This window comes from Phytophthora cinnamomi (assembly GCF_018691715.1).
Source record: "Phytophthora cinnamomi strain GKB4 chromosome Unknown Contig63, whole genome shotgun sequence".
NCBI lineage: Eukaryota > Oomycota > Peronosporomycetes > Peronosporales > Peronosporaceae > Phytophthora > Phytophthora cinnamomi.
In genome coordinates, this window is record NW_027150996.1 from 380,713 (window position 1) to 452,801 (window position 72,089).

The 72,089-nt window shown below is 53.0% G+C and overlaps 2 protein-coding genes across 2 annotated transcripts; both read left to right on the top strand.

Annotated features, from left to right (window-relative positions):
* Nucleotides 1–31,806: 31,806 nt before the first annotated feature.
* On the top strand, nt 31,807–32,127 carry IUM83_13195 (Phospholipid-transporting ATPase 2; the record flags this gene model as incomplete). The annotated part of the gene is made up of 1 exon (XM_067937856.1): nt 31,807–32,127. One exon carries the CDS (start codon nt 31,807–31,809, stop codon nt 32,125–32,127), a length of 321 nt encoding a protein of 106 aa, XP_067787000.1.
* Nucleotides 32,128–34,583: 2,456 nt separating this feature from the next.
* On the top strand, nt 34,584–36,293 carry IUM83_13196 (putative RxLR effector; the record flags this gene model as incomplete). Its single annotated transcript, XM_067937857.1, has 1 exon — nt 34,584–36,293. The coding sequence occupies one exon, from the start codon at nt 34,584–34,586 to the stop codon at nt 36,291–36,293; it is 1,710 nt and encodes a 569-aa protein (XP_067787001.1).
* Between the last annotated feature and the right edge of the window lie 35,796 nt (nt 36,294–72,089).

Here is a 72,089-nt window from a genome sequence, read left to right on the forward strand (position 1 = left end):
ATTTACCCGCACCTCACTACACCAGCCCTACAGACTGGCATCACGGAAATCACCACCGGTGCTCGCTTGGCAACTGGAGAGCAAGAATCGTGCAAGCGTTTCAGGTGTGCAACTGTACGGAGGAAATGACTCGCATCTTTTTGGTGCCGGTCAGTAAGAACGTGACTCACACACACACACGAGCTACTTGAAAGCGGCTTGGGTGCCACCGACATCAATGTATATTTTCTGATGAAGGAAGACATTTACCTCTAATTCCAGACCACCAACCGCTCTTGTCGGACAAGACTCAAGACGATATAACTGCCGGTGTTTTGGACAGCTGTTGAGCGACTCGCATCTCCTCAGGCAGAGTTCTCATAGCAATCGTGGTCTAGATCGGTTCAAGCATGCAGCGAGAAATTTACGCATCAACTAGCGTACCAAGTCTCCTGCGACAACTCCGCACCGCCAATGCAGCAGGCTGCATCCTCTGAAGACCACTGCTTTGACGATTGTGGCGCGTTCCGGATTTTCAACCCTCCCACCATCCCAATGGGGCTGCCATTTGGCATCTTGCCTTCTACGCACCATAATGGCAATGACGCACAACGGACATGAATAACTTTGCCCCCATTAGTGGTAGTCAGAGTTGGATACAGACGCGAATTCAACAGAATATTACAGGCCACTAAGATTGCTGCAACTCTGACTACCTTTTTCAGAACGCTTTTCAAGACACGAACTCAAACGAGCGATTTTCAGCAGTCGCCACTCTAACGATGCCGACGCGAAGCCGAAAGTATTGGGTACTGGGTGCGTTACGAAAGGTGTGCGGGAACAAACTAGCAATGATCCCAGACGGTGGTAATTCGAGTGAGGAGGTGGAAGAGCAAGCGCTGATGGCGGTGTACTACGTGCTCTCGTCCAAGCGATATATATCCTGGCGCGAGTGACTTGAGCGTCGAGAGTCTCGAATGGAGTACTATCTAACGGGGATGACCGAATAAAACTCTCAGCTTCACTTCCGGATGGAAAGACAATATTTTTTCGCGATATGCACTCTTACCACCAACCACGATGTGTTTTGCAGTACACCCGGAAAGCAGTCTCGAATGAGTGTTGAGGTACACTTGATGGCGTTGCTACGAATGGTAGGGTCGATAGATGGCTACGGTTTGGCAGCAGATTTTCTGTCTGTAGGTGGTCACACGCCCGAATCGTTGCTAGCGAGACGTACAACAGATGCCCTAGCGAGCTTCAAAACAAAGGTTATTTGTTGGCCCGGAGCGGCGGAGCGTTGCGAAATTTCGGCACGGATTGAAGGTGTATCAGGGCTTCCTCGGTGCATTGGGTTAATTGATGGCATTATTTTCCCTCTGCGTACTCAGCCTCACAAGCACGGTGAGGACTACTACTCTAGAAACTTCATACGGTCTTAACGGATTAATTGTCTGTGACGATCTGTGTCCTATTCGTTACGAAAATGTTGGCTGGCCCGGATCATCTCATGACAACCGTGTATGGCGAACTTGCAAACTCGCTCTTGATAAGGAGCTGTACTTCGATAGCAACGAGTATCTGTTGGGGGATTCTGCGTACCAACCATCGAATATAATGGTTTCTTCCTTCAATACCGTCCGGGGCAGTCAACTATCGGAAAAGGAAGAAGGGTCCAACTCTCAACTTGCCAAAATTCGCATACGCGTTGAGCACTGCATCGGAATGCTAAATGGGAGATTTCCGCTATTCAAGTATTTGAGATGCAGGCTACAAAACAAAAAAAGAAATGTTGGACGTCATTCGGCTTATTCAATCAGCTATGATCTTGCATAACATGGCAATCAATGACCGTGTAATAGTGGGTCGACGCCGAAGGACCCCTATACGGTTGATGACGATGGCGGACGATGGCAGTGTTCAGCTGGTCAAGCTGAGCATGATGATGAGTGGAGGTCTGATGGCTGTGGTGATGATGGTCGGGTCGCTGGCACGCAGGTGGTTGAGCCGGCGTGTGGCGACCGCGAAGTTGATGGCGATGTGCGGCACCGAGGAGGTCTCGGTGGTGGTGATGATTATGAGGGGCTGCATGTGAGTGGACCAAGCGATGGAGAGTGACACGGTGGGGACGAGCTTTATCCAGTGCCGTGTCAACTCGACATTGAAGCTGAGCGGTGTGCGATGGAGTAAGCGGTGAGAGCCGTTCACTAGTCAATTTGCGGGGTTGAACGCAAGGAGACAACCGAATTGGCTGGTTCGGACGAATACCGAGACAGCGAGACGCGCGTGCTTGAGTGCGAGCTGAGCGTGGCGAGTGACTGGGGAGCAGCAGCTCTCGACGAGTGAGGCTTTTGATGGAAGCGTGGGACGGCGGTACTGAGGCTGGCGACTCTACGTGAACTTTGTGGCGGACGAAGACTAGCGTTGGCGAGGCTGACGTCGTTGGAGTCGAGTGGTAGACTAGAAGAGGCTTATTTAGTTAGATCTCCTTCTACTCTATTTTTGTTGATTATAAATTCGGTCGGGCGCGCTGAGGCGGACGACCAGGCGCAGCAACTGGTGTTGCTGTCGACCAGCGAGTGTTTTATCGACGTCACGCGTACGAAGGACGTGGACGCAGCGAGCTGTACGACTCGCCCAGCAGCCGGGCGAGGTAATAGGCCTGTGACAACCGTATGCCAGATGAGTGGATTGAACTTGATAGTGACGACGAGGAGTGGAACGATGAGCTCCCAGGTTGCTCCAGAAATGGTGAAGAACGACGCTCCTATCTCCGGGACTACATATTTGATCGCTTTAACCAATCCCTCTCTTCGTTGCTGACTCTAGTTTCTCCATCACAGATAGGTGGCGGCAGCATTAAATCAATTTCACTTTGGGCATCCCCGACTTTTTGAAGTTTGCGTCGTGAAAGTGATGCGAGGACGATGAAACCTTTATCGCCGAGAGGGTTGTGTATAGCGTAGCCCAGGAAATACTGGGAGTGAACAGAGGAAGAATAAAACCCAGAGTGCCGCAAAGCAGAGCCTGAATTTCACTCCTCCTTGTTTGGCGCGAATACCTTGCATAATCCCAGTCGGCTCGTTTGTCTTCGACGGAACGGCACTTCACCGGAGTTGTAATTGTAGCCTTTGAAGAAGCGCTGAGGTACACGTCTAATCCAGAACGCGTCCTCGATGCTGAAGACAATCCAGAATTTCAGATCACCCGAACCCAGAATATCACAAATTCAGGATCCAGGATTTCACTTCGACTCTGGGCTTGGAACTCAGAAGGCACCATACCCAAGTGCTCTTTTAGTCTATACAACAAATACAGAGTATACAACACTTCAACTACCCGTCAGTTATTCTTTTGGACCCTCGGACGGTGGGTCACTCACACACTAGGCTCACTCGAGTCTGAAATCCAGGCGCCTAGCTCGCCTGAATACTCGCCAATTACGCACCACCCTCAATTAAGAAGGAAAATACAATCACTATCAGTTAACCTTCCCGTCACACGCAGCAGTCAATACAATATCCTGGAGGCGACTACTTAGCACTCCAGAACACAATCGGGAACATGAAATGGGCTAACACAAGCACAGCAAGTGACCCAACTAGGATATGAAATAGATGGATCGCCCCAGAAAGCACAAGGCGTCTCTGGTCACCACCTAACTGGACTTAGAGTAGGTGGAGCTCACACAGACGACTCGTCCTTGTAAACGATGTGCCCTTAATGTCCCGCGGTCGTAGTCTCGGGTCTTCCGGATTTCCGTCGGCAGGCTTGGCCGAAGTCACTTGCGGGTTACAGGGAAAATTGAACTCTGTTTTGGTTATCGACTACACTATCACTTCTCTCTTCTGCCCTCTTCTTCGGGCAAACGTCTTCGGTTCATTATGCTTCGGGTCGAATATCTTGGCTTCAGTATACCTTGAGTTCAGAGGTCCTGACTAGTGACGAGTTGGTCGTCGCACCTTCGTCGTGGGTTAACAAATGACTTGGTTTCATCATGCAGCGAGTCCGTTGTCTTGGTTGCAGTATAGTGTGAGCACTCTCCTTCTTCTCTTCGAAAAAGTCGAGTCGACAGGTCTTAGTGGATTTTCGACTGTTCTTCAAGCCACACATCACTTGATTGCAAACTGGCCTCAAACTGGCTCCAAACTTGCTTCGCATTCACACTCAGGATTCCACTTGGTATCTTGGGTGATTCTTGGATTCTTGGCGTAACTTGGTGAATCTTGGCGTAACTTGGTGAATCTTGGATGTCGACTTGGGAGATACTTGGTTTTAGTATAGGGCGTTTGGATTCACGGTCCAATCCCAGGATTCCATCTTGAAATCCTGGGCACTTGTCTTCACACAAGTGAATCTTGGGTTTCCGTGGTGCACTCTGGGTGCGAACTCTTCTTCATCACAGACTACGTGTATCTCCACAAACATCAACTTCTACGGCTTCCAGCGCGTGATCATGGTGGTGGTAGTGGGTGTTTCTTGGTACTTGATCCATCTTGTCGCTCTGGACCACAGCAAGACGAGGTGTACTCTGGGATACATTCTCCAGAGATACTTTCCGCCAGCCTTTAGGCACTCGTCGTAAGGGAAAGTCCCGTGGCTGGACTGAATGCACTTGTTGAATCCTGGGTGTGCACGCCCAGGATTTCACACTTCCAGCCGGTTGGGCCCATCTGCGGTCAGGCGCGGGATTCCTTCCACAAGAACACGCCCCATCCCTGTCGCCACTCATGTCACACGGGTACGGCCGTGCTGCATCCTCTCTCTCCACCAATCACAACTCAATATAGACTCCAAGTCAAACAAGTGACGGTTCGTCGTCAGCGCAAATCTGAGGCCGCTATGTGTCAACCGCCCCTCCTGGTCCAAATCCATCATAGAGGACAATACTCCGAACTGGTGAACCATGGCCAGGCCACTATCACACAAGGCGCGCCGCAGCGTAGAGCTCGACGCGGCCGTTGCACTCTGTCGCCTTCCAGGATTTCAATCACTTCTGCACCATGTCTCCCCAACGGTTGGTTGTCAGAACTCATCTTCAAGGTACTTTTCCCGAAAGCACAAAATCACTCGCGCGACGCGAGGTCACATCGCCATTTCACAGCTCAGGTCACATCGCCATTTCACAGCTCGTCAACATGACGGAGAGCGCCCCAACAGCGACACCAACGCCCGGCGTGGCGCCTTCAGCTGACGCGGCAGCTCCGGCGCAGCAGCGCTAGAGCAGCGCATCCGCGGCCATCTCCAACACTCCAGCAGTCGACGGTAACACTCCAGCGGGCAAAATGGCGCCCGGCAATACTTCGGAGGGCAGTTCGGCGCCCAGCGATACCTCGGCGCGCGCTCCACCGGCGCAGCAGCCGACTTCTTTGGATGTCTAAGGCGCGCAGCCCCATCGCGAGGCTGGCAAAGGCGGCGAAGGCGATTCGACGGGAGCTGGCAGCGCGAGCCCCGCTCAAGGACGCCCAAACCCCAGCGCGCAAGAAACAACCGAGGTGGTGGCAGCTGACATTCGCGCGATAATCGCACGGGCGCTTGCGTACGACGTCCCGCTCCACGCGATCATCCACGACATTCACCGGCACCTCTACAGCGGTCTGCTCAAGTACGAGGAGGTCCACCAGCCCGCGTTCCTGCGACTTGAGCTGCCGCCCCATTGGAAGCTCCCCTCGCCTCCGGATCCAGAGGGTCACGCGTATCTCGTTGGTGTACCGGCTTCTATCAGCGATGTTCGCAATGGAGCTTACACCATGGACGGCTATGGCGGGACCACGACTCTGGTTGGCTTCGAGGATTTCTCGGATGACGATCTCGTGGAATTGAAACAGCTCTGCGGCGCGGACACTAGCAATGGCGTGCTGCGTGCGCGGCGTGTGTCGCTTTCTGCGTACGATCTGGACGGAGTCCTGAATACCATTGGCTCTATTCGTGAATTCGCTTCCACTCTGAGGCACTTGAATAGCTCGCGGCTGGCCGAGCGCGTGTTCAAGACAACTGGATTCCTGCGTCGTGTCCTGGGCAGCCATCGCCGGCACCGCAAGCAAGTCGAAGCCCAAGAGTCGTCTGCCATCCAGGATGCCATCGCTGATCAAAGCAAGTGCGAGGAACTCAAGCGCGAGTGGAAGTTCACATGTGACTACTGGCACCGCGAGCTTGACGAGGCTCTGGGCAAGACGGCGGACCTTGAAACCCAGCACCAAATAGAGCTCCAGACTCAGAAGGTCAAATACCAAAACGAGATTGATGCCCTGGATACTGAGCGAGCTTCGCTAAAGGCCCGGCTCGAGGACGCAGAAACACAAGCGCGAATCCTGAGATCACGGCTCGAAAATGCCACTCTGGGCCCCTGGACGTTTTACGACTTCCTGCAAGAACACACAGACTTTACGGGAAATCGGTAGCCTCTCCATGATTTATTCAAGCTCTGCATCAAGGACGCCAAGCCTCCTGCATCCTGGGACACAGTCATCAGCGTCACCGCGATGGACAAGCGCAAGGCTCCAGTGCCTCCGTATCCAGAAAAAAGCCAACGACTGCTCCGTCTGCTGGGCCAGGGATACCCAAGTGCCCAGAAATCCTGGATCTCACCGGTTCCGAAAGCAAGCCCACAGGGAAAGCGAACTCCAGCAGCAATGCGAATTGTGGAAGCAAAACACAAAAATCCAAGAAACGGCAAAGCTCCAGGAGATCACAAGCGCCGGAGTCGTCCCAGAATTCCAAGCGTCACAAGGTTCAGCGTCGCCCCACGGATCACCAGCCTGGCCTCGACTCAGTTCGACGTGCCGGCGAGAAAACCACCATCTCGAAGGAGGCTGCGCGCATGATGCTTCCAGGGGGCGTCGTCTGGAAAGAGGTTCGCGCTGACGTTCGTCAAACCATGTACGCAGGGATCAAGTACGACGTAGCCATGGATTGGGTCGGCAGCGACCGCGCTGCATATGGGCACTTCCGGCAGCCACAGCAGGTCAAGATGCTGGTAAGCATGATGTACTGCTGGCGTCTGGATTCGACACGTTGGGCCAACTATGTTCCTGGGCCTACTACGCAATGGATGACGGGCGCTTGGAGCGACGTCTACAACGGAACGAAGTCCCAGCATCCTGGGGTCGGCTCGATGACCACATCGTGTATGATGACGAAGATGCAGCTTCATTGGAGGATGATCTCGAGAACGACCCTGACTACCAGCCTCCAGAGACAGGTCCAGCTGGCAGTCCGCTCAGCAGCAGCAGCTCTGAGGAAGCGCAAGGCGACGCAGAGGGTGAGTCGAATATGGATGACGAACCGCCGGCTCCAAAACCTATGTCTCCGGTCAAGCGCTCTCGTTCCGCCGACGACAACTCCACTGCTGTTCCCAACAAGCCCGCGAAACACCAGCGCCAGAATGCCTCCTCAGGGCGTCAGGATTCCAGTGAACCTCGTGGAACTCAGGATACGCCCGCGAAGCCTCGCTCCAGAAATCCTTCGGTGTTAGCGAGCAAGGCATATGACGATTTGACGGTCGAAGAGCTCATGTCAGTGGAGGTTCCTGGTGACGGCGATTCTTCCTGGCGCATTCACGGTGTCTTAGTGCGGTATGCGAGCTCTTCCAAGAACTCCTCGTGTCAGACTCCTGGATTCCCAGAGTATGAGATCCACAAGTATGCTTACGACCTTGTCCGCGCGCGTTGGGATCGAGACGCGTATCAGAAAATCCTGGATTCCAAGCCTTGGGAGACTATGTTCGACGGCCGCATCCACGTCCTCTATTTTCACGAGTGGAATGATCTTGATGCTGGAGCTCACAAGTTGTTAAAAGAGTTCGTGGGACACATGCGCAAGCATGCCCAAGCCTTTTGGGAGCGGGGGCACTGGGTGCCAATTCCTTAGGAGAACGCAAAGATATCGGATTTCACTCTGAACGCTGTACTCACCGCAACTCGCTTCGGCGCCAGCACAAGGCACGTGTCGATCGCGCATTCAATGCTCCAGGATCCCCGTCTTCTCCCTTGTATGAACCTGGCTTGTGGAAAGTTCCGGACAAGTGTTGCCACTGGATCTGGGAGGATGCACATCTCGAAGGCCTGGGCGGTCCCCGATTCACTGACATGGATATCCAACTTGCGGAGGTTGATTCCCACGAGCCGGCCCGCGTGCAGTAATACACGGCCAATGATGATGTGTGGCTCCAGTACGTGCCGTCGGACGTCAGAGGCCGCATTCATCCCCTTGACGTTCGCAAGCGCAACCTAGTGTCTCCGAAGTATCCACGACGGGCCCTGCCGCTGAAATCCCGGGCGTAACGCGTGGCGTTCGCATTTTCATAGGTTAACTTCCCACGAATCAAGGTTTTTCATTTGCATGTCATCATGGCCTTCGTCTTCCCATGTCGCGCACTTGTTCGTTTGCGATTGCCCACAACACGTCCTGCACTTTACGCTCCACTGATCATTCCTTCTTCGTGTCTTCGCACGGACACTTGCACTGGGCGATTTTGCTTCGTCCATTATGCCGATGCCTCAGTGTCATCAATCGTAGCACTTCCTTCTCGTTACCAAATCAAAATCGCATTCCGGTTTCCAATATCCACACAATCAATCGATCTTCATCCAGAATTTCAGATCATCAGAACTTTTCGTATCCTGAATTTCATCTTGAATCCTGGGTTCTTCACACCTTATGAGTATTAAACCCCTGGGTGATCATCTCCGGCTTGCATTGCCTGGAAACGGGCTCGCACTTTGATTGAACTCGTAGAGCAGAGCGCCGCAATTCAGCCTGGACACAGGCAGCCACTCCGTTTCGTCGTAGCCTCTCCAGTTGACAATGTATTCGCGGGTACGCCTTGACGTCCTAGTCCTCTCATGGCCCAGCGCTAATCCAAAATCTGTTCGACTTCGTATTCGTCATTCTGGACATCAGGTTCCCAGCTGTCTTCGGACAGTGACCCAGCATCGAAATCGTCATCCCCGTACACATAAGTCTCCACGGTTGGTCGTTTGGGAACAGAGCCCCTGGCTTCAGCCGACTCACGTGGGCCCATGGGTTCACACGATATACTGTTTCCTCCACCTTGAGCTTTACACGGAAATTGTCGTGGATCTCCAGGATTCGAAAAGGGCCATGCCACATATGGATCAGCTTGCGACTGAGGCCCGGTTGCACTTTTGGTATGCATAACAAAACTTCATCCCCAGCCTCGAATCCTGACTTCTGATGGTCAGACAATTCTCGCCACTTCCTGGTTTTCTCAGCAGAACGCGCTCGTTTGGCCTTCTCGTGGAGGTCCTCCGCACAGGTATGCGCATAACTGTAGTCACACTGCCATTTCCTGCGCCACTCATACGCTGTGTGATCTTGGACGCTGCATGGCTTGGGTCCCAACATAGCAGACACAGTGTCGTGTCCGTCCCAGCCATGCACCAGGAAAAAAAGTATCCAGACGCGTGGCGTGTTCAAGGTGAACACCATGCGTTCCGCGTGGTCGTCCCAGTCACTATGGTCCGCTTTGGCGATGTACGCTCGGATGCCCTGTACAGACGGTTCTTGTTGCCCATTCGCCTGGGTCGGTACGCCAAGGTTGCCCGCTGCTTGCTGCTCAGAAGTTCACGGAAGCGTGTGAACACCTCGCTCATGAATCTTGAATCTTCGTCGTGCCGTAGCATTGAACTAGCTCCAAACCTCCTGAATACCTGCTCTTCATACGCTTCCGCCACGTCTTGCGCCGTCATAGAACTTGAGTTACACATGACGAATCCTGAGAAAGCGTCCTGGAACAAGAGCAAGAACGTATTTCCGCGGTCCGACTTCAGAAGATGCGTCACAAAATCCATGGACACGACTTCCAGGGCCGCCTAGGCTCAATATTTCCTGGGGATGATCCGTGATTTGGTGGACGCCTCTTGCCGCTGGCACAATCAACACCTTGACGAAAACCTCCACATCAGCGTACATGCCGGACCAGTAGAACTCAGAACGCAGTTTTTCATACGTCCTTGTAATACCCTGGTGGCCACCTTGGAAGTCCTCGTGCGCGTAGTGCAGGATGTCAGGTCGTAAAGCCCTTGGAAGAACGAGTCTGAGTTGGTCGATCATATCCGTGGGACGATTCCTGGTAGCGCGACTCAAGCGATACAGGATCTCTCGAGAATCCAGAACGAAATCATCAGCAACTTTTGCAAGCTTCCGCGATTAAACGCGTGACAGCTCTCCCACGTCGCCCTTCAGGAATTTCTTGACCTGGATCGGGTAAACGTCCTTGTCCAGATGCACCTTAATTCATCGTCAACGTTCCGCTTGAAATTCTAGAGGTCCCATTGCTTCGCCTGACTCGCCCGTTTCCAGGGTTTGCGCCCGGGTTATCAGTGCAAACACCTCAACCGTTGTCGGCAGCGGTGCAATCTCTGGACCCGGATCACCTGAGTTTCAGCTCTTTGGGAAATACCACCCTGGGTCCTAGCACACACGACTTCCTTTGGCTTCAGTAGCTTCTCGTGGATTTTAGACACCAGCTGCAAGTGCACTCGTTCATCAGCGTCTTCGATCTTCCAGGATTCGCCAAGTGCGAGTGTCTTCGACGTAAGATAGTCGGCAGCCTGATTGAATTCACGTTTCACATGAACTGTCTTAGTGACTTGAATCTTGTCTTCAACACCTCGTACTCAGCTAGCTTCCTCTGCAGGTTAGGCTGGTTACAGTTGATCAGACCTTGCGCTTGCTGAATCGCGATCCTGGAGTCACCAACGACCACAATATCCAGGATGCCGTGCTCGAGCGCCAGAGTGAGTCCCTTCAGAAGTCCGTGATATTCTGCATCATTCACGGTCACATCTTCCAGAATGAATCCTCGCGCATCCAGTACTTCCCATCCAGGAACTTGCCACAGGATACATCCACAACTTCCTTGGCGCGTAGACGTCTTCGCGGCCCCGTCGAAACTCAGGATATGACCTTCGTAGTCTGCTTCCAGCATCTCCAAACGGATGGGTACTGGTGGTTTGACACGCCCAGGTTTTCAGCGACTTCATCCAGATGCTCTCGGGGTGTGATCCCTGCACCCATGATTGCAGTCAACCTATCCTCGTCACGTTGCACTCTACGTATTTCCAGGTTCCAATGAGCCAAATTCAGACCCCACTTGACCGTTCTACCGTCAGCTGACTGCGACGTGAGTAGCCACTTCAGCACAGAGTACCGAGTGTACACGATAATCTTGGGACTCGATTCGACGAGAGTGCGAAATAATTCCAGGACTCTCAGGATGGCAATCACCTCCTTTTCAGCGATATGATACCTCGATTCGGCATCGTTCTGGACACGACCCGTGAATCGGACGGGGTGTACAATCCCATCGTGCTCCTGGCCTAGCACGCAGAGGCCGCCCACTGGTTTGCATGCGGAATAATCACAAAAGGCTTGGAACGATCGGGATGCCTGAGCAGCGGAGTCGAAACGTTTCAGGATTTCGAACGCTTCCTTGGCTCTAGACAAGTCTCGCCTGGATTTCACCTGTTCTTCCGTCAACTCATACAGGACAGCAGCAATTACGGGGAGATCTTGGATGAACTTGTTGTAATAGTTCAGACTTCCCAGGAAGTTCTGCGCCCCTTGAGTGTCGACGGAAAGGGTAAATCCTGGACTTCCTTGGCAATCTTTGGTGTCGTCCGATTCCCTTCGGCGCTAATTTCGTGCGAAAGATACAGGATATACAACTTTCCAAATTCGCTCTTAGGAAGGCTCACGGAGATGTTCCAGTACTGCAACCGGAAGAGCAGGGTGTTCAAATCCAGGCACAACTGCTCCCAGCTGGGTGCACCATGGGCAATGTCGTCGGTATTCGAGCTTCGGCCAAGTACTGGGCCCATTTGGGGTGGTACCGGGATATTACGCTGAAACACCGTCATCTCGTCCGTCAGAACCAGAAGGTCAAGCGTCGTTTCGGCTGAAATCCTGGCTTCATCTGAGTTCAATCCCAGGAAATCCAGGATATCTTGGTGGACTTCTGCTTCCTCTTCCGGCGAGAGTCTTACAAACCCCACAAGCAGTTGTTGAGTACTGCCGGGTAGATTAGGGGTGCATTCTTCAAGTCGAACGGCATTCGAACCCACTGGTAGTGACACACAGGACAGATGAACGCAGAGATTAACTTAGCTCGCTCTATCATTCTGACGGCCCAAAATCCACTCGCCATATCCAGACTCATAAACCACATTGCGGACTCAAATCCAATCAGGAGGTCGTCTTTGAGCGGCAACGGGTAATGGGACCGCTTGAATAATCCGTTGACCACGCGATAATCGATACACATCCGGATATCGACGTCATTGTTCTTCAGGGCTATGACAATCGGAGAAGCCCTGGCCGACGTCGATGTTTCAGTCAGCCCAGTCTCCAAGAGTTTCTTCAGAAGTTCAAACACCTTCATCAAGAGGTGAGGGACAATAGACCTAGGGCTCTGGGCAACAGGTTTAGCGTCGCCAACATCCAGGTCGCAGACCACACCCCTGGCCCGCGGGTGCCGCGTTGCCGTCACCCAGGAAGATTTTCCGATGATACTCCAGGATTCGTCTCAATTGTGCGTCCATTTCGGGCGTCGTTTTCCCAGGAACTCCGACGTCAGCCTCCTCGATCTTGCACTCGGGTGCCAGGTCCTGCAACTCAGGGAGCATAACCAACTGCTCTCGCAGCTGCGAGAGCAGCTCACTACCTTCGCGCATGTACACTGCGGGTTCATAGTCCAGATCCTCGGTGGTAACCCTCAGGCACCGGTCGTACTCCTGCTTCGACTTCTCGAGCGGAGTCACTGGCATGCCAGAGATCGGGATATCTCAGTATTCCTCTAAGGGCTCCAGTGACTCGTCATCATCTTCAGGTACACCCAGGATTTCACTAGACACACCGGGCACTGGGCCCGTGAATTCAGGGTCGTACTCGTCTTCACTACCGATTGTCACCACAATGTTCTCTCCAGTAGTCTCCGCCTCACTTGTCCTTGCTTCTGCTTCCTGTGGGGCAACGACAGTTTCACGGGCATCTACATCCGTCTGAGTTGCAACAGCCTGAGAAAAGCACACACGTCGAAGTATTGGTCTTGGAAGCACTGCAGTCAACATGGCCCTGTGAGGCCCGCCTTCTGGTCGAGGTAGGATTTTGAGCGGCCACTGATACGCTGGAGTCTGAGTGCATCGAGGTTCTGGTATGGAATCCTGGAGCTCAGCGAGTCGTCGCATGCGTATCTTGGCTTCAGGGGACGGCACATTTTCTAAGACAGACACTTGTCAATCCCGGTATGCTGAAGATCCTGGACGCACAAAGCGACCTGCCCTTGGGAAGAACCCATACTTCACAATTCTAGCGACAGGAGTCCGCGTGTCAATCCAGACGTTTTTATCCGAAATGTTCACCACTTGTACGATCACTGGCCAGGATCTCGCTGCATAGATGATTCGTGTAACCCAGCTGTCTCCTCGTCCAACCCACACCAGCGCGCACAAGGGATTGGTCTGGCCACACTGAATTCGAACCACCGCATCTTCTCCTGGTCGCAGATACAGACTGCGCTGAGGATTCACCGGCAAGGCAACTCCTGTGCGATCTCCAGGCGACCATCCACACACGACAATCGTCTCCTCATCTGGCAGCGTCACTAGACCTTCGCGAACGCTAATCCTCAAACCAACTGCAAACATGAAATTCATACCCAGAAGTACATCGATTCCTTCGCCGATATTTGCAACCCAGACATTCAGGATATACACCACCCTCGGACCGAGGGTGATCTTCACCTCAGCACTTGCACCAATATATGTCGGGACGCCTCCCATCCGGAAACCTTGGTCGTTTGTGCGACTTGAGTTTGAGTCCCAACTTACTTGCTAAGTCGAAACTCACAACATTCACAGTCGCACCGGTATCCAGGAGGACTTTCGTCCGACAGTCATTTACTGCATCGTGCACCATCGCAACATCACGTTTCTTTGGGTCAGGATTGGGATCTTCCCACCACCCGTAGCGCTCACCAATATTCAGCTTGTACTCCACAATTTCATTAGAGTTAGCAGCATCAGGGTGCGGTCCATCAGGAAGCGGGAATTCAGAAAACGTGGTTGAATCCTGAATCAAAAGTAGCCATGCATTGTTGGTTATATTGGGTCCTTGCTCTCAGATCCGGGCCTACGTACACTAGAACATATAACGCTGGGGCCTTCTTCTGCCCGGCGCGTACTGGGTCCCCACCCACCGGGATTATTGGTTTAACGGCCTCCCAGAATTTGCTTCGCCATCGAGGAGTTTATCCAGGATTTGGCTCGGCATGCCCTTCAGTGCACCTTGGCGGGCGAGTTTCTTCACAGCTTTCAGTGTCTTCCAGTCTTCACACGTTTTTCCAATAAGTAATTTGCCACAGTTCCCACAAGGCTAGACACAACAAATGTGTGTCGGATGGCCCACGTCCAAGCATCGGTCACACTTCATGTCCTTCCAGCTGCTATCCTCCGGATGCCCCCACTTGCCACACTTCTCGCAGTACTTGTCCCAATTCGAGTTGTCGCGGCGCGGCGAGTGGTAGCCAGAATTCGCTCCGGGTACCTGGGCAGGCGAATGAAGTCTATGGTGTGATAGGTAACATGGGTTATTCATCACACCATAGACTTAATTCGTCACAGACTGCGTCCATTCAGCACCGCTCACACCTGGAGCGTTTCTATTCCCAGAGGAGACAACGTCATCTCCACGAGTTTCGCGAGTCGATTCTGAATTCACATTGGTATCCCGGGTCGACATCCTGAGGTCAGCGCTGTTATCCTGGAAGTGACCACGTTCCTCAAAGTCTTCGCTCACATCAGAGTCAGAGTCATCACCCCTAGTCACAAAGGCTCGTCCTGGGCACTTTGACGTGAAGCGTCGTTGCGGGATGTTGTCAGCTCTGAAGTCCCGTGTCCTGGATGTAGGTGCATCCTGGTCACTCCGGCATCAATCATCTTCGTCCTGCTCCAAGGCGTACTCCAAGTCGGCGATACTCCTGAATCTCTGGCCTTGCAACGACGTCTTGAGTCGCGTGTCCCTGAGTTTCGTGATGAACCTTCGGATATGTTTCTCCTGGCGCTTCGATGACTTGCGGAAATCGATTTCAGCCTTGCCAGCCGCAGAATTCAACCGGTAAAAGAATTCCAAGGCGCTCTCAGTGTTCTTCATCTCCACCATGAAATAACGTTCAGAGGATCTGTCAGAAGATGAGGCGTCGTCGTTGGATTCGGAGCTTGGATCAGAGTCTGAGGGCGGGTTGGAATCGTGGCACTTCTTCTTCTTGGACTTTTGCCTCCTGGCCGGCGAGCGTTTAGAGTCCTCGTCTCGGCCTTGCGGAACACTGGAGGCCGCTGTCCTCCTGGATGCAGATGTCTTCACCACAGTCGCCGATGCTGGCTTAACCTCCGTCGTCACCTTGCCTTCCGTCGCGCCATGCTCCTGCTTCACGTTCTTCGTGCGGCGCCAAGTGTCAGTGGACTGCACGACGGTCGCTCGCGGTTGAGCGACAGCGAATTCGGAGGTGTTCTTCCAGCCAGCTGTCACATGTCTCTTACGTGCGACACTTGCGTCATCACTGATTACACCACTGGATACTGGAATCACAGTTGCGAATTCAGGGTCCTGAATTCCGCTAATACTGACTCGAGTTGCCAAATCAGGGGCGGTCGTTGTACGAAACACTTGAACTAGGGACAATGTTGCACGAAGGTCGTGCAACTGTTGCACATTCTGGGAAGTTTCTCGCTCACGGTCTCGTTCGGCCACGGTATTCTGGACTTTCTTCTCCAGGGCAGTCACTTGTTCCTTCCAAGTCGCGTGAATCTCCGAGACCCAGCGTGCGCGCTCTGCATCGACTTGGGCCTCGCCCTTCTGCTAGCGCTTCGCGTAGGCAGCGTCCAGGCGCGTAGCTTCGGCTGAATTCCAGGTCGAACGCTGGGTGCGCGTTGCATCCTAGGCTTGGTGGGTCTCCAAGATCTGCGCTCGCCGTTCGGCTTCACCTCGGGCGATCTCCGCTTGGACCAATCGGTGGGTCAGCTCCTGGATCTGGTGCCGCGCTTTCAAGTCGCACTGATCCCTCAAGCGTTCACGCGCCAAGGCATCCAGACGCTCCCGGGCCAGAAACTCGCGCTGCTCCTGCTCCATGCGGGCCTGCGTGGTATCGGGAAATGAAGCCGAAGCCACAACCCAAAGCCGAGACAGGGGGTGAAGAAAACTCGAGGCGGCGGCACCAACTGGCAAGTCGCAACCCATCGCCAGTCATTGGACCAAACTTCCAGGTCTCTGATTGGCCTAAATTGGTCGGTGAGGATAACCCGTCGACGGTCCCAAGTCAAGCACGGGCGGTCGCAGCTCGCTAAGTACGGTGCGAACCTACTGGCAAGTTCCTAACTTACGATACATCGGCGCCTGTCCCCAGTCGTCGGTGGCGTATCAGCGGCTGTTCGAGTCGTCGGTAGTGCCGTCACGTCGCAGAGAAAGGGCCAAAAAGTCGTAGGTTACAATTAGCGGTCCAAAGCGGACGCATTTATACTTGATATTTGTATTTATCGATAGGAAACTTAAGAGAAGACAAAATAAGCCTTCATGCAACCATAATAGAACAGTTTTTCCTCCCAACCACGCAAGGGCGACACCGGTGCCTGTAGTGAACGAGCTGCAGCTCAAGGTAAACCTGGTAGGTAGGATTATGACTGTCGGTGGGCACATCTACTAGTGTAGCGTGTGTTCATCCCTGGCAGGACCAAGAGAGTAGTGGCCAGTGTATTGGTAGAGACGAGTCGTCGCCAGGAACTGGAGGAGCGAGAGCGCACTCCATTTATGTCTTCCCGCCGGAGTATAGCTCCGGCACCCTCGTATCACGCCGTAACAGGCCGGGGCCCTTGCTTCTGAGGGCCTGCGAGGTATATTTTGTGTGTGAGAGCGTGCTAGCCTTTGCTCGTGGCTAGTGACGCTGAGTCTTCCGTCGGTCGACTAGCGGAAGCTCGGTACACAGGGGAAACATCAACCCGGTGCAAGGGAAAGTTCATGGGCCTTCAGGTTCTAACCCTAACAAGCCCATTGAGTCTTCGGTGACTCGGTGGGTGTTGTTGGTGGGGGAAAGCGTGCCAGTGTATACTTTAGCGCGTGTTCCTACGCGACAACTGGTGCCGCGACCCGGGATTGGTGTGACCTTCTGTGTTTCGTGCAACTCCAGGTCGATCGACTTTACGAGCAACAACCAAGAAGAAGAAGAAGAAGAGGAAAAAGAAGAAAGAGACGAAGAAAGAAGAAAGTGGCGAAAGGATCACGTTCAGCGGTACTAGCAACTACAATGAAGACTGGCGGAACGAGTGGCGACGACTCGACTGCGGCCCTGATCACGCCGCACCTTGGCCCGATTGCTGAGCGGACCGTCAGTTTCGACGACTCGATGACTGGATCCGACGTCAAGGACGAAGAGACGGATGAAGACTACGACGATTACCTGGAAGAGAAGGCGCCTGCGCTAGCGGTGGTGACACCCGAGACTCCGGAAGATGCAGTGCTGTCTGCGGGACGCAGCGTGGGCACGCGCTCGTTGTCGCGAAACCTCGCGGTTGAGCTTGACGATGACACGCGTTCCGTGACGCGCAACCTCGCGGATGAACTGGATGATGTGGATGGCCCAGGGCCTGCATATGACGACTTGGAAGACTTTGAAGACGCCGCCGACGACTCAAGGTCACCCGTCCTGACGACTCAAGTGACCGGGCAAACCTCCGGTAACTGGCCGCCACACAACGGTGACACGCCGGCGGCCAACAAGGTTCTCGGTCGCCTCTACGAAGCGATGAAGAAGAGCGACTGGGGTGAGCTATTCGAGCCAACGATGACTCGCCAAGCGGTGTAGGCTGACATGTGTCACAAGTTGGCTCGCCCAGTGAGTTCCGTGACAATCGAACACATGGTGAAGGAAACCGAGCGATTTCTGAAAGCATTGGGGCTTCGGCCTCTGGAGCACCCTTCGCCGTCGACGCTGGAGTGCTGGGTGCCAGCCGAAGCAGGCGCGGAGCTCTGGAAATGGAAGAAGCGACTCCGCACAGCCTTCGGCGTGAACTCGTTCACTATGGACGACTCGCGGAAGCCTCGTGTGACTCGCGAAGTGGTCGACCCGGCTAGCGTACCGCTGCCGACGACTCCGAAGAGGACAATCCGCGAAAACCCCAGCCGAAAACCCACCGGAGGGGTGTTTAGCGCGTCAGGAGAGCGATCCCCGTACTTTCAAGACTCCATATGGTGACTCCACCAACTACGGGTTACTCAGACCGCGCTGGACGCACCACCGATGACTCAAAATCGGCCAGGGGCACGAAAAGCAGCTCAGGACGGAGCACGATCCGCCGCAGCGGGCCCACCGACGACTCGTCGGACGAAGAAGCGGACTTTACCGGCGATGGAGGAGCGCAGATGGGCGAGTACCTGCGCCAAATCCGTGAGGTGACCGAATCCGAGCTGCTTAACGCGACTCCGAGGATCGAGGTGGCAAGGCATCGCCCACTGGGGTAGATCAAGGTGTTCTCGGGCACCAGGAACAAGAGCGAGAACTCGATGCAATGACTTCGCGCATTTATCTACGATATCAAAGGGACGCAAGCATCGCCCAATGAATGGTGCATGCCTTTCGAGCTGAGTCTTCGGGACGGCGCTCTACATTGGTACCGACAACTGCCCAAGAAGACCAAGCGAACGTGGAGCCTCCTAAGTGAGGCCTTCATCAAATACTATTGCTCCCAGTTCAGCCAGTCAGCGGAGACTCGCTACTACTCAGCCAAGCGCGAAGACAAGGAACATGTTTGCGACTACCTAAACCGGCTTAATGGCTATGCCAGGAACGCCGGAATTCGGTTTGAGAGCAACGGCCGCAAGGCACGCGACCACGTCAAGCGGTTCCTCGAGACTTGCAGCGACCGAGGACTCGAACGGCGCCTATGCCAGCTGCGCATCTCAGACATACATGAGTTGGAAGAGATGATCCAAGAGATACTGAAGATTGACGAGCGTAGTTCGTCCCGCGAGTCGTCGCTGCCTCACTCTCGAGCTCAGGATGCCTCCCGACGGCGTGATGACAAGCGTCGCGCATCTGTCGCTGACATTGTCCCCGAACTCCATGGACGGGACACGCGGGACGCCCGGAATGACCCGCAGCATCAACGCCACCGATACAATGGCGACAGTAACAGCGAAGATGGAAGTGAACATGACAGCGATAACTCACAGCGTTACAGCGAAGAATGGGGTGGTAGCTATTCGTCAGATGGAAGCGACCACTACCTTGCAGCAGCCAATGACAACGAACGACGAGTCGCCGCCGAAGGCACGTACGCCCGGTCCGCCAACCGACAACCCTGGGGTGACTCAGCGAGCCGCAGCCAAGGCCGGGACAATCGGTTCGAGAGCCGCGGCTGCTGCGACGAGAAACCTCGACAGTGTGCAGTCTGCGGAAGCCTCTATCACTCGGCGCACTATTGCCGACGCCGGTGCAAGCTGTGCAAGCAAGTGCACGACGCCGGCAAGTGTGAAGTATTCCAAGAGATCACCAAGATCGTCAAGTCCAAGGTGGACAAGAAAGACCTCACTCCCGAGCTCCAAGAACTACTGTTTTCGGGCCATTTAAACTAGGCAGCCCGCCAACTATGACTAGGTTGGTCTCAATCGGTCTGCCACAGTTAGCCGAGCCCGCAATTGAAGCTGAGTGCATCTTTGCATTTGTGGGCGAGTGCGAATGGACGAAGACTGAGCAAAACAACGACATGAAAACGACGGAATTGGAAAAGGAGAGAGGCGATTGCCTCGGTGGAGGTGTATGGTGTGAAGAAGACGATAACGAAGAGGTGGGAGATACCGCCGAAGACTGGCTGACAAGCGCAATACAAGAAGACTCGCGCCGACGACTCGTTCCAGAAGTGCGACTCTTAGCCGGAGAACAGATGGGATGGTGGTCGGCGCAGACATTTGACAAGCGCGTAAGGATGCGGACACTGGTGAATGGAGCTGTGGACGACTCGCGCACGAGGATATTGCTGGACACTGGGGCAAACATCAGTGGCATTTCTGAGAAACTTGCCAAGCGACTGAAACTCCACGAAGTAGTGGGGCATGGACGCTCCATGGATGTACAAGGGATCCCCAAGGGCAAGATGATGACGACTCGCCGGGCGAAGGTGAAAGTCACCCTTGGATGGGAGTGCGTTTATGTTTTCGAAGTTTGGAATATGGACCACTGCGCCTGGGTAGAGGTGGTGCTTGGCACCGACTTTATGATCCCAGCCGGTATCAGACTGGACCTCCTCAACGCGACGGCCAAGCTCCCCGACGAGGTGATGATCCCGCTGGTCAAGACTCAAAACATGTTGGACGAGGCCGAAGGAAGCCACGTCGCGTATGGCCCGACAGAAACAGTGCAAATACCGGGCCACGAATGGGACGAGTTCAAGCTACAGCAGCGACAACTCGAGCCGACGACTCACGTGCCGTGGATTCGCCGAACTGACACGTTCATCCCGACTATCACCAAGTTCTACAGGGGACGTCCGGTCAGGATTCGACTAACCAACGTCACGGATAGGCTGGCGAGTTGTCTTATACACTTCCCGGTGATAGTCTGGGTTCCGAATGGGTCGCTACCAAAGACGGAAGGCTACGTACGGCTGGATTCCGCAAAGTACAAGGGGTGGCAGGTGCTCGCATACGCTGCCTCACGGGACAAGACACTACTCAAGTGGGAGGCTGAACTCTACCAACAATGGTTGGCCAAGCAGCCCCCACCGGTGGATCGACCGAGTTATCCGATGCCTAAAGGTATCCTACAGCGACCTGACGAAAACTCGGGCGGGAAACCACACGTCAACAGTGAATGTGACAGTGCCGACGCCTCGTCGGTGACGGATGACCCGAAATTGATGGCGGAAGAACACTACCACTGGCGACTCGACGGGGGTGACGACGACTGACGATGAAGCCATAACTCTAGAGGCAGCTGGATCAGGACTAGAGACCTCCGAGTCGACGGTACGCCGCGATGAAGACCCAGGACTGGAGTACAATCCACAGGGGCATCCACCGATGACTCAGATTACATCCAGCCGAGACGCCGGAGACATTTCGACGACTCTCGATCACACGTTCATAGCAGTAATGCGCGTACTGGCCACGGAAGGCACCGCCGACAGAGACGACGAGACGACTGAGCACCCGGCGGCGGACATCGAACTGGAGGACTACGCGCATGAATTAGCGTTCCTCCCCGATTTATCGGAGCCGGAGCCGACTACACTCAACTACTCGGCCGCGAACGTCAAGAATTCCGAGTTGTCGGCAGATCAGCAAGAGAGTCTGATTGAAGTACTCCGACGCCATGAAAGTATCATGATTGCAAGCGGGAATGCACTCCCACCGCCAGCATATGGCGTTGTCTGCGATATAGACGTGCAAGGGCACGCACCGATAAACAACGGGCCGGATGGATCCCATTCAAGCATCTCAAGAAATTGTACGAACAACTCAAGGGACTGCTCATGGCGGGGCTCATCGCGTTCTCGGACAGCCGGTGGGCCTCGCCGATCGTCATTGTCCTCAAGAAGAATGGCCAGGACATCCGCCTCTGCATCGACTACAAGATGGTCAACGCGGTAACGGCAATCCTGGAGTACGCCATGCCACTCGTCGACGACTTGCTCACGGACCTGGAAACTTCCCTGTGGTTCTGTTCGCTCGACGCGGTCAGCGGATACTGAGCCATCCTGATGACTCTACGCGCGCGCAAGATTTCGGCATTCGTGTGCCCTTTAGGGCACTTCGAGTGGCTACGAATGCCTTTCGGCGTCACGAATGCGCCGATGATATACCAACGGATGATAAACAACGCGTTATGGGGATTGGTGCAATCGAAGGGCGGCTGGAACGCCTTTGCAGCAACGATGAGAGCCGCCGAAGACTCGGCGGAGCACTGCCGACGACTCGAGTTGTCACCTCGCCTACCAGGTACTACAGCGACGACTCGAACCAAGTTTGCAGCCACCCGCGATGACTCGGAGACGACTGAGCTCATTACTTGGCTCGTTAACAGCCCAGAAGCCGATATGTTTACGACCAACGAAGCCGACGAGTCGTCGCCGGTGCCTGTGTTCGACCGGCGATCCTTCGTGGACGACGTCTGCTTCGTTGGCGATGACTTCGACAGTTGTTTGGCGACGCTGGATCGGCTTCTCAGTCGTTTTGAAGAATGCCGGATCAGCGTCAGCTTTACCAAGAGTATTTTCGTGCAAGGACGTGTCGACTTCCTGTCCCATGAAATGTCAAAAGACGGCATTCGACCCGACCCGAAGAAGCTAGATGCGATCGCCAAGCTGTCCTTCCAACGAACCAAGAAGGCATGGGAATGAAGACTTGCTACACCCAGTTGGCGGGACGGACAATACGAGTCTACACTCGCTTCTCCACCTTGGGGTGGATTACCAAGTCGAAGTCGCTCTTGGGAGAGCTGTACAGATCGTGGTATTGCTCTCTCCGTGGCATCTGATCGTCCAACGAGTCAAGGAGAAGGCCTATGCCTTCACCCAAGTGCTCCAGACGTCGGTGACCAACTTTGGGGATCTCCATGACTGACTGGAACGGGTTGCCTCGCCGACTAAAGGCTCACCGACGACTCGCATGGACCCGAACCTGCTTTATGCGCGCCTACCGACGACTCATACAGGCTTCGTGGTCTCTTTCGACGGGTCAGCGAAGACTGTGAAGTACGGTGGTTACGGCAGTTGCTCATGGATCGTGTGGAGCCTTCCGGAGTGGAAAATAGTTATTGCAGCGAACGCTTACCTCGAGAAAACCACGGTCAATATCGCCGAGTACACCGGCATGAACAACGGCGTTCTCGCCGCGATCGAACACGGCGCCGAAGACTTGGCGGTCGTGGGAGACTCGCGATCCAGCAATCCCTAGGGGTGATAGCTTGCTGGAAGGAATCACTGATAGCACAGCTAAATCATCACAAGGAGATATTGGGACGGTTGCGATCAGTCAAGTACCTGCACGTGGTACGCGAATACATTACTACAGCGGACTCGTTAGCAACTGATGCCTTGGAGTCAAAGGTTTCCAAGGTCATTCTGAGTGAAACCGGAAAGCAGAGTTGGCCGGACTTAATCGGACACAAGAGGTGATCTACGAGTCGCCTCCGCAAGGATCAGAAGCACAAAACCTGGTTCCAGGAGGCTCTCTTCAAATTTTGGACGGCGTCTCAACCTTGAAACGCAAAACAGTTGCTGGTTTTGTGCGTCCAGAGACCGGTATGGTGCTGGCGATGACTCGGGCGCAGCCCAAGAGCAAGAAAAACGCATGTCCGATTCACACAAGTCAAGTCGACGACACCGCCGCAAACTCGCCCTAACCGGAAACCTCCGAAGGTCAACCTCCAGAATTGACTCAAGCTCCACCAGCAGCTCCTAACGTAGAAGATATTGATCCGGTGGAAGTCCACAAGGAGAGACGACGGCGCATAGCTGCTGCACAAGACGAAGAATTACGATGGGCTAACATGAAGACCTTGTTACGTGGAGATGTCGAGAAACTTGGATACCGAGCCGCCAGAGATGCATGGAAATTCGCAGATAAGTTCGTGTTGTCGGATGACAATTTCTACTCTACATTGGGACGAGTCGTCGGCGCGACGCTGAGTCGCAAGAGGAGATCTCGCTGCGTCTGGTGGTACCCACCACGATGATTCAAGAAGTACTCCAGAACTGTCATGACTCGCTGGAAGGTGGCCATCAGGGTGTGGTGAGAACCTACCAGCGAGTCAAGCGAGATTACTACTGGTTGGGACTCTACACCGACGTGGAGAAGCACGTGGAGTCGTGCCCCGATTGCAGCACCAGCAAGAGCCGCCCCCAATTGAAGGGATACTCTCCTGGCAACGTGCTGGCGGAACGACCTTTCCAGATAGTGTCTATGGATTTTGTGATACCACTGCCGAAGACTCGGAGGGGCAACACAGTCCTGCTGCTCTTCCAATGTTCTTTTACGGGTTTTATCTTTGCGAAAGCCGTGGCGGATACGGGCGCACTCAATGTGTCACAAGCATTCGAAGAATGCATATACCGACGATTCGGTGCGCCATCACTCACCCGCCATGACCACGACCCACGGTTCATGAGCGAAGTGTTCCAAGCATTTGCAGAAATGATGCAGTCAAGGTCCCGAGCAACGCTGAGTTGCCGGCCGCGAGCCAACGGACAGCAAGAACGGTCAGTCAAAACTGTAATGCAATCCGTCAAGGAATACGCCGAAGACCCCCTCCAACCAGACAGGGGCGAGATCGTGGAGCGCTCAGCCTTCGCCATCAACAACTCATAAGACACGACTCGAAAGGAAACACCATTCTACTTGGTGCACGGGTGGGATGCCGAACTTTGGAACGGTATACGGTTACGGCTATCAAGTGCCCACGCTTGCTACCCTAGAACCTACCGAAGGTGGAGCAGGGATTCCTGCCACACCAGCAACCCCGACAGCGGCCATGATGCCACAGACTATTCGAGTCAGCTATCCCGTCGTACCAGAGCTGTATCATTGCGAACCCGTCCGCCGCTGCGGGGATCAGCTACAGGTATCCGACCGCCCCGTTCCCGAACTGGTCATCGGTACTAAACCAAGGCCGTCCGGTCTCGGCTCTCGATGTGAGGACTACTCCGCCCCTGACATGGCTCTCCACTACCAGGATTCCCAGACCGGTGCGCCCGAACCAAGGGTACGGGGGACCTCTGATGCTGTAACAGGGCCCACCGATACCACTCGTCATTCCTTCCAGGTCCGGTAGAACCTGCGGCCCCTCCACCGACTGTTCCACGAACAACGGTTCCACTGCAGAGACACCAGGCTTCCGCTAGCGGGCCGATTCTCCCGCCTGGTGGACCGCCACCACTTGGGGGTCCGTCCCCACCCGGTGGAGGCGGGCGATAACCTCCAAGTCGGTCACTCTCCGAGTAGGCTACACGGTGTCAGACGTACAGGTCTACTAGCTGATCAGTATGTCATATGTGGCAAAAACGACAACAAACACCTGGGGGAAAGTCTTGGACTGCTGGCGGGTCTCCGGGCCTGTCAGCAACATCTTTGGAAACCGGTGCACATTGTCGGTGACAGTCCTCTTGAAATTCGTCAACACTCGACCAGAACGCCACCAAAGGCGGCCCACCTCAAGTCTGTGTCCTGGCAGTGTAAGCGCATTGCGGACAGGACAGAGGTCCTAACTTGGCAACATCACCTGAGAGAAAACAACAAACCTGCCGACCCGTTGGCCAACACTGCTATGAATCCTCGGCAAAGCATACAAGGCACACCTCATTCCATGGGAGCTACTCGACAGCAATTGGCGGACGCAGTGACTCATGCCACCGGTGACGCAGGACACTGGCTCGCCTGTAACTTATATGAGATTCCCTCGGGGTTCGGTCCTGAAACGGTGTAGGGACCGGAGACCCTCGTCGCTGGATGGTGATGCCCAGCACGAGGGGAGACAACCGGCGATAAAGAGGCGCTAGTTGGAGCGGACATAGGAAGTCGTTAGGAAGGGCTAAGCGACATCAATGTACCTCACTGCGAAACATGATAACCTCCTAGTGGAGGGCCGGTCCCGAGCCAAGGTCAACTGCATCCTTAAGGAACGCCTTCTGTGGTAGGACCAGCCCCGGCGAGCTATCCCGGACGAGCCTATCCGTATGCTTTCTCCCCGTACGGCTATGGGGCCACGTTCGTTCTGCCTCTGCGTCAACCCCGTTATGGCATGTCGACGCATATCAAGAACGCAGTACGAATGATACAACCATTCCACTCGGACTGAGCCTCGGTAGACAAGGCCAAACGTTCCGTAATGCATTTGAACGCACTACGGAGGGGTTGAGGGATGTCCCCCGTTTGCGAGCTTTCCGCGAATGTCTCAAAGGGAAGGCTGGCGAAGAATGGTGAATGTACTCGAGACGCTGCGGGCTCGATTCTACCATCAATTCATTTGTCAGACTACTCCACAGATGATCGAAAAGTTGAAGTCTACGAACCGTTCCAAGGGCTTGTCGGACGAGATCTGGAGCGACCTCATATCGAGCCTCTGTGACGCCGCTCAGTCTTCCGAGCCCGCGGTGTGCTGTACTTCCTATCATGGTTGCACTACAAGGGCGGAAAGCGGCCTTGGCAACTACAATGGTCAACTCGATCCCTCAAGCTATCACAGCGATGCTCTACAAAAACATGCGCCTTCTGGTCGAGGATAACGACGAGATCTCGTCTGATTTCTCGTTGAAGGCAAATCCGTTAGCCCAAGTGACTTGTCCGACAGTTGTGATGCCGACGTTTTGAAGCACTTGGGTAGAGAACGACAACGTGAAGTCAACCACGTTCGTCAACAGCGATATCGAGCGAGAAAGCGCCACCGAATTCAAACAATAGATGCGACAAACATATATGTTAATGCCGCGGGGATGCACCCAGTTATGGAAGAGAAAGTGGCTGGTGACTGTGCTACGGTTGGTAGAGGCTTCGATGTGGTTGGGTACCCAACTAGGACTTATGATGATGTAATAAATCAAAACACTACGGGGGACACAAACCGTGGAGATATTGATGAAGGCTCCAGCGGTGGCTCGGATGTTGAGAACGTGGATGATGGCTGGCACAGGGCCATAGACATTGGAGTTGTTGACACGGGTAGTAGGGGCCAGGATCAACAACGACGCAATCGACGGCGAAAGCATGGCGGCAAGGCTGTTCGAAGAAGCAGCGAAGTCGAGCCCAGCAACAACTGCGTGAGGGCGTGGTCGAGGAATCATTCGAAAACGAGCTGAGTGACAATGAGAGAATCGATTGCATGAGACGTCTTCAATCTGCACTTGGGGCTGATGGTTTGAACGAGTGTGTGTTCACCGTGAGCGAACGCGTTGGGCTTCGAAAAAACTCACGAAGGATGAGCAACATGACCTGGAACCACACTGAAATTGGGCCCCGAGAACACGTTGATGCAACAAATCCTGACCATGACGCAACAAACGCAAAATTTACTCGTCCAGCAGCAGCAGCAACAACGTATAGCTCGCCTGTCGCGTTCACCCAGGCAAGCGCCCATATTGGCTGCTTCGTATTCTCAGCCAAGTGTGCAGGGGACTTAGACCGCTTCCCCGCCAGATATGCCAGGTGCTTCAATTCCGAAACTCCGTTCCGCGGGATCCGGCAGGGACCGGATATCTCTACCCAAGAAGACCGAGTTGGCGAACCTGTTATTTGTGTGACCGCCCGGATCACCTGGTATTGAATTGTACGTCTCGAGCGGCCTACCTGCAGATAACCCCGCCGGTCCCCTCAACGGCTACTCCCGTGCAAGTGTCTCCGCCCAGCCAGCAATGGTGGGGACGAGAGGAAAGAGAAGGACGTGTCACACCTTCCTGTTGTCAATGGAGTGATACGTACGGGCACGCTTCAGACCCAGTCGAGGAGTAGTTCGAATGCCGCGGAGTGTGCCCTGAGCTGGGAGGAACGGTTAATACCGTTCCTGGTGTATATAAACTTACTATGTATGGAATGGATATGGACGAAGATGACGAGACTCAACTGCGTGTTGAGGGGGGGGGGGGGGAGATTAGCGCCCTCTGACGACAAGTGTTTCCCGTGACAGCTATGAAGCCGAAGTTGAAATTGAAGAAACTAAGGAAGAGAGAACGCAGCCCCCATCGAGGTAGTGGTCCCCTCCCAAACTGAGCACAACCGTGACCGAGCAAGTGCGTGAAAAATGCCCGCCCAGACGGTACCCCGAGTGTGACGAGAATGAACCCCTGGCAAGTGAAGAGAGAGGCAGGTCAGTGAACACCCTACGAGAACTGTACCACGGAGGTGTGTGGACCCCCCCCCCCCCCCAACGTGAAGTGGCCTACGAAGACTATGGCATGAAAGTGAACCGGAACGCAATTGATACCGAGCACGACGTGTGAACACGAAGGACAACAGCCACCTGGTAAATGAGGAGACGGCGAGCGACCCGCCCGAGCTGGACATGGTCGATGCCGCGGTAAGCCCGAAACCTAACTGTAATTTGCAAACGAAATCCGAACAGGACCCCAACGGGGAAAACGCCACGCAACAGAGCTGACTAATGAAGACTAAACCCAGTGAGAAACTGGCCTACCGTACGCTAAACTATTGCGCCGGAAAAATTGGACGCCATGGTGAACGGAGAATTTCCTCGGTGGCCGTGGAGAAGGAGGAATATGAGAAAGAACTCAAGGAACCGCTGTCCCCGCGGGACGAAGTTGATCTAAGGAGGCGGGTGGAAAAGAATGAACAACAGCAGTAAAGTCTCGCTTTTACCGCCTTAAGAGGTCCATTGAACATTCCAGTGGAGAAGTTTGCCCGAAATCGCGAGTCTTCGCCGGACGTGGTTTCCACGCCCGAGTATTGGCTGCAGTGGTACCAGGAAACGCTGGCCGCCTCCGAAGAAGCTAAGAGGGCGAACCGGGACTTCCGGGGAGCCCTAAAACCCGAGGCAGCTGTGACCACTGTCTGCTCGGTGCTGGACGGTGATCCCGACATGCGCACCGTCGGGAGTGGGGCGAATCTAGACACTATTCGGACGCTGAGAACACATAAAGTTGACCGTCGTCGATGAAGCGACGGTAGAACAGAACATCTCGGTTACACTGGACCAGGACACTTCCGATCCCGACCCGACCCCTGCCTTAGCCGCGAACAAGCGTAAGTTACCTGGTGGGTGGCGTGTTTGGGTGCGAAAGATGGTGTATCACCTCGCGATGGAAGATGGGCCCCGCGTCTCGAGGCGGTGCCCTGCATGCTCGTCTCGGCTGCCTAGTTCGAGCGATGGGATGCAATGGATAAATGACCCCCCCTCCCCTGGTCCGAGGACCCAGGGCTCCCGATGCGAGTTCAAACTGCCTTGGAACGCTTCGGTCCCCCTGTGAGCAAGGCTATGTCTGAAAGAGTTACAACTGAAGAGCTGGAAGAGTACTCCTAGAACGCTCCTAGATGATAGGGGCCTCGATGCGGCCATTGCCGCGCTTCCCCTCGCCCTAATAAGGCTTTCGGTGGTAAACGCATGCGTTTCGACTGTTCCTCACTGTTTGCCTCGAACTCCGAAGTGTTGGGAACGCACGGCAGCCGAAGCAGCCGCGACAATGGCCTGTTCGAGTACGTATACGTCGTGGTGGCGCTCACGGCCGAGAAGAAGAGCAATCCCGGACTACGCGGGGTACCCGATCAGCCAGCCCCTGACGGCGAATCCGCCGCTGGTACCCCGGACGGGAAGCCCTTGATTGGTACCGTCGGTGAGGTTAAGGCCAAGTCTGCTTCCTTCATCGACTACGTCCTGGCCGAGATGCTCACCGCCACCGGAGCGGTCGCCAGCCTCATCGACGCCCGCATGTTGACGGTAGTGGGACGAGCGGACGCACCCCTGCGCCCTTACCACAGCGACCTCCACGGTGCCTTGGGACACCCTCTAGACCGACTTCACGTTGATATCATCCTGGGCACCAATACACTCAAGGCTTACCGTGTCGCGGTCGACCGGGACGACAACACAGTCGCTATCAAAGATACTGGCGAAGTGTTCCCAATTGGCGTTCCTCGCACGGAAGAAGTGCATCCCTCTCGAATCAGTTTCATGGTTCGAATTTGCCCAGATGGACAAGACTTGGTTGGCTTGGAGGTCCCAAGTGAAATTGCCAATGAATCCACTGTGGAGGTGGAAGTGCTCGTGGACCTCGACGCTACTTTCCAGTCCTGAAGGTATCGCAGCATTTGGAGGCTACAAGAATCCTGATCACTCTCGGCAAAAGTTACGCTGGTGACTCCCACTCCACACATGCTGTGGAGTTCATGTTTACCGCTGTTGCAGACATGACTCGTCTCCAGCGGCAAAGACTGGGGTACAGAAGGACTTGAATGCCGTGAAAGCTGCTTGGGCGAAGTACGTAATTGGACGCAACAAGCGCAGCGATCGCCTCCGTGCAAAGATGGATCCGTACACCTTGAAGTGGGGCAGCAGCGAGGATCCTGGGCTCTTGGAGGTGAAGCATCAGTTCGCGTTCGAGCCGACCATGCCTGGTTACACCCTCGAGTACCTGGCTTGGGAGCCCACGACCGACGATTGGCTGGACGAGATCGCAGCTCTAGATGCTTCAGAGGCTTGGCGAAACGAGTGGATTGATTTGCCGGAGCGGCACCCCTGCAACACCACGTTTGTCCCGTGCAACCCGTCGACTCCGCTCTTCGTTCCGACCGGCTTTTCGCCAGTCGACGTTGGTCGTCAAGTCGTTACGAAGTTCGTCGCTGCAGCCGAGCGAATTAAGCCCAGGATGGGTTGCCGAGTTTGGTGATGCCCGTGTTCCTGCTGTGACTCGGTCTTCTGCCAGCGCTACATCTGCTCCGGAGGGACAGGCTTTGGACGCCGCTGGCGATGATGCTTCCGGCGACTCGGGTCGGCTTGGTGTCTTTGCTCGTCTAACTGTTGCTTCTGATACTGAGATGTCGACGACTGGGCAAAAGCGGCATCCGCTGCGATCCGGCAACTCGAGTTCGAAGGGATAGTCTTTACCCTTGTTTTATCCAGAAGGGTCCATACCGGGTGCGCCAGTTTCTCGGTGAGGTCGGGCTTGACACTCTCCATGTACAACCAAACCCTGCTGCAGACATCAAACGGAGCCGGCAGCATCAGTTTCCGGCTCAATTCTGCCAGTCGTCGGTGATTTTGCCGTGTCCTGTAGGACATGTGCCCCCTGGCTCGTAAACGGTTGGTCTTGCGTGTTCGCTGACGACTCGCGAGTCGTTGGTCGCCCGGTTGTTATCGTACTGTGCGACGGGTCGCTTGGGACAGAACCCCCTTTTCCCATAACGATTGATCTTGCGCTGTTGCCGACGAATCGGGCTCCCGAGTCTTCGCCAATATCACCTTCCCTTTCATACTTAGTTTGGCGTCGTGTCTGTGGGCCCTGCGGGTTTTCTTGTTAGCCTGGTATTCCTTGGCCATCTACATAGGGACGTGGAGCGGTATGCCGATCTCGCGGTGCCACGCTAGTGGGTCTGACTGCTTGAGCGTGCCGCGTCATACTGAGGATGACATCGCTCTCACTTTGACTGGGCGCCATCCGTGCACCAAGTAAAATGGTGTTTCATACCGAGTCCTGTCTTGGAAATTTGAGGCGAGGCGGGTGAACGCCTTTATCGTCCAGGTGTATAGTGCGAGTGCCCGTGGAAAAAAAATGGAAATGGAATTCCACCCACGGAGTACCTTTGGTGTCTGTCACCACGCTCCAGTCCCCCAACACATTGAATGAGTTGGAACTGGAACGGGATCGGGGATCCAGTATTGGCGTGTGTCCTTGTGTCAACCCCTGGCGGTACGTTTAACTTTGGCGAACCGGAGTTGCCACCTGAAGTTGTTAATAATATACAATTGATTATACAGAAATGTATGTCGCTATGGGACTGTCCTTAATGGAGTAATGATCAGACTGAATGGTCGGAGTCGCAGTCAGACCCGTAATGCATAATAACCAACCACACAGAGATACAATGCCGAGCTAAGCGTCACTCAATATTCAACCACCACTTATTCTTTGAGACCCTTGGGTGGGGGGTCTATACACCAGTCGGCAATCGGGTCTTCATCCAGTACACTGGTCAGTACTGGATGAACACAGACGCAGAAGCAGTGCGGTCTCAGACGCTGCAATTGAGCGGCGACGCAATGGACCGAAGCCGACGTCTTACGATCGAGGGCACCCGAAACTGTCTCGCTAGAATGCAGCCACGTTGGTGGAGCTCACGGCTGCAACTAGAGAAGAGACGTCAGCGACTCACTCGACCACGTCGTCTGCCTCGGCCTCGCCGTCCCCACTGCAGGAACAGGTCGAGCCGCAGCGGAAGAGGAAGCAGTGCGTCTTCAAGAAGCGTAAGGCGACGCACACGATCCGCAAGGAACACAAGGCGGCGCTGGAGAAGGAGATCGAGGCGCCGCAGGCCAGACTCGAGGAGATCAAGCTCCAGGTGCTTGTACAGCAGGACGAGGCGGCCAAGTCGTATCACGACCGAGCAGTGGAGAACGCCGTTCGATCCAGGAGTCGCACCTTGTGAAGGCGAATGGGCGCACGCTGCTGTCGGGCACACGCACAACCCGAGCGACCTGCGTTATGTGAGTGCCAGAACCCTTAAAAATAAATTTTGGAGTCACAAGTGTAGCCTTCGCTTTTCGTAGGATCGTACTTATTCGGCACTAACCCGCAGCTTTGATATTTGTGGCGAGATTTAAACATATTAGAAACGACAGTTGTGTTGCGATATAGCTTCGTATATTATCTAAAAAATCTTGCCCTGTTAAAAAACGCCTGTAATTGCATTTACATCAGTTTTCTGCGACATTGATTATCATACGGGAGGACTGACTTTTTGAGTTTTTTATCTACCGCATCGCCCCTGTCCTAAGCGAACTGTAGTGTATGCAGTTTACGGTACATCTGTTGCCAAATCTCATAATTAAATGATAAAAAGTAAAGGTTATAATAATTCTTGGTATTTTGGACCAATCAAAAAGTATGGACACGGCGGGAATCGAACCCGCGTCCATCCGCATAAAATTGCGGTGCTCTTTCCCAATTGAGCTACGTGTCCAAGCTGGTTTGGTTACCTTCGCAATTAAGTCTCATCAAAATAATATGTTGTATTGTGCATCTAGAAAAACTCATCGTCGGAGCTGCTGGAATAATCATCATTACTACAAACCTGTTTGCCTGCTGCAATTTGGGTAGAAGTGTGCAATAGCTTCGTTTACAGAATAGCCAGCAGCCAGGAATTCGAGAACGCGGCGCTTGTGCGTATAGTCGACTGCAATGCGGGTGTAGCGCTTTGGCTTTTTGCCGGTTCCTGTGGTGCGTGGTCTACCCATAGCACTTTGAACACTGAGACCGAATGGCTGGTGGCAGCCTATAATTAGCTGGTCAACATGGAATTTTAACTACAGACATGTGGTGTCAATGCATTGTTTTCATTGGCTAAAATAAAAATTCGCTTAGGACAAAACTTCGCTTATGACTGGGGCGATGCGGTATTGATCATTTATTATTGATCATCCATACTAAAAGACCACGGGACTATCATAATCATTGATTATGGATGTTCTGTGGTGTTTTAGTATGGATGATCAATAATGAACGATCAATAGTCATTGATTATTAGGTTGGTTAACTAGTTAGTTTGCAACCAGCCAAATATCAAATCTTCACCAAATTGCATGTTGGACTTTGTATAAAATGGTATAGCACACGGGCGACAGACGCGTCTGTGAAGGAACAATCAATTCGGGGGTAACTACTCCTTTTCCCGTGATTCTCGATCTTTTCAGCTAAACACAATATCAAGTCCAATCCAAGCATCCCCGCTATCTCGAGCAACTCGGACACCTAGCCCTGTACTTCTCCTGAGCCAGTCGACGCTTTTGTTTGAGCTTGATGCCGAGTTCAATGAGCTTGTTTTGCGACCGTCTGTACCAATCTCCATTTTCGCGCCGAAGAGGACAATGAGAGACGTGCACGTTGGTCAGTCCCACACACAGCCGAAGAGGACAATGAGAGACGTGCACGTTGGTCAGTCCCACACACAGTTGAAACACGTCGTCGTACAGCCGGATGCCCGACGCGGCATTTTTGACTTGGTCTTGTATGTGGGCCCGAGAGAGACCGAGAAACTCGGTGAATGAACAAAACTATCGCCAAGAACCTCATGCGCTCGGGACAGATGAGCTAAATCGCGATTGGACATCTCTCCCGAATATGATTAACCTTATCGTGTTGAACTAGGGTTTTCCCGTTAGATAGAGTGCCTTGACATCTGTCAAGACTTCCAGCGGGATCTTGTTCAGACCCCCCGGGTTATCCCGGTTATGCCAATTTTACAGTCAACTCGACAAGAGGTCTATTGTAGTCCCGTGGTCGTTTAGTATGGATGATCAATAATTAATGATCAATAATAATGATTATGATAGTCCCGTGGTTTTTTAGTATGACGGACATGCACCTGCATGATGTACGTGCTGGATGGGAAATGACATTGAGTGGTGTAGGATGTTTGTGTCGTTGTCTGTATGTGAGCCTTCCTGCCTTCCTGCGCTGCACGGTACAGTGCACCACTGGCTACGCTTATTATCAAATTCGCTAGCAGTTCACGTCGCTCGCAGTTTTCAACTCGCTCTTCACGCACATCCACCTTCAAGCCGAACGATGCGCAACCTCCTACTAATTGGTGCTATCCTGCACGCTTTCGTCCGGCCCATCGCCGCAGTCGCACCGGCGACAAGCCCCAACCTACTTGTGTCCGACTGGGATCACATCCACACAGCCAGCAAAATCAGTGTCTCTGGGACGAGGTTGTTAAGAACTAGCACTACCGACAACGACAATGACGTTGAGGAGAGAGTGGGACCGTCCTTGTCTTTCGCCGAAAAGGTCAGAACTTTCTTCTCGTCGTCCAAAGTGACCCCAGAGCGACTCAAGAAATGGCTCGACGAGGGGAAATCCGCTGACGTAGTTTTCGCTCGCATGAGTCTTACCAAGGCCGGAAACTGGCTGCTCTACTATGACGACTTCACTCAGTGGCTCAAGTACGTCGACGGTTTGCGGGCCAAGAACCCTGCAAAGGAAACGTCCGCGATCTCGAGACTGACCGCTTACTTTGGCGACGCTACGCTGTACAAAATGATTGACGAAGGGACGAAAACCTCAAGAACGAAGGGGCTTGCAACGGAATTACAAATCGAGCAAATGAAGCTCTGGGTGTCCGTTGCAAAAAACCCTGACGATGTTTTTCATTTTATGGAGTTGGACAAAGTGAAAAAGGATATTCTCAGCAACCCGGAGTTTTCCGCTTGGGCCAAGTATGTGGACGATTTCAACGCGAAGTATCCCGAAAAGCAAGCGTCGATGATTCCGACGCTCTTGAAGAGCTACAATGATGCTACTCTATTCCGAATGTCTGAGACGGCGATGAGCGTGGAGGGAACCAAAAGTATCGCCACCAAACTCCAAGACCAACTGATCAGAGTCTGGCTCAACAGTCGAAAATCTCCGGATGAGGCTCTGGAAAAACTCGGACTCGGCATGGCAAGGAACTCTCTTTTGGAGCATCCGTTCTTCAGTAGTTGGCTTAAGTACACGAATGCCTACAGCACAAAGTATCCGCAGGAGGAGTCGACAGTGATCAAAACACTAACGCGAAGATTCGGCGATACGAACGTGGTGAGGATACTTGGAGCGGCAGTGTCAAAAGATGCTACACGAAGTATTGCCACAAAATTGGAGTCTGCCCAGCTCGAAATGTGGTTCAGAAATGGGAAATCTGTCGACGACGTACGAGAGTGGCTACGTATCGATGATATAGGTGACTTCACCGGTATACCTCTCCTCAACACGTGGGTCTCGTACTTGAATGTCGTCCTGAAGGAGAACCCTGGAAAGGCAACTGAGTTGTTGACAAAGTTGGAGACTCACTTTACGGACAAACCTTTCAACCAAATCCTCCAAGCAGCCATGAAGTTCCCCAGTATGGAGAGCGCTGCAACTAAAATCCAAGCAGAGAAGATCAAGGGCTACTTGGCGAGCAATCAAAACCCTGTACAGGTCTTTAAATGGCTAGACCTTGATAACGTGGGAAACGGTCTATTCAGCGACCCTTTGTTCACGAAATGGATGAAGTACGCGAAAGACTTCAAAAAGAAAAACTCGAAGTACCAAGAATCTTGGTTCACGCCAATCCACATGCATTACAATGACTACGAGGGGATGATTGAGAGAGCGAAGAACAATCCGAGCACCACGAAACTTGCCAAACTCCTGGAGAGGGAGCAGTCCAAGTACTGGCTAGACGAGAAGCATCTCCCCCAGCACGTGTTCGAATTCCTGACATTGGACAGCGCTTACAAAAAGACTCTTGCCAGTCCGACCTTCAAAACATGGGCCAAGTATCTGAACGACTTCAACCGTCGATATCCCAAGGACAAAACGACGATGATCGACGGACTCCGGGCTAACTACAACGACAGAGAACTTCTGGAGATATTTAATACAGCGAAGAAGGAATCCAACACAGAAAAGCTAGCGATGAACTTGGAGAGCGCTCTGGTCAACAAATGGGTAGCTGAAAAGAAACCACTGGCAGATCTTAAAACGGATTTCGATCATTTGGGATTCGCCGATGGGCTGCTCGAGAGATATGCCGAGAAAGTAAAAGCGCTGTCAGGAACTGCCTCGTAAAGACAAAACCAAGTCTTGGGCGACATTGCAGCAGTATTATATCCGGTTTGCTTTGCTTGCTCTCTCCCGTTCATAGGTGACACCCAGGGTTCCATCACAATGTGGTGGTCGCAAACTCTGAAAATCTGGCTGCCCGTCCCGGCCGTGCCAACTCGAGACAGACCGTGGGTGGCCGTGGGCTTTAGTCGAACAGCCGTGAATGGCTGACATTTTGAGCAGAGCACGACCATGAAACGTGCAAAGAATTGGTTTGCTCTGAACCAAAATTACCGCCTATGCCGCAGATCCTTCCAGCTTTCAAACCACTACAGTAGCTGGGGGTTTAAGTTGCATTGTGTTACAGGTTTGGAGTTATTGAGCATTGCGTTGTTGCTCATTGGCTAGAAAACGTTGTAAAGAGAGCGCACCGTGTCCCCCCAAAACCCTCATTTAAAGATGCAAGTGACGTTTGTTTACCTGGCCCAAGCGGCGAACTCCGGGTTGCAGAGAATATTTTTCGTCACTTTGTCCAACCCCATAAAACGAAAGAGACCGCCAGGGTCTTTCGCAACAGATGCCCAGTGCTTCGTGTGCTCGCTGGCAATTTCGTGGTGTCGTGGGTCTTTCAATCATTTTGTACAGCGCAGCGTCGCCGTAATGAGCAGTGAGTATCGAGATTGCGTGTGCGGTCATCTAGGCGTGGTTTGGCGGGCTTGCTGAATGTTTCCATGCTCCTAGAGGGCTCTAAAGCCATACTCTCCATCTGATACGACGTCAAATTCAGCGTGAAAAACATCATCACCCATAAGACGTCTGCGACTACGACTACACTCTGCTTCCACCAATTTCGCAATCTTGATGACTACTTTGATCGCAATTAACCCTTTGGTGACTCTCTTACCTAAACTACACTATAGAAATTATAGTTATTTTCGTGTAAAAGGGCGCAATAAGCGCCCCTTTAGTAAATCACTGTACTTTGGCGAATGGAGATATAGCTCTAATAGGGCGCAGTCAGCGCCCTATCTGTACTTTTAGTGGTGTTTTTTTTTATTGGTTTGATTTGTCCATCATCGTGCGACTAGCCAAACTATGTAGGTACCACGTACCAGCGTCCATATTTTACAGGGTAAGATAAATATCTGTTTTTTGTAGCTGGTTCCCGCCGTTACGCACGTGTTCGACCCTTCGGTAACATCTTCGCGAAGACTCTCGACTTCGAGTCGTCCGTCGCCGTTGCGCTTGCGGTCGGCGTCGCACCTGCCCAAAATTGCGACGATCAGGCGTGCCTGCTGCGCCGCGACAACTCTGCTAGCTCGCTGCACCTGGGTAAGCACAACTCGGAGAAGAGCAGCGAGAAGTAAGAAGTTGTGGAGATGCTACTGGCCAAGCCAAGCTGAAATTGGCGAGATATCACGCGCGCGTTTGAGACAGCCCGGGCACTGATTCCTTTTATGGTTCTCATTGACGAATTCCAGTCACTCGTCTGCAATCGGTCGCCTCCAACCCAAGCATGACCTCATGACGTCAAAGCTGTCGACAGATCATCTGTAGCGTTACCTTTACCCAAGACCGCTCCATGCCAATTTGAAAATGTCGTGTATTTCGGTCTGCCCAACGCCAGTGAACGAGACAAACTGGACATTCCGCGCAATGAAATGCCGTGGGTCGAGAGGCCGACATCGCTAAGCTTGTGGACCAGACGAGCGGCGCTGATTCGGCGTCGTTGACGGCGTTGTACCAGTCTTATAATCGCAATCCAGGTCATGTAACGAATACTGGGGCGCTGGGCGGTATCCCGGATACCGCCCAGCGCCCCAGTGGACGAACAGGTGAGAAACCTTGACTGCACATACTTATTGGTGATATCGACTGGCGAAATGATTTCTGCTAGACCCAGTGTACATGTATTGTAATGGTTGACTTTATCGCAGGTTTGGGGAAAACAACTTTGACTTCTAAGGTCCCGAGCAATAGACATGTCAATACTAATACTCGTTCGCAGTAAAGATGCAACAATGGAAAACAATGGTGCCCTTGAATTATTAGAATCATCACCACCAGACGATTCTCTAATCACGAAGTCCGTAGGCTTCAAGAGTAGGGGGAGGGAAGGAGTAGCTAAAGAATGCTGGGTAGAGCTAGAGTTCGAGGGGATACGTTCGCTGGTAGCGTAGCAATTACAACTCTCGTATCGCTTCGCCCATCCGTTCCTTGGCCTTCGCTCTGCTGCGACTGTTGCTCCTGTTCGACTAACAATTGGAGTGTTCGTTGCTCTTTTTCTCGAGCGCCTGATACCTGGTTTTCTTCGTTCTACTGAAGCTGAACCAGCGTTTGCTTCAGGTCCATAGACAGGTATTTCAGCGTTTCGCCCATTATCCGTGGGCACTCAGCTCTGTCCGTCGGCGTGGCGCCTTCCACCAGCATATCCCTCGTGTTACTTCATCAATATCTTGAACGGTATGCTCTTGAATGGCTCGTGGTTGGGCGGGATCTAATTCCTCGCTCAGGCCCCTGTTGATTGTCAGCACCGCGAAGAGACCACGATGAGGTCGACTAATATTCAGGTGTGCTAATGCTTGGGCTGAAAACTTGGCGCAGTATTTTAAGAGCTTCCTTGCTAAGTGTCTGCTTTGGCGTCTTTAAGTCCCTCACTACCGCATATCGAGTAGCAGCCAGAAACCTGTAGCCACCGTTTGCCGTAATGCCACAGTGTTCTGCCGTGTCGATCTGCTGTCGGCAATAGCAGCAGCTGCTGCAGTTGAAACGTCTGGGATATCACCTCTGAAACGCCAGGTATCTCAACTTTGGTTCTGGATCATGAAGGCGCCCAAGGGGATTCGGCTGATCTGGAGAAGATGTAGTAGTTACAGTAGTGTAATGGAGGCAGGGCAGTGGCAGCGATGCATTTGTGAGCTCGAAATACATGTCAGTTTGAAATGTCCTCCCTAGTGCGCGATAGCTGTAGTGGGCCTACTTTGGCTCACTACTTTAGGTTACACGTCGCGCTACGTGTATGAGGAAGCGTAGGAGTTTATTAATAATTTGAATTAATTATACTTGAGTACACAAGTATAATATAAATCAAATAAAGACTCCAAGTGACTTAAATGAGGTAAAATGAGAACTGTATTCCTTGTAAATTGATCTTCCTCCTAAATCTGCTAAAACTGTTTATCATCTATGAAAGGGGTTGACAGCGGCTGGCTGTCAGAGCACCGCCAATATGCACGTCTCTACTTGGTAGAAACATGCTGCTTTCTACCAATAGGACCTTTGGGTATGTGTAAACCACTCATTGTGGTGGCCCACTTCAATGTATCCATTGGTGTGACTTACACCAATGTGAGGAAGTATCTAAAACCTTTAACAGATATTTATCTGTTAAACCGTAAGTGACAATTGTCACGCACAAGTGACTGTTGTCACTTGTGTGTGTAACCCCGTTCCACTGAACGCCCGAACACGCTGGACACCATGAAGAATCACTTCCGCCGCATCCGGGCGACGCGACGCAAAGGCATCGAGGGATTCTCGCACGAGGCTCTTCAGTTCTCGTGGTGTGCGTTCATCCGACGCTGCTCGAGCAGCTAATCGAGGCGGTGCTCAGGGGAGCCGTTCGCACTGGACCCGCTCTTCGCGTTCGCGTTCTCTTTCGCCAGGACGCTGGCGTTCTCGTTCGTCGCGAAGCACGCCTCGGGATCGCTCGCAGACTCGAGCGCTTTCTTGTAGTCGCGAACAACGTCTGGAACGTCACGGAGAAGGTTGGCGCGATCCTCCCACGTATCATCTTCAGCAGGAAATGTCTGCTCCCCGAACAGGTAAACCCTGAACTTGACCAGTGCGTAGCGCATGGCGAGGAGTTCCTTGTCGTGCACTGGATAATTCCTCTCCACCGGCTTCAACTGGCGGAATTGGTAGCTAACCACTCGCGCTCGGCCCTCCTCGTCGAATTGCATCAGGGCACACCCGATGGCGAAGTCGCTCGCGTCGCAGACGGCGTGGAATGGTTTGGACTCGTCCGCCAACATCAAGACGGGCGCGGACGACAAGCTGTTCTTCACCGAGTCGAAGGCGACCTGGTGTTCCTGTCGCCACGACCACATAGTGTCTTTCTTCAGTAGCAACGACAATGGCTGGATCAACTTGGCATAGTCCTTCGTGTACTTGTACAAGTGATTTGCCATGCCCAGCCACTGACGCAGCTCGGTGGGATTTGCGGGAGTCGGCCACGAACATATTGACGCGACCTTCTCGGGGTCAGCACGGACTCCATCTTTGCTCACATAGCAGCCTAACACCGGGATCTCCGGTGCGCAAAACACGCATTGCTTCAAGTTTGCGTACAGCTTGTTGTCTCGCATTTCCTGGAAGACTTGCCGAAGGCGTTTCAGGTGGACTTCCACCGCGCTGAGCTTGCCCTCAGCGCGACTGTGTACGAAGATATCATCGAAGTAACTCGGTGCGAAGTCGCGAACTGAACGCAACACGTGGGAGACCATGCGATTAAATGATGCCGGTGCGTTCTTCAATCCTTGGGGCATTACTAACCACTCCCTGCGCATGCCGCTCGGCGTGCTCACTGCGGTGAGAGGAATATCGCACTCTCTCGTCAGGATCTGGTAGAACCCATCGGTCAGGTCTAGATCGCGCTACCCGCCATGGAGTCCAGCACCATGTCCTTCCTTGGGATTGGTGTCTGCGCGGGGATGGTGGCATTGTTCACCTTGTTGAACGCGAGGACAATGCGCCACCCGCCCGTCGCCTTCTTCACGCAGAATGTTGGGCTCGAGTGCGACTAGATGCTCTCGCACACATGCCCTGCCTTGCGGCGACTCTCGAAGAACTCGTCGATGGCTTTCACCTGATCCCGCGGAAGCGGCCACTGCCGAGTGACACAATACTTCGTTCCAGGCACGAGGTAGATATCGTGGCGTACTCCACGATCCGCCGGAAGGTCGGCAGGGATCTTGTCGGGAAAAATGTCCGCGAACTCGCGGGCCGTCTCGTACACCGGGTTGCGCGACTGTGGTGTAGCGGGATCAGCGAAATCTGCGAGATTGCTAGATCCAACTTCCCAACAGTGCCCGGACACCGACTAACGGAGGGGGTACCCCGATGATCCGTGATCAGTGCTGAACTCCTCTCCTTGTGTACCCGTCGGTAGGGCTGGATCTTCCTCCTCTGGTAAATTCTGAAGAGTCCCAGTGTTGAAGTAGGGATGTCTTGGCGAGACGCGGGGATCCGGTGGAGCAGCGCGGAAATCTTCACTCTGCTCGCGGTTCTTGGTCCAGATCAAGTGATTTCCAACTTGGGTCGGCCTGGATCTGGATCCGGCTGAATGGTTGCATTGTGGCGTATTGCTGGCCTTTGTTGCGACTTGGTAGGTCGCCCTTTGTCGTACTTGCCGCTTCCTATAGCGGGATCAGTGCAGTTGAGAGTCAAGGATCCACCCGGCCAAGTAGTTAACTCCGGATGATCTGGGATCTGCGCTTGCAGGGAGTTCACTAGGAGGGTTGATCTGGCCAAGATATTATGCAGATTATTCAACCGACACTAGATCTGCTACCCAGTACCTTGCTGCTTCTTGGTGGGCCAATTACGTTTGCGATTCCAGGCGAAGGCGAAGGCACTTGCGTTGTCCAAGGCAAATTTGGCTCTTTGGGGGTGAGGGCTGCTTGCTGACGCTTGGTAGTCTTGGGGTGCGTGTGGAGCCAAATCCAATCTCCACAGCGTACGTCGAGCGGGGCCAATATGCGTTTTCCCGCCGCGAGTCCAGACCACTCGAGCACTTCCAGAAAAATCCGACTCTGCTTTATGGTTATGTCCAATCCTATCCCAAAACCATATCACCCAATCCGAATTTATCTTCCCATCTGTACCTGCCGGCTCTACGGACCACCTCTACCATCATTACATCGTTGCTGTAGTCGCCAGATCACCCACTGAGTCCCAGATCAGCCAGATCCGGATCCGCCTGATTCCCAGATCCGGATCTGATCCTCAGATCCAGATCAGCCGATCTCCAAAGTGCCTTGATCTGGGTCGGTCTGTGTTGATCTGGGGTCCCTGGGCTGTTTCGACCTTCTTTCCTTACTTCATGCATCTATGCCGTCTACCGGAGGCATGGATCCGCCCTGGGGTACGGGATCCGGATCCAGATCCACATGGGTACATGTGATCTGGATCCACCTCCCCCCGATCTGCTTGATCCACGCTGATCCTCGCTGATCTTGAGTCCATCGGTCGTCGCAAACTCCTTTCTCTACTTCACTTGCTATTGCCACATCTGAGAGGCCCAGATCCGCATGGGTGCATGTGATCTGGATCTGGACCCACATGGGTACATGTGATACGGATCCCACCGTCCCTGATCTGGGTTAACTTGTCTTGATCTGGGATCCTTCGGCGGGCGTAAGCTCCATTCACCGCTTTGCGTATCCTAGCCATCCCTCAGAAGCCCAGATCCGCCTCGTTACAGGTGAGCTGGGTCTGGATCCGCATGGGGACATGTGATCTGGATCCAACCACCTCGGATAGTGCTGATCTGGCCTTCTGCCGAATGTAGTCTTTTGTGTCATTTTGTAGTATTTCCAGTAGTCTCCCTTTGACACCATACACATCTGATAGCTTGGATCCACCCGCATCGCCAGATCTACCTGATCTGGCTTCTTCGGTGTCACATTCGCGATTTCGCGACCACGCCGAGATCCGCCTCGTTGCCGATCACTTCCAATCACCACTTTTTCGAAATCTACTTCTCCACACGACTCTCGCAGGGCGTCCCAGGATTGCGCCGCAAAGCGCTCCTCGCGCGCCGACTTTGGTTTGGCGTTCTTGGGTCGGGACAGCGCACCACCATGGTCTCGCCAGCCTTCAGGGATCGCATGAAGTTCTTCCAGGACAGCCCTGGGAAGCGCGTGATGGACTTTGCTTCGCGAGGCGGACTCGCGATTTCTACAACGCGCGATCGGCGTGGAACTCCCTCCGCGTATTCAAGGACAGACACCGACTCTTTTGGTGGAGTGGCTGTCGCCAGTGGCTCCGGTCGAGGCTTCAAGCAACGCTTCTTCTTCTTCTTCTTCTTCTTCTTCTTCTTCTTGTGCTTCGAGCGGGTGCTCGAAGAGGACGCGTCGGTTTCGCTAGCCGATGAATCACCCTCCTCTAGGTGTGGGAGGCCACGCTCGACCACACCGGAGGCACCATCGGGTTGCGGGAGTAGTACGCGTCCAGCCACTCACTCAGCTAGGGACGGGAGCCCGCTTGACCGTCATCACGTTGTGCGACGGGAATCCCTACTCGACCGTCGTCTCGTGCGACGGGAACACATGCTCCACCGCCGACTTGTAGCTCGGCGGGAACCCATGCTCGACCGCCTTCTCATCTTGCGGGAACTCACGCTCTACCGCTGCATTGTTCAACGGGAACTCACGCTCGACCGCCGTGTTCTTGATTGGCTTGGGTTGTGGGAGAGCCCCGCGCTCGACCACCCCGTCTTCACCCTCGCGTTCACGCGAGGGAACTTTTCATCCACATCTAACAACACAGCACCAGCCATGCATAGAGGGCCATCGCTCGCTCTGTGCACGACTCGCGTCGTGATGTTCTTGTCTACAACGGTGACATGAGGCCAATCTCTTGGGGCTACCGAGAGGTGCGTTAACACTTCACGAACGTCGAAGCCGCGTCGACGCTTGACTGACCGAGCTAGCCAGTCTGCAAGCTTGACTTCCACCTCGCCCGGACCCGTCCGGATGCGAACACGCTGAGGAAGCGCCGACAGACACGACGCTTGAGAGGAGTTGTTGGTCGCTCCTGAGTCCAGGGGCGCGCGCAGTGGGCGCCAGGTACCGACGACATGAAGACTAGCAATGATCAGTCTCGAGTCGCCACTTGTAGTGGAGGCATTAAAACGTGCGTACGGCACGAAAGGGTTAGAAGGTCCGGTTGCCACCGGAGGAGCCGGGCCTTCATTCCAGCCAGTAGGGCGCCCCGCACCTACTGGCCCCGACCATTTTTTGATTGAGCGACCGGGGTAGCATCGGCATCGACGTGCGCGAGAACGGGAGCTGGCGCGCGGCATTCCGCCGGGCGGCGACCAATCTTCTGGCAGCGGAAGCAAGTCAGGGGACGAGAGTTCCGTCCACTGCCCCCACTATGAGACTTGCGCCGTCGATCACCCGACGCTTGAATAGCGTCGGTCTCCATTGGCTCGGGCGCTGAAACCCGAGAAGCGTCCGGCATGGCTCGGGCGTACGATGCCGCCACCACGTAGTCCTCGCGGAGAGCGAGAGCCAACGCCTCCTCCGGGGAGAAGTGTTCAGCGCGGATTAGAAAGTACCGCGTCGTGCCCTCACGCATCCCGAACACGAAGACGCGCACCTGCAACGCCGTGTCGATAGGATGCGTAATGATGCACGACTCGAGATGTCGTGTCTTCTGGACGTAGTCGCCCATGGACATCTTGCCTTGCTTGAGGGCGAAGAATTCCGCACGAATACGCAAACCATCTTGTGGCGGCTCGAAGGCGAGCCGCAGATCACTATGGAGGGCCTCCAGAGTGGGGAACGGGAGAGGATCCACGACGAGTTTGCCGAGTGCCCACTCCTTTGCCTTCCCGAACAATCGGGAGAGTAGAAAGCTGACCTTCGCCTTCGGCACCATGATAATCCGCGAGGTGATAGCGATGTCAATCTCTCGGAACCAGCGGTTCAGTGGTAGTCGGTTGTCGCCCACGCCAGAATACGTGGACGTTTCCAGTTTCACGATATCGTTCTTGGATGGGCGCGAGGGAGTTGACACCCGCCGATTCGTGTCGGCGAGCTCGCGTTCCATGAACTCTTGGGCGGCTTGGCGCTGTTGTTCCGGCATCGCTGAGCTCAGCAGCGATGTGAGCTCAGCAGCGATGTGACGACACCCTCTCCTGACACTGCTGCGAGGCGGTGGAGAGCTTCCCACTCAGTGCGCGTGAGGTGAGGGAAGGCACCATGTTCCAGGGTCATCCCTGAAGGCCCAGACGTCAGGACTTGGATCATCTTGGTCTTGGACGTTGGAAGGACTACTAAGTGCTACCAGGTGTAACGGGCCAGGTGAGTGCCCGTCACTAGCTTACACGTAACGTGAGGAAGCTTAGGTTCAGACTAGGAATTAAGAAGACCAAGTAGTCAGTCTTGGTGAAAATTCAACCCAGTTTTATTTTAGAGCCAGGGCGGCTGCCCCTGGTCTCTTGCAAACCACTCAAATACAAGTCAGCACCTAATTGGGTGAAATGGGGTCTGCCCCCCTTATTTCAACCAATCAGGCGATGCCGTATCAGCCCACGCGAGCCGTGTGCTGATTCACCTACTTATGTAAATTCAACCTACCTACTTATGTAACTGTGGCCCATTACAAAGGCCGAGCAGATTTGAGAAGATGTAGGCGGGCCTGCGCTCGATGTTGGACTCTCCGTTGGCTGGCTAACGGGCTTCCCCAAGCGCCACGAGCTACGCTATAGATCGAGACACGGCGAAGCTGGCTCGGCAGACGCTGATGTAGTGCGAGAGGGCCGCCATGATGCAAACGTTAACGGACAGTCTGCATACAAAATAGACCATCTTCATGCAATGCAATGGGACTCGCTGCTGTGGTCTTCAAATGAGGTCAACGCTGTAGTGGCTAAAACCTGCAATAAATTTTCCTGTGCATGAAAAATACAAACAGCTGGTGTCGGAAGTAAGAGTACTACCGGTAGCCATTTCGCGGTCATACCGCTTTAGCTTAGGCGTCTGCTGGGGCTTTCGATGGGACCTAATAATCGTATCATGTTTTCCGGCTTCAAGGATTGTCACTCGGTTGAGTTGTTGACATGTGGGCACTCTCCCGAGGCAGGAGCAGGTATCATACGGAGTTGCCACCTTGCAATGTTTCGTAGGAACACCCCAGCTCCTGGTAGCGCATATTGTGAGGCCGATTCAAGACGTACATCACGCATGAGACCAGGTGGCTCTTGACGATAATGAAGATTTTCATGTCCTCCTTGAGCAACTGAGAGTCCTCGCGAGGCATGTTGCTGCAAACCGTGGTCCAGATGTACGTTGATGCCGTTTTAGCCTGACGTAGGTGGAGGGACTGTGGCGCCAGCGCTCGAGGTTACGCAATGTATTTTATGAGCACGATTCTTCCAGCCTAAAGGGCAAGCTCTAGCTCGCGTACTCGCGTACACGTGTATTATTGGTTTAAACTTGACTTCGTTCTAGCATTCTATTCGCCAGATTTGACTGTTGTAGATTCACCCATAATTGGTGTGTCCTTACTGGGTAGGGAGTGCTCCACACTAATTAGATGTGGTAACACACCAAGTTTATGCGATTGCGCCAAGTCTTATGTGATGATACGAAAAACTGTGTGGCACTCCGTTTATCTGCATGTCTGCTGGTTCTGTCTATGTACTCACTTTCCCAATCACCTGACGCATCACAAGTACTTCCACCAAGTGCCCAATGCTTGTCCCGAATCCTCAGAAGCTACGTGCGCAAGCATGCCATTTCTACATTTGAAGCGAGCCTGATATCCAACAAACTACATCGTAAAAGTTGTGGTCAAGATCTTGTGATGCGCTTCATCCTCGCCGTGATGCGAGTGCTGGTTGTTGCTGTCTCAAGCGAAGTGTAGTTCACCGACGCTGATATCGCCCCAGTAAGTAGCGACAAAGTCGTCCATCGTCTCCGGGGAATCTAGGGAACGAAAGGTGAAGAGAGAGGTGTAGTGTCTGCGGCGCATTCTGGACGGTTGTAACAACTTCAACGCCCCTGCGACACCGGCGTGCCTTTCTTCTTCGAAGATCGTGAACCCAAGTCAGCCGTCGCTGCCCTATGGGGTCATTGGGTTCACTCGTAGCTTAGTGGTTGTCACTAGTTAGCTAGCAAGATGCCAGGGTAACCTCAGTTCTCATTTTGCACAGCAGAGTTTACGTGGTTTGGTAGCTGCGCATTTGCACTGACACCCAACTACGTCGACAGCGTCGACGTCCAACACTCAAACGTCACAGACCATTTTTCATACTGTGCAGGAAAATTAGCCCTGGTCCAAGTGGATGAAGACTGCACTAGTCCTTCTTGGTCTCGGTGTGGTGTCGGCTGTTGTCGTTAGCGGAGCCAAAATAGTGAGTGCATGAAGTGATTCTTCAAAGTAGCGTCAATGCAAGGAAACATCGCGCCAGGATTCAAATACCTCACGATTTTGACAAGAGATTGGCAGAGTGTCAGCAACGTGGATTAAATGTAGGGTACGATGTTTTACTCATTTTGTTACTGGGATAGGAAGCAAGTTTAAAGTCTCTGAACCCCTCAAACGGTATCTAGAATTTATTGCGTACTGTAGTAATGTCGCGTTGGGCCCGAAGATTGAAGTGGGTGCGAGTGTTGGTCCTGTCGAGAAGCGCGGTAGTTGTGGTCGATGTGCGGGGTAGACGGTTTATTTAATACTGAATTGCTACTGCTAGCCTAACATGCATGCCTCGCTGTGCTCCTACGCGAGCACAGGGCTCTCTTTGCGTATTTCTGGGGGTTTCCTTGACTATGTGCTACCCTGCGTCTTTTTGTTTTCTTTTCACTTATTTTCTACTAAATGCATGTTCCATATTTCTTTTTCATGTTTTTCCTACAAAATGCATGTTCACTGTGACGGCTGACCCTCTCGGGTAGCTGTCACAGGAACTTCAAGCCTCTGGCCGCGAGCTAGCAATCCAGAGCCTTTGCGCCGCATCGATCTGGTTTGCTTGCTCAGCAGACCAGAGGTGGGCCTGACAAGTAACTAGAAAAAAATGTAAAATCTCTTGGTGACATATTCCTCCCAGTTTCGCTATTGTACCTGTACCAAAGTGGAAAAAGCCAAACGAGGGCTCCTATATCCTATTAATACACGTAGACACAAGCGCCTTCGTTCGCCGCACAGGTCGTCTCGGAAACATTTTGGAGCAAGGCAATTGTTTAACTAAATAAAACGGGGTCCGAATCAATGTTTGATTCTGATCCCTAGGTACAATAACTCATTGCGTAGGTGGCGAAGAACCCAGAGCTGATCGATGCAGGACTGGCGCTAACGCAAAATGGGGAGGGTGTCACTCTCTGTCGGCCTGTGTCCGTGACCATGGAGGCCAAGGTCTATCACGGTCAAGTCGTCGCAACTGGAGATGATATTGTCATGGTTGAGTCGGATGGCGCCCAAGTTGATGTTCCCGTTGACAGTGCCAAAGTGGTTGCCCCCGTTGTAGCCTTACTCCTACAGCAGGTTGTATTCGGCACGAACAAGTGGAGTTCCGAGGCCATCAGCAATCTACACGCGAAAATACTGTCCCGAACGGTTGGTGGTGATGGTTTCCACGGGAGCCGGTATACCAATTAGATACTGAATGGACTGGCCGATGCCCAATCCTACCTGAAGCCAGATTCCCGTTGCATCTGGCTAGATCCGCAGCCTGGGCACGAGGCACAATTCCCAATTCAGCATGCTATTGACTATGCATTCTACGTTGATGACAAAGCTGACCATGCGCCTGCGGACCAAAGCAATTCGTTTTGTCGAGCACCTGAAACACGTGTCGTGCCTAGAAACACTGGTAAGAACACCCAATAACGTCCTAAAACTGCTGAGCAACTCGAGCATTTCGATCCCTTCAATGATGATGACAATACGGTTCCAGAGGAATCTGCCCCACGCGAACAGTTTCACAGTGACATCAACAATCACCGGTGAGAAATGTTGTCGGCCCCCAGCGGTGACCAGCGATGGCAATTCTCAACCTCTTCCGCAACGACAATGGTAGTGATAATCTGAACAAGGATGCGTTGGTCGTGGAGAAGCTAAGCCACGATCGCGAATTTCTCGACGCTTTCTTCAGATTATGATTAGTCCAAGTCTACTGCGGTGGCAGCAGGACGGTCAGGGAAGAAGAAAAACGATCTCTGTCCTTACAGCGTTCCGTTGCTATATATCAAATCGACGGTCGCCAAACCCAAATACGAGTTGACACCACAGCCAGAACGTCAAGAAGTTCACGTCAGGTTAACCTCGGAGCGTCACAGAGGTAAGGACCCTGATACGCATGTGGATGATCAGATTCGTTCTGGGGCCGTGCTCTGCAAGTCTTTGCCCAGCGTTCTCACCCGTGTCTACAACTGCTAATTCGGCATCGAGGGTCTTTCGGTCATGTATATTCGGTTCGTGGATCTAAAGAAATGCATGGCGTGGGTTGACTCGGGTCGTCCCAACTTCTCTCATTTCTCGGCCACAGCAGACTTTGAACCGGCCCCAGCAGCAAGCAGTATCATTGGTGCTGTGCGTGTCCTTCAAGTATTCGCAACTGGATACTGCGTAGCAAGTGCGGTTGAACTGGTCGATGCCATCATTGCTTTCATTTTATGTGTCTGCGCTGGGATCCAGCCGACGTAGTCGTATTTGTATGTTGGGTAAGCAATTGCATCGCCAATAAAAGACCCTCAAGCAATTCGGCTTCGGTGCCAGGGCCCCCGAAAAAAATATTGTCACTGCAGTAATTTTGATAAATAACAGCAAGTTATTTATTTTCTCAATCATGCCTAGATGTGCCCGTTATTTATGTTGGGCCACATTATTTCAGGTAATTTTATGTGTATTAAACCCTAAATTATTTCTTGCAGCGCCCAGCCAGTCATTCTGCTGTTCCTTTACAAACTTCTGCAAGACCACTTTCAATTTTTCCTCTTGTAGTGACCCCCACCATGGTATTTAGTGCCCAACGCCCCACCCGCACCTTCACTCCGGCTCAAGTGGCGGGCTTCTTCTTCCGGCCATGCAGAGACGAATACGATGAAGTGGTTCCTGAGTATCATCGGTGTCGTTGCGGTACTGTTAGAAAGCAGACTCGCCGCAATGGGTTCTCAAATCTGGTGTCACATGTTAGAAGTGAGCATCCTGATTTCGAGAGTCTCATGGTTGCTGCTACTTCAGCCGAAACGGGGTCGATTCTCAACTACGTTCGCCGTTCCTCTCTCAACCTTTTTAGCTGGATGGAGTGGATTCCCAAAAACAATCTTCCGCTCTCATTTTGTGAAAACGAGGCGGCTAGACGGTAAGAATTATGGATGTATATTATATTTTATTAATTTCTACTGAGTATTTTCTGATGCGTTCGCAGGTACTCGACTCTCAATCCAATCTGTGTGGAGACACTTGTCTCTGGGATGACCAGCTTGATCAAGGCGGTCGAGCGTTCGATCGCGTTAGAGATGCCTGACCGCTTTGGCCTCATCTTTGATGGATGGACGCATTCATCTGAGCACTACATTGCGGTATATGCTTGTTACGAGGTTGAAGGGGAGGTGAAGATTCCGTTGCTCTGCATGGCTCCGCTGCTGGAGGAGTAAGAGGAGGATCTATCGGCGCGCGGCCACATGGAGTTCCTTGCAACCATGTTACCCCGAAATTTCGGGAAGCAACTGGATCAGTGCTGCTTCTTGGTAGCCGAAAACCGCTCGGTGAATAAGAGGCTAGCGACGCTGATGGACGTGCCGCTCGTAGGCTGTGCTAGTCACCGCCTTAACCGAGCAGTGCAGGCTGACATGCAAGACTACGAGGAGGAACTGGATACAGTCCAAAAGCTTATGATTCGGCTGCGATCACTGACGCAGTCAGCTAAGCTAAGATGAGTATTTAGTATTTTATCTGAGCGACACCAATTATTAATTTTGCATTTAATTATTTTATTTTATTAGGATGAAAACGCAACTCCGCCCGGTTATTCGGCAGGACACGAGGTGGTCATCCACCTTCGCCATGGTGAACCGATATTTCAAGTTGCTCGAGTTTATCGACAGCGGAGACGACGACATCGCCGATTTGATGCCTTCACCTGCGTGCAACCGCCGTCTGCGCGGCTTGCTCAAGGACCTCAAGAAAGTGGAGTCAGTGTCAAAGGCCTTGCAAGGTGAAGGCGTCTCGTTACTGGATGCGCAAGTCTGGCTGGATGGATTGATTTCCATAAAGCCGCACTACGCACGTTACATCGGTACGTTTTTGTTATTATCTATTTAGTTTTATTTTACTAATACTAATACTGCATGTACCTCTGTTAATTAGGACCCCGCGCTGAGATAGTGCATAGTCCTGACTTCGAGTCGGGGTGCGTAAAAGTACTGGGCGGTAACACGTCCCGACTTACACGAGCTGAGAAGTCGATTCTGACACCGTTCGCTGTGAGCAACCAGCCTGCTGAGACCAACGATGACGAGGAGGAGGAATCCTTCGTTGAACAGCTCAAAAGCGCCGCCGGTTGGCTGCGAAGAAGACGAAGTACAAACTGCTTCACATAATCCCGGCGACATCGAACAAGGTCGAGCGCTTTTTCAGCGTGGCTCGCATCACGTTCGGACATGAACGTCATGGTCTGATGCCAATCACCTTGGAGATGATTATTTTCTTACGAGAAAACGCTGCCTATTGGGACGCCAAGACGGTTGATGAGGTCATGCACTAGTAACTTCGCTCTTCATTCAATACACGTGAATGTGCGAAAAAACTGTGGCTCTGTGTTCTTATTGACACCAATTACTCAATTATTTATTTACCTTCTTGCGCGCAGGTCATAATGTATGTTTGGTGCAGCCTCGACACTTGCCATAATTTATCCAGGCTCGAAGCCCATGATAAATATAAATATTATTTTCGGGTCCCCTGTTCGGTGCACGCTAGACGATCCTCTTCTTCACGAAATATTGCAAGAAGCATAAGAACGACGAATTAAACAACTGGGGCAGAAGAGCACGCTACCGATCTCACTCACAGCTGGATCAGGTGCATCCGCAACTACGGTGCCTCAATCGCCCTCGTCCAGGCACAGGGGTAACAGGAAAGGCCTTGGCCCCATTCAACCAAAGGTACCAAAGCAGAATGACCCACAAGAAGGCAGCCGTCGGCTATGCGTGCCTTTTTTCTATCGAATGCAGAATGCCATACTGAAGTTCACGACGGCGCGCATGACGGACGAGCACATTTCGATCAGAATGTACTTGATCCAATCGTCAAGGCCGAGATCGGCAAGCGCTTTGGCGGGTTGAAATCTCTGTATAAGAACTTATGACTAACCACGGGTCGACAGGTAGCGCAGTCACCTGTGTCATGTGGTTCGCTGCTATCCAGTCCAACACACCCTGCGCGTAACGAGAAGCGTGCCATTACTGTCTTGAACAGATCAGAGTACAAGCAAACACAATGCACAAGCTGAACGACGTTGAGCCTGCCCTCGCTGTAGATAAATTCGGTGATGTACTTGCATCAACAAGAGTAACATCAAGCGCGGCTGTAGAAATCTCCGTTCCGCATGTGAATCGTACAATTTCATCAACAGCCAACAGTTGAACGACCCTTTGAGCCTGTCCCTGCGGCCGCAGGGTGTGAACTCCAATGGCACAAACCCATCATTCGGCCGTCCACGAAGCTGCCGAAAATCTCCGTTCCGTAGCTGTCGGTGTTGCGCCATCCGTCGTATAACTTCTGAACGAAGCTGGGCCTGCCTTCAATGTCATTGCGCGTGGTCGATCTCTCGCGTCGCCGCAACCAGTGGCCGCTGTGGATGCTGCAGAACGTCTCTGTTCCAGAGTTTCACCCCATTTATATGGTGAAAGCTCATGTCAGGGCCAGACAGACCTACTTTCCGCTTCGATACCCAAACCCACCCTAAACGAGAGTGTCGCTTCTCTATTATCTCGTACAACGGCAGTTCCCGAGTGCGAGTACGACCTGACGAAGGCCTCGCTGCGAACTCTGGACCTCGTTGCAATCATTCGGGAAGAGTTGGGGTTAAATCTCCTGACAGATGAAGCACGGATATCCCAGTTGCATCGAAATTGGGAATTCCGACACACAGATCGCGTTGGAAGTGACAAATCAGCTATCGGCATGGTTACATGCAGCTCATTATCTGACATAATTCGCGCGCGGTAGCTGAGTGTGGAAGGCGCTGCGAACTTTTTGAGGGGTGCAACGCTTTCTGACAGTAGACCAAACAAGGCCTTCGGTCCTGTTAGTTTGTAGTACGTGCTTCGTGGATACCCGCACCTCGATCTTCTAGTTAGTATCGCCTCCACCGGCATCGAGGCTAAGTAGGACGATGGCTCGAAACCAGTCCGACCTCCACCCAAAAATCACGGCTCCTGTCGTCGGCACCTGAAGGATGTTACCAGGAGTATTCGTTCAGGTCAAGACACTGGCTAATACATGGTCGTCGATGAAGACAGTAAGCAAGGCTGGAGCAACCTCATCTGTAGCCCACTTGTCGCCGTGGAAAGGTACGATGTGGACCCATCCATAGAATTGCGTGCTATTCGTGGCTTATCCTATCCTGTCGGCATCTCCACAAACCAGTTCTACCAGACTGATTCGACTCTCGCTCTGAACTACGAACCGGTGACAACAAACTATCGACGAATCGAGTATCTGGCCCTGTCTAACACTGCATTCAGGGTGTGCGTGTTAAAAGGCGACGTGACGTGTGCATATCGGCATTTAAGAATCATAGCATCTGAAGTATTTCGAATGGGAGTTTTCGTGGTGGACCTAGAAATCCTCCTGGTCGACTTAGCTGCTCCCTTCGGATACCGGGTTCGCCACCGTTTTGTGGACTATTTGGTCGAACCGTCTCGTGGCTGGCGTCTCGTGGCTGGTGAAATTTATGGCAAACTCGCCAGCTACCGTAGCCGACTCCAGTGACAGTGACTCGTTCTTCGGATACGAATGGGACGACGACCACATATTGGTAGACCTGAACTTCAATGACCGTCTCCATAACGCAGAAGCTACTCTGCGCCATGCGATGTTAGCTATTCTACGACCCCAATCAATAAACGAGGCCAAGTTTTCAAACTAGTGTCCCGAATTGGCGGTCTTATGGCGGCTCTGGTCCAACGTACAGTCTCAATGCCAGAAGAAGAAGAATGCTAAGGCATTCGATAGAGTAAACGCGATGATGCAGCAGAAATCTACAACGAAGTCAGAGCTACTGAAACTGCTAGGAGCTTTCAGCCACATCGCGATTTGCTTGCGGTCAGCCAAACCTTTTTTTAGCATCTTCACTCCATCGCAACGGCCGCACCGCGCTTCGCCAAAATCAAACTTCAGAGGGTGAATATGCTGACCTGCGATGGTTTAAAAACATTGTGATTCACGGGAAGTTCGCCACATTACCCCCTGAACGTGCTTGACAGTATTCCCCGAACAGACGTGGAGCCGTACATGGGTGCCTCTAATGCGGGGTTAGCGGTTCTTGATCCATGCGCTAACACATTTATTCAAGAAAAATTTGACGCGACAGAGGAACGTTTAATCGAAACGAATAAGACGCACAATGGTAGTTTCTCTATTAAGGTGCGGGAACATTTGTGCATCGCGCTAGCACTGAGGACGTGGAGACCGTCATGGGGTAGCATGTCAGGGAAAATGTTCCAAATCAAATGTTGGTGTGACAACATTTCCGCAGTTCAGTGAAGCAACCGTCTTTACCACGAAAACCGAGATGAGTCAAGAAAACAGGGGAATTAGTCTAGCAGACATATACTTCAGCGTGCGGGTATCGGTGGGGCATTTACCAGGCGCTACCAACACCATGGCTGATGCCCCGTTGCGGGCCTGGACGGACGCTTTTAAAACAATGTGGACTAATTTTGCTGTGGCATGGAAACGGATAGCTGTGCCGACGGACTTTCACAAACTCTACATGAGATTCTTGAAGAACTTCAATCTAGCTAACTGGCCTCGTCATTAGACGCAAAATATTTTGCAATATGGTCCCAATGGGTGTGATGGTGAGCGCAAATGCGACTACCAAAGGGCTGCCTAAGCGGAAAGAATGGCATCAGTACCAACTCGCTATCTTCTTTGCGACTTACTGTTGGAAATTCGGATGGAGTACCTCTTATTCGGGCAAAGCTACCTCTACCGTGCTCTCCAAGATCAGCCATATCTCATGGTACCACAAGCGCTTCGTTGGATACAAAGTCGAGTTATATCCCAGCCATCAGCTCGCAATCACAGTCATGCGCAGTGAAGACCCGCCACCTAACCCAAAGGTTCCTGTCACCACGCAGTTCCTCAGGCAATTGCACAGGTCCCTTAACTTCCCCTCAACCCAGCACCGCGTCATCGGTGGGGGGGGGGGGCTTCGGTGCTGGGCTTCTTCTTCTTTTGCGGAGATCCGAGTACTTAGCAGACAACGCGAAAGTCAAGTCTTACGCCATTCAAAATCCGACGTTCGATTTCTAGAAAATAGAGGACGAGAGCAAGATACACTTGGACAAGTAGACAAAGTGGAGCTTCACTTTCGCGGAAGTAAAAACGGATCAGTTTGGTGAGGGTTGTACGCGCGTACTCGGTCGATCCGGGTACCCGCCGTGCTGTCCAGTATAGACGTGCTGGCTTCTAGTTCAACCTCACATTGCGTTTGGATCCGACGCACATTCATTTCTTTGCAATGTTGATGCATTAACCAATTTACAGGTTCGAGACCTTGTGGCGGCGATGAAGCATGCAGCAGAACTGGGAGGGCACGAGCCCGAGAGTTTTGGTTTGCGTTCACTGCGCAGCGGTGGCACATCGATTCTCTTTGAACTTTGGTTACGACACTTTAGCGATTAAGCTTTTTAGCCGGTGGAAATCAAATGATGTCGAGCGATACACAAGGATCAGCTCACGACTCACCACAGGAATGGCAAGCGACATGATGGTCAACACAATGAAGGGGCAACCTCCACGCCAAACCCTGGCTGTGGAAGTGCAGCAATGCAATTTCAAGTACGGCTGCCGCGTTCGGCTCACCCCCACATGCTTAGACGACGACGGCGACTGAAAATACTCTGATGTGTACATACTGTGTGTGTGGTACAGTCGTGCACCTCTAATTTGGCACCGGTACCAGCGGATAACCTACAGGATCTAATGATGACACCCGACTGGTTGCGCAAGTACGTATGTGTATCACCTTCTCGTGATTAACTTCGACGGTTTCCCCCTCCCCAAGGAGGGATGACACGCCGCAACGATCTCGTTTCGAATCTAGGCGCGAAAGCCATCAATACAAACGCTCACTTTAATTTCACTGGCAAAGCCATAACACGTCAGCCATCCTCTTACGGGCTCGTTCACTCTTCTTCAAAAGGATGTTGTATGTGAGAATCACAAGACTGATCCTTCGCTGTCGCACTCAGAACTTGCCCATCGGGCTACCCAGCAATCCCAGACCCAAGGATAAGTCAGGCACACTACTGTTCAAGGCATTCTAAAGCGGTCCGAGGACTTCACCGATCTGCCCGACGCCCAGTGCGCCCGCAAACGCCGGTCTACATCAGCTATCTGCGCTTCGGACCTGAAGGTTCTTCAGAAGCTCGCCGAGTACAAGGATTGGCACGACAACAACACCACCAAATGCTTAACAGTACAAAAGGTCGCGCTCCGCGAAGGCGTGCAGCTACCCAGCGGCACGTTGCCAAGTCGTGGATGGATATACCGCTTTCAGCAGCGGTCGAGTTTGTGGTTCTCTCTGCGGCACGGCGAAGGGGGGCCACTAGACCATGAAGTGGTGGAGGTAGGAACAAAGGAGCTTCGATCTGTTCTCGCGGGCTACCACCCGCGCGACGTCTACAATAAGGACGAGACATCATTTTTCTTGCTGTAGGGAGCCGCGAGGCGTACTGACACTAGACAAGAAGGAGAAGGGCAGGAACCAGAGCAAGCTCTGCATTTCAGTGTGTGTAGCTACCAACGTGGACGGCACCGATCGGCTTCAATTGCAGTTCACTGGGAAGTCGAAGGTACCGCTTCCGTTGAAATACCGGGATCTGTTTGCTGAGATTGGAGCCATCTACGTGAACACAGTGAAAGCACGTATGAATATGGAGAAATATTGTGAATAAACGCAAGGATGCGGCAGGAGGAGCGACACATTCTTCTTCTTGTCGACGATGTGGCATCCCACAATGCTGACTCCGTGAGCCTGTCCAGTGTGGTGATCCCCAAGCTCCTCCGAACACGACGGCAGCTCTGCAACCAATGGACCAAGGTATAATTAAGGGTCTGAAGGACCAGTACCATGACAAGAAGGAAGACGCCGTACTCGATAGGTTCTACATCGGGATTGTATACACACCAGTGGACATCTTCTCTGTAGTGAAGTGGCTGTCTGAAGGTTGGGGTGATCTGTCTACTAAGGCAACCCGTAACTATTGGTGGCACACACGTATTGTGTCAAAGATGGACATATGGTAACGTAATAAATTTCAGTGGTTCCACTGATGAGGCTGTTTCTGGTCTCCTTTCATAACGTAGAATACCGAATAGTACACGGCGCTCTATTGTTATACAACGCCCCTAAGAGTTAGGGAGGGTGTTATACACGATAGGCGTTCTATTGAGCCGGCGCTATATTGACGGTGTTGTATTACTTGTAGAACGCCCTAGAGCAGGGCGTTTAATTCACAGGGTGTTCAAATACTTTACCGCGTACTATTCGGTATTCTACGTTAGTGGGTGGCTTCGCAACTCCCTGCCGAAAAACGAAGTGGTCTTCAAGAGTGATGCTGATCGTATTAGAACCTGCGTACTGATACTATCGTACGCATCGCCGGCTTTCTCGTTTTCCTCCTGGCTTGATCGTAGTAGCGGTGGGTCAGCGAATGCCAATGTTCTAGAGCTATCGTCGAAACAGCATCCATCACCGACAAAAGCAGCACTGTACAGCAGCCTCTTTTTCTCACCGAGCAAGAAATCACCAAATCTTGCGGTGGGGTACCTCGAAACGGCATCGCCGTTTACACGAACTAGAAGTAAGGTGTCGTCGTACACGGTCACGAACGAGTGTACCGCTCAAACTTGACGTTGATCCCTCAGGGACCAAAACCGGTTTCAAGGGAGTTGTCGCTGGTATTGCCCGGGCACCTATAGTAGTAGTAGTAAACGTGGTCACACGTTCATAAGGCCCTGGTCCAAGTGAAGAACGTGTTCCAAGCTGGGCAATTTCAAACCTTTCAATTGGCTAAAGGTTTTGGTACACTGTACCCATTTGGAACAGGAACACAACTTCTTTCTCTGAAACAACATGTAACAACGTTTGTTTTAGCCAATCAAACGAGTCACATGCAGAAATTATTTTAAGCCAATCAAAATGCGATTCACACAGTCGTAGAAAAAGGTTGGAAATGGCGGAGGGTGACGCCCCCCCCCCCAAGGCGGCGTGCGCTACGTGCTCCAAGGTGGTTTCCAAGTCAAACACGGCGAAGCACCGCACGGTGTGCGGCAAGAAAAAGCCCCCAAAGACACGCAAGGAGATCAATCGAGACTCCTACCTTCGCAATCGAGAGATCATTCTCAAGTAGCGGGGGGAGATACGCGAGTACGAGCAATTTCGTCGTCTATAAAGTAAGTAAATTAAAATTAAAATTATTATTACAAAAAATAACTCTTTTTTACAGAGGCACGCAGCGAACTGTCGGAACTAGAGGTGCAGCCCCTGGGCGTGATACTGAAAAAGCCTTTAATGTGTTCTGGGACGGTATGACTGTTGACACGAAGTGGAAAGTGTGGTGTCGAGAAATGCAGCCGAGACAGGGTGCGCAGAGACTCGAGGCGCCGGCGCCAACTGGCAAGTCACAACCCATCGCCAGTCATTGGACTAAACTCCCCGGTCACTGACTGGCCTAAATTGGTAGGTCACTGATTGGCCTAAATTGGTAGGTGACGATGACTCGTCGACGGTCCCAAGCCAAGCGCTGGCGGTTGCAGCCCGCTAAGTACGGTGTGAACCTACTGGCAAGATCCGAACTTATGAGTCATCGGCACCTGTCTCCAACAATCGTCGGTGGCGTTTCAGCGGCCGTTTGAGTCGTCAGTAACGCCGCCACGTCGCAGAGAAAGCGCCGAAGAGTCGTGAGTTACAACTGGCGGTCTAAAAGCGGACGCGTTTATACTTAATATTTGTATTGATCGATAGGAAACTTAAGAGAAGACCAGATAAGCCTTCGGGCAACAATAACAGAACAGCTTTTTCTCCCAACCACGCAAGGGCGACACCGGTGCCTGCAGTGAACGACCTGCAGCTCAAGGTAAACCTGGTAGGTAGGATTATGACTGTCGGTGGGCACATCTACTAGTGTAGCGTGTGTTCATCCCTGGCAGGGCCAAGAGTTAGTGGCCGGTGTATTGGTAGCGACGAGTCGTCGCCAGGAACTGGAGGAGCGAGAGCGCACTCCATTTATTTCTTCCCGTCGGAGTATAGCTCCGGCACCCTCGTATCACGCCGTAACAGGCCGGGACCCTTCCTTGAGGGCCTGCGAGGTATATTTTGTGTGTGAGAGTGTGCTAGCCTTTGCTCGTGGCTAGTGACGCTGAATCTTCCGTCGGTCGGCTAGCGGAAGCTCGGTACACAGAGGAAACATCAACCCGGTGCAAGGGAAAGTTCCTGGGCCTTCAGGTTCTAACCCTAACAAGCCCATTGAGTCTTCGGTGACTCGGTGGGTATTGTTGGTGGGGGAAAGTGTGCCCGTGTATAATTTAGCGCGTGTTCCTACACGACAACTGGTGCCGCGACCCGGGATTGGTGTGACCTTCTGTGTTTCGTGCTACTGCAGGTCGATCGACGTTACGAGCAACCAAGAAGAAGAAGAACAAGAACAAGAAAAGAAGAAAACAGACGAAGAAAGAAGAAAATGGCGAAAGGATCACGATCAGCGGTACCAGCAACTCCGATGAAGACTGGCGGAACGCGTGGCGACGACTCGACTGCAGCCCTGATCATGCCGCATCTCGACCCGATTGCTGAGCGGACTGTCGGCTTCGACGACTCGATGACTGGATCCGACGCCAAGGACGAAGAAATGGATGAAGACTACGATGATTACCTGGAGGAGAAGGCGCCAGCACCAGCGGTGGTGACACCCGAGACTCCGGAAGATGCAGTGCTGTCTGCGGGACGCAGCGCGGGCACGCGTTCGTTGTCGCGAAACCTCGCGGTTGAGTTTGACGATGACGCGCGCTACGGGATGCGCAACCCGCGGACGAACTGGATGATGTGGATGGCCCAGGGCCAGCGTATGACGACTTGGAAGACTTTGATGACGCTGCCGACGACTCAAGGTCACCCGTCCTGACGACTCAAGTGACCGAGCAAACCTCCGGCAACCGGCCGCCACTCAACGGTGACATGTTGGCGGCCAACAAGGTTCTCGGTCGCCTCTACGAAGCGATGAAGAAGAACGACTGGGGTGAGCTATTCGAGCCAACGATGACTCGCCAAGCGGTGTAGGCTGACATGTGTCACGAGTTGGTTCGCCCAGTGAGTTCCGTGACAATCGAACACGTGGTGAAGGAAACCGAGCGATTCCGGAACCCATTGGGGCTTCGGCCTCTCGAGCACCCTTCGCCGTCGGCCCTGGAGTGCTGGGTGCCGGTCGAAGCGGGCGCGGAGCTCTGGAAATGGACGAAGCGACTCCGGACAGCATTTGGCGTGAACTCGTTCACTCTGGACGACTCGCGGAAGACTCGTGCGACTGGCGAAGTGGTCGACCCGGCTAGCGTACCGCTGCTGACGACTCCGAAGAGGGCAATCCGCGAAAACCCCAGCCGGAAACCCACCGGAGGGGTGTTTAGCGCGTCGGGGGAGCGATCCCCGTACTTTCAAGACTCCCCCATGGTGACTCCACCACCTACAGGCAACTCAGACCGCGCTGGACGCACCACCGATAACTCAAAAACGGCCAGGAGCACACGAAGCAGTTCCGTACGGAGCAAGAGCCGCCGCTACCAGCCCACCGATGACTCGTCGGACGAAGAAGCGGACTTTATCGGTGATGGAGGGGCGCAGATGAACGAATATCTGCGTCAAATCCGTGAGGTGACCGAATCCGAGCTGCTTAACGCGAGTCCGAGGATCGAGGTGGCAACTCATCGCCCACTGGGGCAGATCAAGGTGTTCTCACGTACCAAGAACAAGAGCGAGAACTCGATGCAATGGCTTCGCGCCTTTGTCTACGAGATGAAAGGGACGCGAGTATCGCCCAATGAATGGTGCATGCCTTTCGAGCTGAGTCTTCGGGACGGCGCTCTGCATTGGTACCGACAACTGCCCAAGAAGACCAAGCGAACGTGGAGCCTCCTAAGTGAGGCCTTCATCAAATACTACTGCTCCCAGTTCAGCCAGTCAGCGGGGACTCGCTACTAATCAGCCAAGCGCGAAGACATGGAACATGTCTGCGACTACCTAAACTGACTCCATGGTTACGCTAGGAACGCCGGAAGTCGGTTTGAGAGCGGTGGCCGCAAGGCACGCGAAAACATCAAGCGGTTCCGCGAGACCTGCGGCAACCGGGGACTCGAACGGCGTTTGTGCCATCTGCGTATCTCGGGTATCCATGAGTTGGAGGAAATGATCCAAGAGATATTGAAGATTGACGAGCGCAATTCGTCCCGCGAGTAGTCACTGCCACACTCCCGAGCTCGAGATGCCTTTCAACAACGTGATGAAAGGCGTCGCGACGTCTCGCGCGGCCACGAGTGCCCGGAAGACACTCGCCGACGTGATGACCGCCGCCGCGACGACTCGCGAGATGCCTACAACCGTCGCGACCGACGCGAACGAGGTTATGAGCGCCGTCGCTACGACTCACGCAGCATGCCTCGCGTGAGCCTAGCTGAAGCATCTCTCGCCGACATAATCGCCGAACTTCATGGACGGAACATGCGGGACGCTCGGAGCGATCTGCAGCACCCGCGCCACCGATATAATGACGACAGCAACAGCGAAGATGGAAGCGAACACGGCTCCGACGACTCACAGTGCTATGGCGAAGACTGGGGTGACAGCTACTCGTCGGACGGCAGCGACGACTACCTCGCTGTAGCCAACGACAACGAGCGACGAGTAGCCGCTGAAGGTACCTGCGCGCGGTCAGACAACCGGCAACTCAGGAGTGACCCAGCTGGCCGCAGCCAAGGCCGGGACAATCGGCTCCAGAGCCGTGGCTACCGTGACGAGAAATCTCGCCAGTACGGGCCGTGTGCAGCCTGCGGAGGCCTACATCACTTAGCGCACTACTACCGACACGGTTGCAAGCTGTGCAAGCAGATCCACGATGTTGACTAGTGCGAGGTTTTTCAACAACTCACAAAAACCGTCAAGTACAAGGTGGACAAGAAATACCTCACGCCCGAGCTCCAGCAGCTACTCTTCTCGGATCAGTTAAACTAGGCAGCCCGCCAACTACGGCTGGGTTGGTCCCAATCGGGCTGCCACAGTTAGCCGAGCCTGCGATTGAGGTGGAGTGTATCGACGCTTTCGTGGGCAAGAGCGAATGGACGAAAAAAAAAGCAAGGCAACGATGTGATAACGACGGTGCTTAAAGAGGAGAGAGGCAGAAGCCTCGGTGGAGATGTTACAAGTGGAGAAGATGACGATGAAGTGATTGGAGACACTGCCGATGACTCACTGATAAGTGCAGTGCACGGAGACATGCGACGACTCGCTACAACAGTGCGATTATTACCCGACGAGCGTATAGGATGGTGGTCGGTGCAGAAATCGGACAAGAACGCGCGTGATGAGACCCTGCTGAAGTGGGAGGCTGAACGCTATCAACAGTGGTTAGCCAAACATCAACCGCTAGTGGATCGACCGAGCTATCCTACGCCCAGGGGCATCCTACGACGTCCAGAAGCGGTCGCTATGGGGAAAGAAGGCGGAAATGTCGATGCTGACGACGGAAGTGACAACCCCGATGACTCGCCGGTGGAAGACGACTCGGAATCAGCTGTGCAAGAGCACTACCGGAACCTCCTCGCCACCGCCGACGACTCAGCGGAGGTGACCAACGCCGAAAAAGATGTTGTCATATCTTCTGAAGCACTTGAGGAAGACTCAAGTACTAGTGAGTCGACGGCGCACGGTGGCGAGGAAGTACAGCAGGCAAACGGAGAACCGGGACATGCCTCGATGACTCAAACGATACCTGCCCGTGCCCGCGACGACTCATTGACGGTACCCGAACAGACACTTATCGCGAGGATGGGTGACAAGCCCAATGTTCCCGACATTGTTTTTACGTACACCGAGGCTCTCGCCACTATGACGACGACTCACGCACAAGCTGAGGTGAAAAACAAGCAGCCCAGACCTCGCAGCAAGTCACCGAAGGCAAAGCCACCGTGGCCGACGACTCAAAACAACAAGTCGTCCGCCCACTGGTTGATTCACTCATACAAACGGCAAGAACACCGCGTTCCAGAAGCTCTCATTGTACCAGGCCACCGTATCTGGTCGTACATGGAGCGGGGCAAATCAGTGTCCACCAAGAGACAGGGGCATCCACACAACCATATGTTCCCAGCCGTGACCAAGTTCAAATGCGAGCTCGGGTCAACAGGTCACGATTTGAATTGGAGCGGACGTGCAATTATGACATTCAACTAACGTCCCTAGCCGTTCCAAGGGTTGCCGTCAACTCGCGGCATGGATTTGATGTTAGGCGTGATGAAATTGATGACTCAAGCTCACTTCCTCGAGTATGTGCCCAAAATCGTTTTGGACGACCAATCCTGGAGCCACTAGCGGTCACCACCCGCAAATGGTCCTGGTTGTTGAAGCGGAATAGGTGGTGAAGACTCGTCGCCACCATGACTTGTACTTGGGGCAATGCAGCCCAAGCCACAGACGAAGATGACTACCGCAGTATTGCATGACTACATGGAGACGGAACGCGACCAATTTGGATGGAAATCACACAATCGATGGATTATTACAGACTACGACAGCCTGAAGACGACACTGATGGCAGCGATAACTTTTACAAGTTGTCCGGGGAGTGCGCAGGCGGCTCCCGACGACTCGGATGCCGGAACCAACACGATGTTCACGGGTTCAAGAAACTCATCCGCGTAATCAGCAGGTGTCAATCAAGTGATCAGCATATGCTTCTGGATAACCAGCTGGGTGACCAGAGACAGTTCGAGCTGTCACTGGGTGTCACGTTGTCAGCGTCAGCTGGAGCTCGCTGCTCTGAGCTTTCAAGACGTGCAATCGGCTAGTAGGGCGCGTGCACCCTCAGATTCACCAAGCAGCAGAAGGAACTGAAGCTGCTCCGGTTGTCGGTGCGGTGTCAGGTGCCATGGCGCTGTAGCAGAAAACCGCACCGATGACTCAGCTGCTAATGACTCAGCTGCAGAAGACTCAGCAGCCGATGACCCTGGCTGCGGCGTGACTTTGCGAGTCGTCGGGAGTGATCGCTACAACTTTAGTACGAGCTGTTGCACCGACAACAGCGACTATCGAAGACACACCTGCTTCGCGGATGCCTACTGTGGCATATTCCTGTGCCACCACGTCAGAGATGGGTACATTCGTTGAGCCAAGGCAGGCAAAGCTCGCGAGACCTGTACGAGTGCGCTGGACACCACGAGCGTTGAAGCAGACACGAGCAGCACCACGACGCTGGCCGGACAATGGTTCGCATAGTGGTGGGGGCAGTTGTGGTGTCGAGAAATGCAGCCGAGACAGGGTGCGCAGAAGACTCGAGGCGCCGGCGCCAACTGGCAAGTCACAACCCATCGCCAGTCATTGGACTAAACTCCCCGGTCACTGATTGGCCTAAATTGGTAGGTCACTGATTGGCCTAAATTGGTAGGTGACGATGACTCGTCGACGGTCCCAAGCCAAGCGCTGGCGGTTGCAGCCCGCTAAGTACGGTGTGAACCTACTGGCAAGATCCGAACTTATGAGTCATCGGCACCTGTCCCCAATCGTCGGTGGCGTTTCAGCGGCCGTTTGAGTCGTCGGTAACGCCGCCACGTCGCAGAGAAAGCGCCGAAGAGTCGTGAGTTACAACTGGCGGTCTAAAAGCGGACGCGTTTATACTTAATATTTGTATTGATCGATAGGAAACTTAAGAGAAGACCAGATAAGCCTTCGGGCAACAATAACAGAACAGCTTTTTCTCCCAACCACGCAAGGGCGACACCGGTGCCTGCAGTGAACGACCTGCAGCTCAAGGTAAACCTGGTAGGTAGGATTATGACTGTCGGTGGGCACATCTACTAGTGTAGCGTGTGTTCATCCCTGGCAGGGCCAAGAGTTAGTGGCCGGTGTATTGGTAGCGACGAGTCGTCGCCAGGAACTGGAGGAGCGAGAGCGCACTCCATTTATTTCTTCCCGCCGGAGTATAGCTCCGGCACCCTCGTATCACGCCGTAACAGGCCGGGACCCTTCCTTCTGAGGGCCTGCGAGGTATATTTTGTGTGTGAGAGCGTGCTAGCCTTTGCTCGTGGCTAGTGACGCTGAATCTTCCGTCGGTCGGCTAGCGGAAGCTCGGTACACAGAGGAAACATCAACCCGGTGCAAGGGAAAGTTCCTGGGCCTTCAGGTTCTAACCCTAACAAGCCCATTGAGTCTTCGGTGACTTAGTGGGTGTTGTTGGTGGGGGAAAGTGTGCCCGTGTATAATTTAGCGCGTGTTCCTACACGACAAAAGCCCAGTATGAACTAGACATGATGACCGAATTGGAGTATAACAATGAACGTTTTCGCGTGAAAAGGGGCCGTGAGAGGCGAAAGACAAAGCAGAGGCTGATCATATCAAGTTCAAGGCGCTTTTTCCCGTGTATTGCTGGAAAGTGGCGCGGTACATGAGGTCAACGGAACGCCACATGCAAGCATTCCAGCAGCGAAAGGAAAAGGCCCAACAACTTCGAGATGAACAAGTTGACAAATTGAAGCAGGACATCGCAAATCTCGAAAGTGTTGGAGCGTGCTCTACCTTCGAGGAGTTCAAAGAGTCCACCAAGAAGCGCAAAGAAGGCTCCAACTAGGGTTCAACACATGGAGGTGCAACCAACCTAAAACTGATGAATACTACGACTTTTTTCATCGGTATTTTAGCATAGCGAAGCAAATTGGTCATACCAAAAAGTACGAGTTCATACCAAAATGTACGCCATTTTTTCATACCAAAATATACGTTATGGTCAGACAAAACAGTACGTGTTCATACCAAACGGTACGAGTTCATACCAAAAAGTACGAAAACACACCAACAGGTATGCCGAGAACGGAGGAAGTTCTTTCGCTGGTCACGACGCATTAGAGCGTTGTCGACGATCTTGTCTGATGAATGCTGCTAGCATCGAGATGGTTAACGTGTGTCCACCCTCATCGCCACTTCCGTAATGCTTGGCGTAGTAACTGCGGAATACAGGTAATACATGCCTTTTCCAGCGCGATTTCTCGGATTCCCCCATCAATTTTGCAAAGATTTCGAGGTCTTCGCCGAGCAGCTTGGCAATGCTGTACCAGCTTCGCTTGATTACGATCTGACTTCGTCCACTCAGATAGTGGTTTGAATAGATGTAATGAAGGGTCTAGAAGCGACCACATCAGGCAAAGTTGGGACCAATCCTTAACCATAGGGATCACAGAAGTAGCGCATTCGTCATTCGCTTCGGTCGTATTGGATACCGATGCAGTGAGTTCATTGCGGTCAGCACCTTGCGATCTTCCCATGTGTAAATCCTTTAACGCCGTGATCTAGGACTTTGTTTCCAGGAGCAACATCTCAAGCTGTCGCAGTCGTTTCAGAATGGGACCTTCTTCGATATTATTGCTGGCTTCATACGGAGCACTTGGACACCCATGAAGATACGACTTGTCCGGCGCCAGACAATCAGCCAGCTCACTCTCCTCGCTCTGAACGGTGATATCAAGTAGATACCTCACTAGTGTCTCAGTTGACTCTGAAATTCTCCATCCTGCCCACCATTTTATCATGCGAAAGACCACCGGCGAGCTGGCTTCGACTAATCAAACGATACTGAGCTCCAGCATGTCGGAAGGTATGCGAGGTGAACCAACTGTGGTACCAGTGTTTCGCAACATAACCAGGAACAGAGTTTCCACTTCGATTTAAAGCGCACAATGTAGTTTAGCAGCGTGATGAAGCTGTAACAAGTCTTATAACGCTAGCTTGCCAGCGGGTCGTCGCTTGTAGTGCTGATTGCTGTGTCTGTGCCAAGGTTCGGGGATGTGACGATCTTGACTGTTCAACTTCAATACTCGCTGGCCAACAGGAGCTCAACTTGAGTCCTGTGCCGGAACGCGTCCGTCCCTACTTTTTATTTACACTCGTTCGTGACTCAATCAACTACGTTCAATTCGTCAACTCGCTCGTCTGCCTGAGTCCGCCTCACGTCGTCGTCAGCCTCACCTGCTGCAGTCGTGCGTTACAGGACTTTTGGATGGCTACGACACACTGGACGTCACCAACTCACCCGCACTCGTACAACCGGACTGTTGGGTAACTTCGACTCTGGTCAGTACCCAGTCGCGCTCGCTCGTCAACCAGGCTGTTGGCAGTCCACGGACAAGCCGTCTCCCACCGCACCTCACACTCGTTCAAACTGGTCTGTTGGCAGTCCACGATACAACGCCGCTCACCACCTTACCCCACACTCGTTCAGACTGATCTGTTGGCAGTCCACGACACAACGCCGCTTACCACCTCACCCCACACTCGTTCAGCTCCGTCGTCACTAACCCGCTGTTTACTGCAGGTCAGCTCGTGCTCACGGCAAGTCGCAACCCCGTGGCAAATCCGGAAGTGCTCGCCCCGTGGCAAATTCGGAAGTGCTCACGCCGCGGCAAATTCTTAAGTGCTCTCGGCCGCTGCTCGCTTGCTGCTGCCTGGTGCCACCTGCCAATCGCTGTGCTCGGCGCCGTTTGGCTTCCAGGATCGCGGCTCCTCATGACAATCTAGGCGACCGGTAGCGCCAGAATCGCGATTGTGCGGCCCTCGTGCATCGTCTTCGCCTACTTCATCAACCTCTTGTTGTGCATGTTGTTGTACATGTACATCAAGATGATTGCCTCCCTCGACGAAGTACTCGTCCGTCCTCTCACTCGTCTCGTCATCTACAGTGCGAGGCACACCGTACCTGTTACACGCCTTCCTCCCCTTCAGAGTCTTCCACGACTCTGCCGGAAGCGAAGAGCTGCTCGTACTCCGCCATCGATACCCATCGTCGCTCATCATCAGTCCTGTTGCGTGTAGCTGATCGTGGTCGCAACTCATACTCGCGAATGTAGTGCCCGGCTTCATTACGTCGTCGTCTCCGTCGTAGTTCCACCAACTGGCAACTCGTGTTCCTCTACGCATTTTCACCTTCCACTGCTCGTCTAGTTCGTTTCGAGCCGCTAACACCCGTTGTCGCTTGGACAGCCGCCGTCGTTGCTCTAGTAGTCGTGCCTGCCGTCGGTTAATCGTCTTCGTCGTCGACGTGGTTTTCATGATCAAGTTGGGCCTCGAGATCAGACGCCACTCGTCGTAGTAGGTCAGCAGGGTAGTGATAGGAAATCAAGAATGAAACGTGTGCTATAAATTGCTCCGCCTCACCATTCTGATCTTCACGCTCCAGTAGGAGATTTGCATAACCTGCCGGCTCAACTATCCGTAAGGGACCTATCCATTGATGCACGAACTTCGTAGCTTTTGGGCCTCTAGGTGGTCGGAACATCCACACTCGGTCACCAGGTCGAAATTCACGCTTCTTCTTCACCTTACGATCGTAATACTTTGCTTGTCTAGATTGCTCTCGTTCACGGACTCGTTCACCACACTCATAACTGCTCTGCAAAGCTGCTAACATTCGCTTGTGGTGCTCTGTTAGTTTTCCTGCTTCCGTCACGCTGGTCGCTCGAAACAGTTCGTTCGGTGCTCTCAATCTCCGACCCATCATCAGCTCATTAGGAGACAGACCAACTGTAGAATGCCGACCGGAATTGTAGGAATAGACTGCGAAGTCAATCCAGGTGTCCCAGTCGTTCTGCTTATCATTCTGCATGTATATTGAGACCATATCTTTCCAAGTCCTGTGAAACCTCTCTACCAGCCCAATCATCTGCGGTCGGTAAGGTACCGGGTTAATTTGTTCCGATTGCAACATCATTACTAGCTCATCGATCACTTTGCCGGTCAATTCTGGCGCTCCGTCAGTAAGAATCTCGCGAAATGGCCCGAATTTCAGAACAATCTCTTTCATCAGGAATGCAGCTACATGTGGAGCCGTATGTTGCTTCACCACAGTTGCAACAGCATATCTAGTTACATACTCCACGGCAGCAATTACATAACGTTCACCTCCATCACTCATCGGATGTGGTCCTGCCACATCTAACGCCCATCGGTCTGCTACGTCTCCTCCACGAATACGTCTCAGCGGTGGTATAACTTCTCGTGGTTTGGTTTTTCTGCTGCCGCATTCTTGACAGCCTCTGACCCATTGACTAACTTATCTCTCAAGGTGTGGCCACCAATATAATTGCGCAATCCTCGCGTACGTATGGGGAGCCCGAAGGTTACCCGCCCAAACTGAATCATGGTGCTCTTTGAAGACTGGAGCCCACAACTGCGGAGGTAAAATTACTCGTCTCACGTTCCCCGTCTCGATCAATGCTAATCCGTGCTGCTCAAACACTCGCACGCCGTGATGCTTGCCGTTCTCAACTAACCGCTGCACGAGTCGACTTCGTTTTTGAGCCACCGCGATCTCGTCGTCGGTAAGCTGCAGTGTCGTGTTGCTTGTTGCTGGCCTCACCACTGACTGTTCACCGTTTCTCTGTTCGGCATGATGTTGGGCGAGGTCGTTAGATCCCTGCCGTGCCCAATCAGCTTGTGTCTTGGAGCTTGCTTCAGATACTTCTCGCGTCACCCTCGTCTTCGTCGGTGTCGTAGTTCGCGATGCCGAAGGCATTAATGTCGCTTCCGTCGTTACCGTTGCACGGTCGGCTATCTGTGCTTCACGTCTCCTCGCCGACGCCGATCTTGTCGTTGTTGGATCTCGTATTGTCGTTCGAGTCTTCGTGGTCGTAGCTCTCGTGTTGGGTGCTGCTACTGCAGGAGATGTTTCCGTCACCGCCCTCGACGTTGATGTCGCGCTCGTTGGTGATGTACGTGATGTCGATGTTACTCGTCGCGTCTGCTCCTTCGTGGTTGTCGGTGTGTACATCTCACTGTCGATTACCACTGAAGCTGTGGCTTTACGCCGTTCACAACTCACTCCATCTCGTCGTTGCTGCACGCTCATACGTGGTGCTAGGGTCGTCATCTCCATCACCATCGGTTCACTCATGGTCGTCGCAGTCCAGCCGTCATCCCAGGTCCCTCGCTTCGTGCTTCTCTCCGTAGGTTGTGGTGCCATGCTCATGCCAAGCACCTCCGGTATATGCTGAGCATTGTCACGACTCCATTGCTGACGCTGACACATATCGGACTGTGTAGGTGTCGTCACGTGTCTCTTACTGGCTGTGCTGGTGGTCGTCGTTGTCGTCGATGTCGTTGGTGTCCTCGGTCTCGTCGATCCTGCGCTTTCATCTCGTTGGCTGGATGCATCCAGGCGTCGCTTCGCCGCTCGCGTGAGTGGTCCCGATGTGGCTTGAGTATCACCCAGAGCGATCGTCGTTGGCGCAGACACGTGTTGCATCTTCCCGTGCGCTTTTGGTGCCTGATTACCTGTGGTTCTCGTGCTCTGAGGCAGTTGTGGTTCTGGCACTGCGACACCCGACTCATGTTCGTCCTCAGACTCGGTTCTCGTCGTGGTAGTGTCGTGCCATGTATTCCGCAAACTATCTTCAACACTTGTCGTGGTGGCAGTCGACTCAACCTCTGCCATCTGTTGATCTCCATGATTTGTGCTCCTCATCCGCTCTTCTCCAGACCTTATCGCATTCTCGGCAATGGTCGGCTGCTGCGTAGGCTCATCAACATACTGCTCAGACTCGTGATCATGATCAGGGCCATCTGTCATCGTCGTCAAACTACTGGACGTCGGTGGTAGCGTGTCGACAGGAGCTACCGGCGTCTGTAACTCATCGTCTTCGTGATCCACAGCAGACCTCATTGCACTGTCATTTTGCTCAGCGGCTGCAGTTACTTGTCGCCTCCATCGTCGACGTCTACCCACAGCTGTCAGGACTACGGCTGGTGCTCTTGACAGAGCATCTGCTACTACATTGGTACATCCTGGACGATATTCAACATCAAATTCATACTCTTGAAGTGTTAATGCCCAGCGGTGTAATTTACCAGTTAGGTTTGGACTCTGCATGAGCCATCGCAGTGCAGAATGGTCCGTGACTATCGTAAAGCGTCGACCATACAGATAAGGATGGAAGAGTTTTATAGCCCAAACAACTGCTAAACACTCCAGTTCCGTAATTCCGTAGTTGCTTTCTGTCGCCGAGCTCACTTTGCTCGCATACGCAATAGGTCGCAACCCTTCTCCTTGGTCCTGCATCAAACATGCTCCTAGGCCAATCTTACTTGCATCCGTGACAACACGAAAAGGTAATCGGAAGTCAGGATAAACCAGCAATGGCTTCGTCGTTAAATTGCTTTGATCGCATTGAATGCAGCTTCCTGCTCGTTGCTCCATTTCCACTCAGCACTCTTACGCAGCAATTTCGTCAGAGGCTCCATAATGGATCCAAAGCCCTTCACAAATCTACGATAATAACCAGCTAGATGTGTGAATCGCTTCACTTCTGTAGCATTCGTAGGTCTCGGGAAGTTACGCACGGCTGTCTCCAATCTCTGCAATGGACGGACCCCTACACAACTCAGTTCATGACCTAAATATTCCATGGATCTGGCTGCAAACGAACACTTCGCAAGTTTCAAAGTGAGACCAGCGGTCTCGAGTCGTAGTTGGACACTAGCCAACTCCACCACGTGCTTTTCAATACTCCCACGCGTAAACACCACGATGTCATCCAAATATACGAGGCATG